At 32.0% G+C, this 72,089-nt stretch overlaps 1 protein-coding gene across 1 annotated transcript; it reads right to left on the bottom strand.

Moving 5' to 3' along the window:
* Window positions 1–62,068: 62,068 nt before the first annotated feature.
* LOC139859859 (uncharacterized) lies at window positions 62,069–67,026 on the bottom strand. Its single transcript, XM_071848626.1, has 2 exons — window positions 67,007–67,026; window positions 62,069–62,492 (listed from the first exon to the last, which is right to left on the bottom strand). Exons 1-2 carry the CDS (start codon window positions 67,024–67,026, stop codon window positions 62,069–62,071), a joined length of 444 nt encoding a protein of 147 aa, XP_071704727.1.
* Between the last annotated feature and the right edge of the window lie 5,063 nt (window positions 67,027–72,089).

Raw genomic sequence — 72,089 nt, 5'->3', positions numbered from 1 at the left:
CAAATTGTAAGCGTGTACCTCCTGTTATTAACCAAAGCTAAACAAGATATACATTTATATATATCTTTTTGTTACACAAACCAAATCACCATCGACCCCAACCCTTGCTCCACTTTCATGCAACTGCAAGACTTTCGTTTTCCTTCCGTTTCAAACCCTTGCAAACACCAACCAACATCATCATCGAATTCCACCACCACCCAAACTGCAAACCATCGCCACCTACATATGTATATATATTCACATATACATGTTCAAAGATATAGATACACATATATACATACCATGTTTTAATCGAGCATCTCTTCCACTTTTCAAAACCATCGATCTCTACAACCACAGAACCATCAATCTCTCATCTCTCTTTTCCCTCTATCTCATACATATCTACATACATATATAAACATAGTTAAATACACGATTACCTTTTATGTCCTGGAAAACCATGAGATCACCACCAAACCGTCTTCATCACCTTCAAGATCAACCGTATCACCACCACCATTCGATTTACTTTTCTGCAACTTCTTTTCTCTCGAACTCTGCTGCAGCTTCTATTTTTTTATGTCTCCTTCATGTTTCCTCTTCAAACATCACCCCAGGAATCACCTCTTTTCTTTTCTGTTTCCTGTTACAAGCGAACCCACACAAGAAACCTATCTATTTCTGTTTCTGCTTGAACGACCCAATGATGATATGAAGTATAATGATTGTAATTTAATAATGTTGAGGTGCACGTTCTTTCCTTTTTCTATTTGCTGGCCGACATTTACCTAAACACATAACCCTACTTGACTTTTTTTAAGAAATCGATTTGTTATAATGAATCAAGTGGGACTTTATTCATGAACATAGTGGGATCACATCATATTTTTTTTATATTTTACATGATGAAAAGAAGGAAGTGGGGATTGATCGCATGGCTGCTGAAATTTGCACCTTTTCACGTTATTTTTTTATATACCGAACCCCACACAAAAAGGAAAAACCTCCAGCTGTTTTACGATGTACGTGAATCATATTAGAACTAAAGCAATCGGACCTGGGCTTATTTAATCACTATAACGGGTTGCAAATTAAATAATTGTTGGGCTTATATTTAGTTGGGCCGAGAAGGGGAAATGAAGGGGACTAGATGGCTGGAACTAATTTCGGTATGCTTGTGGGACTGAAACGAAACCCCATGGTAATTTGATGATGAATTTAAAAGTAGATTGAAGATGATAGAGGGTATGATAATGATGATATAGATTAACGATGATGATATTTTGATTATGAAACATATAATGAAGAATGGGGTTGACGAGTTAAAAGGAAATAAAATAGTAAGTATAGCAGAAAGTAAGGACCAGAGGGCTGGTTCTGAGTATTTGTCATTAATCGAGAGGTTGTGGGTTCGAGCCCGGGCTGGGGCATTATTTTTAAGCCATTTTCTTTTTGAGGTAGCATTTCTAATTTTTATTAATATCATTATTATTATTATTGATATTATTATTATCACATCATGATTATTAGTAAAGATAAGTATTATTATTATTATTATCATCATGACTATTAAAATTATAATTGTCTTTAAAAATTATCATTTCCTTTAAAAAAAATATCATTAGTATTATTATTAGAATTATCATTATTTTTATCATTATTATCTTTATTATTATTTTATAAATATGATTATTATTATTAATTTTATAAATATTATAATTATTATTATTATTATTTTTAACATTAAAATTATTATCATCATTACTATCATTTTTACTAATTACTAGTATCATTATTACTATTATAAGAACTACATTATTATTACTAACAATATTACTATTATTATTATTACAATGAAAATTGTTATTAAAATACTTATATAAAACATATATACAAGTATACATATATAGATATAAAAATATAAACAATTGAAATAATATATATATATTTGTTCGATTACAAGTATACGTTTTAATATATATATGAATGATATAGGTTCGTGAATCCGAGGCCAACCCTTTACTTGTTCAATGTCGTCCTATGTATTTTTACTATAAAATACAGTATGGTGAGTTTCATTAATCCCTTTTTAAATGCTTTTGCAATATATATTTTTGGGACTGAGAATACATGCAAATACTTTATTAACTGTTTTACAATATTTATATGCGTGAGTTCATTTGATCCCTTATCACTCTTTACATTTTTAGGACTGAGAATATATGCAAATACTTTATTAACTGTTTTACAATATTTATATGCGTGAGTTCATTTGATCCCTTATCACTCTTTACATTTTTGGACTGAGAATACATGCAAATACTTTATTAACTATTTTACAATATTTATATGCGTGAGTTCATTTGATTCCTTATCACTCTTTACATTTTTAGGCTGAGAATACATGCAAATGCTTTATTAACTGTTTTACAATATTTATAGGTGTGAGTTTTCATTTGCTCTCTTTTTAAATGCTTTTGCAATATATATTTTTGGGACTGAGAATACATGCGCTGCTTTTATAACTGTTTTACGAAATAGACACAAGTAAATGAAACTACATTCTATGGCTGGATTATTAAACCGAATATGCCCCTTTTTAGTCTGGTAATCTAAGAATTAGGGAACAGACACCCTAATTGACGCGAATCCTAAAGATAGATCTATCGGGCCCAACAAGCCCCATCCAAAGTACCGGATGCTTTAGTACTTCGAAATTTATATCATGTCCGAAGGAGGATCCCGGAATGATGGGGATATTCTTATATGTATATTGTGAATGTCGGTTACCAGGTGTTCAATCCATATGAATGATATTTTTGTCTCTATGCATGGGACGTATGTTTATGAGAAATGGAAATATGAAATCTTGTGGTCTATTAAAAATTATGAAATGATGATTTATGATCAACTAATGAACTCACCAACCTTTTGGTTGACACTTTAAAGCATGTTCATTCTCAGGTACGAAAGAAATCTTCCGTTGTGCATTTGCTCATATTAGAGACATTACTTGGAGTCATTCATGGCATATTTCAAAAGACGTTGCATTCGAGTCATTGAGTTTATCAATATTATTATTAAGTCAATTATAGTTGGATATATTATGAAATGGTATGTCTGCTGTCAACTTTCGATGTAATGAAAGTTTGTCATTTCAAAAACGAATGCAATGTTTGTAAAATGTATCATATAGGGGTCAAGTGCCTCGCGATGTAATCAACTATTGTGAATCGTTTATAATCGATATGGACTTCGTCCGGATGGATTAGGACGGGTTCTTTCAGTAGTTGTACTATCTTTTTCATCTATTGGATTTTTCTGGGGCAAAGTCCCCATATCCACTTCCTCTTTATCAAAGATTGGTGCTCCTCTAGCTAAATCCTTCAACGTATGTCATTGTTTGAGTTGATCCCAAAAACGTTTGACTCGGATTTTTGCACAAAATAATTTTTGACACAATCAAAAACGTTTCTAGAGCAAAGGTTGGAGCAACTGCTCTGATACTAATTGTAAGTAACTAGAGGGGGTGAATAGTTACTTAATACTATTTTTAAAACTTTTTCGATGATCAACAAGATTTGAACAATCTGTAACGACCCAACCCATTATCCAACCGAAAACACGACCCAAAAAAAAATTGTAGGACAGTGTATCTGGACGGCGTCCAACATCTGGGACGGCGTCCAGTTGTGAAGGGCTGGATGACGTCCAAGCAATTTGGACGGCGTCCAAATGAACTGCCAGGGGCTGTCCCCGGGGTCAACTTACGCGAACGGAAAACTCGCTTCCCGACACTTTTAAACGAAACGAATTAGCACAATACCTTATAATAAGTAAAACTAAGAGATTTCCACAATAAAAAAGAGTTTTACAACACCGGGACCACAAAGACCCATTTTACGAATTTCGTTCAAAAACACAAGTTTTGACCATAAGAGTTTAATTTCCAAACGACACCTAGAGCAAGGTGTTTGGGGTTAAACTACCCATATCTTGGTCAAACTTCAAAATCTAGCACCCAAAAGCATCCCTTATCAAACAAAACGGGCAGCCACTAATCCAACCGTATACCCTTGCCTTTATCCAAGCTGGAGCCTAAAAAGGTAAACAACAAGAGGGTAAGCAAAACGCTTAGTGAATGCAATAATTATACACATACATATATAATATACCTACTTGCAAACACTTACTCGTATACCGCATACGTGCTAGCAATAATTAGCATACTAACTCCAAGTATAAAGCTAATAACCTCAATACCACCACTAGCATACACAATAGCATATACGCCAAACAATATAATATACTACACTACAATACCTAACCATGGTTAACCAATAATACAAAGGAATGGTACTCGAATTTCCCATCGGTGTTCATAACAACCATTAGAGTACTTAACACATCGTACCCTAATCCCACGGGTGGCATCTTAACACGTCGATGCTTCACCCCGGGTGGCGTCTTAACACGTCGACACTTCACCCGTGATAGTTCTTGGAGTGGCATCTTAACACGTCGATACTTCACTCTGAGTGGTGTCTTAACACGTCGACACTTCACTCTTCATATTACTTGGGGTGGAATCTTAACACGTCGATGCTTCACCCCGAGTGGTGTCTTAACACGTCGACACTTCATTCATCACGTGAAACGTGGTGTCTTAGCGCGTCGACACTTCACGTCTCTCGCTACAACAAATAAATACATTATATACCTACACATATAATTATTCCACTCACCTTAAAGTCTTTCGTGAAAGATAATCGAGCTTGCAACCTTCAATGTAACGTACCTATTACATTATGCATATAATCAAAATCAAGTTGGTCAACCAACTTACTTATCTTCCTAGTGTTATATGACCCATAGTGCAATTTCGACCCATTTGCACTCTTAACCCTATCATTAGGTCAACTTCGCCAAAACCCTAACACTAGCCAATCATGGTCTTAATACGCATATTATCACAAAGTTAGTGTGTTTTTGTACTCAATTAACAACTTGGGTTACCCAAGACTCATTGGCCCATTTCAAGGTTAACACACCCATTTGGGTCACCCAAAACCCAAATAACACCCATTCACTTAACCACAAAGTGTGCTAGTGATCTACTAACCATTTAAGATCCATAAACTCATTTATCATTTCAAAACCCTAGGTTTGTCATCTTTGAGTCCTCATGACCCAAACTTACCCCAAAACCCCCAAATCACTAACAAATGGGTTTTATGTTCGTCACTAACCCAAACCCTAACCCTTATCACTAATTAAGTAAGAAAATTAAGATTAGAACTTACCACCACAATCACAACGTAGCTAGTGACTAGATGAACAACTTTAAGACTCGAGCTTAAACCCGAAACAAGCTTCTTCCAACTTTGATTGAACTTTCTCACACAAGAAACCTCCTCTCTCTCTCTCTCTCTAGAATTTAAGTGGAAAGGTGAAGGTGGTTGAAAATGGAGTAATGGCACTCAACAAACTGATCTTGGGGCCTTAAACTCGTCCCACATGTCAATATACCAAAATGCCCCTTTAAAATATCTAAAATCCAACAGCTGGCCCGTCATTTCATCTGGACGGCATCCAAACTACCTGGATGGCATCCCGTTCTTCTTTGTTAGATGGTGTCCCACGATCTTGGACGGCATCCCGTATAATTGGAAACAGGATCTTACACAATTCTTGATCAACTTAATCAACCCAAACTCAATGTGTGTAGTGTTTATGTTTGAAGTAATGCAGAAAGTAAAGTAAAGACATAAACACAAGAATTTATAGTGGTTCGGTTGGATGTTAACTAATCCACCATAATTCACTCCCCGATTCACTAATCAGGAGTTTTGCTTCACTAAGCCTCTTTCTCCCAACCCGATGGAGATCCGACTTACAAGTCTTGTACTCCTTTGTAGAAAATAAACCTAATATTTATATCCTTTCAAAAGATTACCTCTAACTTAGTTACAGAGTACAAGACTCACCCTTTTTAGTGATGAAATTCCTAAGACAATTCAAAGGATTATGCAACACTAAGTAAACTCTCAAAGATAGTAATTTCATAGTAAGTTTACCCTTCTACAATCTATGAGATTATAGAACTTCTCTTGCTAATCACAAATATGTATACGAATTATGATTTTTGTGATTCTCTGATGAATTAGAGTTTAAGCATGCAAGATGGTCAAATCTTCAAAGCTCTCCAAATCTTGCTATTTATGGAGAGAGATAAAAAAACTAGTCATTGTTGCGTCTTAGTCGATGGTCGATCTTGGTCGACCACACGTTGTCAGATCACTTTCACCTAGCCGTTGTATGGTCGTTTAAATCCATTCAAACCTGGTTCTTTTGGCCTCTTTACTTCATTGAATACCTGCAAAAGATACCTAACAACCTATACAAGTACTATATGCATTAAGTATATGATTCTCCTTGGTTGTATCCTTTTGATAGTGACTTGTCATAACAAAAAAGGGAAATCCAACATTCTTGGATACAAGACTTGATAACCATTTGACATAATCTCAGATATGTCATAATCTTTTGTTTTTGTTTGTTTTTAACACACTTGCTTAAATTCTATTGGTTAGTCAACATATCATTAATGACACAAACCCAATTAATCACTAAGCATGTTATTATTCATCTTTAAGGATGCACATAGATTAATTGGATGTATTAATGATGTCTTACCTAGTGAAACAAATAAGTTCAATTAAGCATGTTGTAAGTCATCATGTTAATCATGACTAAACCATTATTAGACATGTTATTAAACTTAAACATGTCTCATTTGATATCTTAATATGTGTGTTAATAAATCTTTAAGCATTTAAGACAATTTGATTATGATATATCAATTGTTATCAACCAAGTTACACATAATGCATTTGGTTAGGCTAAGCATACATTTTTAGTTTCCTAACATATGACTTATAGCAAGATAAAGTTCATACATATGTATATTAACTAACTACTAGCAAGTTGGAATTTAGCACATAGTCAAATAATACTCATGTATAAATAGCAAGTAGTCAAGTAATACTTATATAATAACTAAGAAGAGATCACTAATTAATCTAGAATTAAACATATTGTGACGACATATCATTGTACCAAGGCTATGTAAGTTTACTTGCAATGTGACATTTGCAAGATTAATGTATAAGTATACATTAATGTCAAACATGTCGTACCCCGTCCTAATCCATCTGGACGAAGTCATCAACATTTGGTCCCATTGCGATGATCGACTCCAAGTAATGTCCTTAAAATGAGCAAATGCACAGCTGAAGATTTCTTTCATACCTGAGAATAAACATGCTTTAAAGTGTCAACCAAAAGGTTGGTAAGTTCATTAGTTTATCATAAACAATCATTTCCATTATTTTAATAGACCACAAGATTTTTATTTCCATTTCTCATAAATATCATGCATGCAAAAATCATTCATATGGATTGAACACCTGGTAACCGACATTAACAAGATGCATATAAGAATATCCCCATCATTCCGGGACATCCATCGGACATGAGAAAAAAACATCGAAGTACTAAAGCATCCGCTACAACGGATGGGGTTTGTTGGGCTCAATAGATCTATCTTTAGGATTCACGTCAATTAGTAGACTGGTTTACTAATTCTTAGGTAACCAAGCAAAAAGGGGCATATTCGGCTTCGATCATTCAACCATAGAATGTAGTTCAATTACATATGTCTATATCGTCAAACATTTATAAAAGCACATGTATTATTAGTCCCAAAAATATATATTGCAAAAGCATTTAAAAAGGGAGCAAATGAAACTCACAATACGATATTTTTGTAGTAAAAATATTCATACGACGAAACTGAACAATGCAGGGTTGACCTCAGATTCACGAACCTATATCAAGTATATATATTAACACATATAATCACAATCAAACAAATTTTTATATATTTTAATTACATAATATATTACTTATTTATTTTAATAATATTTTTGTTATTTCAAATGTTATTTATATAGCAATATGTTATATTGTATATATATATAATTTAATTACTTTTATATTAATATAAATAATAATATATTTGTTAATTTATTAAAACATATTATTATGTAATATTAGTATACTTGTAATATATAAATATCATTTGTTTGTTTAAATAATAATAATAATAATAGTAATTTTGTACAAATAATTATATAGTTCTTATAATAATAATAATGTTACTAGTAATAGTAAAAATGATAGTAATGATAATAATTTTAATAATAATATTAACGTTAAAAATTATAATAATAATAATTATAATTATAATAATAATTATAATATTCATAAAATTAATATTTATAATCATTTTCATAAAAATAATAATAAATATAATAATGAATAAAATAATGATAATTCTAATAATAATACTAATGTTAGTTTTTAAAAATGATAATTTTAATAGTGACGATAATACTAATACTTATCTTTAATAATAATAATGATGTGATAATAATAATATCAATAATAATAATAATAATAATAATAATAATAATAATAATAATAATAATAATAAAAGTAATAATAATAATGATAACAATAATAATAATAATGGTAATAGTAATACTACCTCTTAGAAGTAGTCCTTTAAAAAAATGCCCAAGTCCGAGTTTGAACCTGCGACCTCCCGCTAACCCGATATGTCCTTAACCACTCCTCTGATCACGCTTTTTCTGATTATAATTTAGGATTTAGATTTATTAAACCCATTTTTCTGTTTCTACTTCTTCTTCTATTTTTAAAAAATAAAAATAAAAGTCAGATCCCAGGCTCGAACCCGAGACCTCTCGCTGACTCAACACCACACCAAACCACTCCACCGTTTCTGTATTTTCTGAATAAAACCTATCCAAATTATACATAACTCGTTCCTTCCTGTTTCTAATCCTTATTCTTCTTCATAAATCATACATTCATAACCTTCATTATATGATCACAATTATCATCTCATGTGTCATTTATCTCTACCATCACCATGATCATCATGATCATCACTTAACCATCTTGGTTTCATCCTAAAGCATTATCATCAACCTCATTATAAATCATCAATATCATAATCGAATATCATCACACTGTTTCGTCATTCTAGTCATTATCATTCGAATTATTATCATAATCATTATCTTTTTTTTTTGAATTCTTAATTATCACCACCTATCTATTCATCATATGTATCATCTTAATCCAAATCCTAATTTTAAATAAACTACCGGTCAATCTTGAAGTCCAACAAGAGTCCGATAATTAACTCAACCATTTCACGGTCCATATAAGAAAAAAGAAAATAATGCTAGCTCAAAAAAAAATTTGGTACAACTCGATATTATCCTTCTTTAATAGATAAGTGGGATTGTTCTTTGGGTAGGTGTCGGCCATAAAGGAAAAGAAAAGGATGTGTAGTAATTTGGGTTGGTTGAAATTGCAACAAATAAAAGTGAGTAGCATGGCAGCTTGAATAGGAAGGTGTAGTGGCAACACTATGTAGGTGATGGTGATTGATGGGCGATGATTCACAGCGACTATAATAGGAAAGAACAATAGCTGCATATCTGCAGCAGTTGTCCAATGAATATAACCAGAAACAGCTAAACATTGCAGGTGGTTAGTAAGCAGCAACAAACGAAGGTGAGGGGTTAGTGAATTTTTGAATGAAGTAGAACAGCTTGACTAGCAACATCAATTCAATAGGTGGGTTTATCTCAGCCCAATAGGAAACTAGTTCTCAGCCCAATTAAATACACAAATACGGCCCAAATGATAACAGGACTTTTAACGGCCCAAGTTATAAATATGGAGATGGCTTGTTTGGTTAGTTTCGTGAGGTTTGGCTCGATAGAAGGAATAGAAACAAAAATAGCAATCACACCTTTACAGCTCATCTTAATATCCTCTTTAACATATTGAAATCATAATAGTCATGCTACCGACAAATCTATTTAAATATATTGGTTTATGATTTAGTGGGTGTGGGGTAAATTTACCTTGTTCTTGTTGGCATAATGTTAAATGGGTTCCACAATATTCGATAATGCATTATATGTCTTTACATATGTAAAGATAATGCTTTATATATTTATCTTTATCCCAGTTGCCCAAAACAGTAGCACGTCGTGTGTTTGGTGATTGTTTAACTCGACAAGATGGAATGACAGCTGCACTAATCAGTGACCGGAATAGTATCAAGATGATTTACTTAGAAACAGGAAAAATGAAGCAGTTTTTCCAATGGGTTGTGGTGATATTGTGTTGTAGTCATTGAACGAATAGAGAGACATGGATATGTAGAAGATGGTGGTTTAAGTGTTGGTGATCCTTGATCGTTGATAGCAAAATATTTGAGGTGGTGAATGGTTTTGAAGGATTTATAATGGTTAGTTTGCTTTCGGTTTCAAAACAGAAAAAGAAGAGAGATGTGGTGAAGTGGTGTTTGATTGTGGCCGTTCATGATCTTAAATAGAAACCGATAGTATGTAGTAGCATTAGTTTCAAGGTGGTGATCGTATGGTGGTAACGATGGTGCTTTCCGGCAGCGGTGGTGTAGTCGAGTATCAAGAGTTGATAAAAATGGTGATGGGTTTGTAAATCACAAAACAAAAAACGTACTAGATGAATGGTTTTGGTGTTGGGTTCTTGTAAGTAAATTATAGATAGATGATGGTGTTGACCGTTAAATGGGTTTAGGGTGTGATCAAACAGTAGCGACGACAACAGTCCAGTAGAAACAAATTAGTAGGCTCGTTGGTGATTATGGTGACGACGATGGTGATTGTGGCCGAAGATGATGGAGGATGCTGGTGGTGAGGTAGCGTGGCCGGTGAGAGTGAAGATGGAGAAACAAGGAGAAAAAGATTTGTGGTGTTCATTTCAATATCTTAATGTAGTTATATGTATACGTATATATTTAGTTTGTAATAAAATAAGAAACAAATTAGAAACAGTAAGATAAATATCTCACTCAATCACATACAGTAGGATGAATTAAGATGTTGATTGATCATAGAGGTCGAATAATTCATCTCCTAAACAGGAACCAATCAATTTATAAGAGAAAAGAGGAATCGACATATACTCACGGGTAACACAAAAAGCAAACTGATTTATTTGAGCAAATTTCGCCAACTGAACTATCTTTATAATTTATTTTTAATTAATATAAACAATTAATAAATATATTATTAATAATAATACTTTTAACATTAATAATAATAATTATAATAATAATAATAATAATAATAATAATAATAATAATGAGGATGATGATGATGATAACAATAATTATTAATAATGGTATTAATAATTATATTAGTAATAATAATAATAATATAACAAATTAATATTAATACATAATTATTTTCATTAAAATGAAATATTATAATTTTCTACATATAATATTTATAAATTATTTATATTACAATATTCATTTAACCACTTATGTATTTCAATTCATTATATTCGTATATATATTTATTTACACATAATTGTTCGTGAATCGTCGAGAACCGTCGAAGGGTAATTGTATATATGGAAATAGTTCAAAATTTTTGAGACGCAAACTAACAGATTTTGCTTATCGTATCGAAACCATATAAAGATTAAGTTTAAATTTGGTCGAAAATTTCTGGGTCGTCACAGTACCTACCGGTTAAAGAAATTTCATCCCGAAATTTGAGTGAGATCGTCATGGCTAACAATAAAAATATTTTCATGAAGAATATGAGTTGATAAATAGAGTTTTATCATTATTGATTAATATAGATAAAACGATTTGATTATGTGAAGCGTACGAGTGAAGCTGTCACAAAAGATTGAGATAGAAATAAATATTCGTCTTAAATTTTGACGTAGTCACAGTTGATTTTTCGGAATTCAAGGAATTTAAAGAAATCTTTGAAATCTGAATAAGATCTCATTCTTCGTTGAATAAGGTAATTAAGACCTCTTTAATTAAATCCAGTAATCTGCCTCGATTTCTTTGTCTGATAATTTCATTATAAATTGACCTCTTCCGTTTCATTATCCTTACCATTCCTATACTTTCTTCTTTAATCCACACTTCTAAAGATTGTAAAAATGCTTAATCCAGTTCTGATCCTTGTCCATTTTCTGTCATTCGCTTCTGTATTCCTCCTTTTTCAACTACCATCGGAGGAATCTGTTAACTTCTACTATTACCTTGGGGTTATAGTATTTTTCACCCTTCCGTGTATTTATGTTGCTATTCGCATTGATATATATGGTTTGTAATATTCGTGTTGTTGTTGGGCTTCCTATTTTCCCTTATATTTAGAAGTTCTATGCTTTTGTTTTCTCTTCCCGACTTTAAATTAAACGAATAATGGTCCAGAATTCGTAGGTATGAAGTTTTGATTGATCAATATGTTCTATGCAGGAAGGAATGTAATAGCACGATTAGATTTGTTAAATTACCAGGATCACGGAGGATCGAACTATCAAGAATATATTTTCTTGATATGGTTAGAGGTTAAGTAGAATGAAAGAGTTATGTAACATGACACATGATGAGGGTATGATCTGTGAATCATCATGTTTCATTAGAACTTCAGCATGACTTACTGTAATATAATCACGTTGGCCAAGTGTCATTATATTATACTAACTCATGCTCAAATTCTTAACACTTCTCCAGAATTCATTCGTAATTTATATTTAGATTTTACAGAAGTTTCCAATATAATGGAATACAGAAAGCACGAAGAGGTATATAATTTCGGACGAGAATATTTATGAAAATATCCTCAGAAATATCGAATATATTTATGATGATATTTTGGAATTTCAAAGTTCGAAGGTTGATGAAGAAAGATTTTCCTTAAGATTTTAACATGACTTCGGAGCAAGATATCTTCTAAGGATTTCATCGGATACAGAATTATCTGGATTCTTGGAATACAGGGTATGGTCCTTGTATTTGGTCTCCTTCATGGTTAGCTCAATCCATTTTTCAGTTACAAATTTTCTGTCGAGCGTTCCCAACATTCTATTCTTTATTACCAAACTTTTGGCCATTTAGACCATCTACAATTTTGTTGTTTCCTCTGCATTTAATGCTACCATATCTTAATCATCGGTTATCAATCCGAGGTGGTTTCAAGAGAATTGTGTTTTTAGATGATTAAACGCTGATCGTAATCGTCAAGATACAAATGATGTTTAAGATGAAATCAAGTGGCATACTTGAGGAATTATTTAATTGTAGTAGGTGTAACTTATTAACGATATTTTAAGTCACAATGTTATAATTAATATTTCCTACTCTTTTAACACTTTTTAATTGTCCAAGGTTAGTAGTCCAATCTTAGTAGTCCAATATATAATCTTAGAATTTAAAATATTTAAGATCTGAAGATGATGAAGAAAAATTTACGTAGTTAATTAATTGGTTACTAATCAATTTTAGTGTATTCATTATTTTCTTCATTATGCCACTTGTCAAATCTTGACTTGGATTCTGATCGGTCAAAATCCGAATATGAACTTGAATTTGAATGAAAATGGTTGTTCGTTGATGAACGGATACATATATATGTGGATTTGGGCAGTATTGTTAATGACTGCTAAATTTTGAATTGAAGAATGTACAAGGTAACTTATTAATGTGAAATCTAAATATTCCTCGGGTATTACCTACCCGTTAAAATATTTTCACCATTAACGATTTGTACAAAGAATTACAATCTTTAGAAAAATATACTTACATATATATTTTCTTTAGATGTAATCATGGATTTAATGAGTCAATATGATATTAAGCTCTTTTGATTTACCGTTAGAACGAGAATATATAATCTTAAGACTTTAGAGATTACATAATCGCTATGTAGAATGAAGATAATCGATGTAGATTGATATGCAGAACGAAGATTATGCTCGCGGTACAGATGGTGATGTCGAGGCTGGTGATGTGGATATTGCTGTCAGTGGAATAAGTGCTGTTGGTGCTGAGGTTGGTGATGAGGTTGGTGATGAGGTTGGTGTAATAAGTATAGCTTGTAAATCATGCACCATTCTTGTCAGAGTTTCTATCCTACCCTCTATCATTTCTATCCACCCACTCATCTGATTCGATAGATCTTGATTATCAATTCGAAGTTCCCTAACTTCTTCTAATATTCCCCTTCGATTGGTATTCGGAAGTAGAGGTTGAATATTTTCTGAGATTGCAGAAATGCGCCCTTCGAGGCAGAAGATTTTGGCAAGGAGGGTGACAACAGTGTTGCGCATAGGTTCACTGGTGAGTACATCATTTTCTTCGATGTTAGGAGGTAAGTTTGATTCATGGTAGGGTTCGCCTTCTTCATTTCTCCATCGAGTGAGCAAGTCTAGGACCCACCCCCATCTTCTCCAGAAAGAAAAATAATTAAATGGTTGAGGCACTTCTGGTTCATTGGCTTCGGACTCTACTTCAATATACCTCTCGAAATCGCTTCCGGAACTAATGGAATCCAAGCTAGATGTAGGATCCATCTCTCAAGATCAGTTAAAGGATTTTGATATGAAATGATTTACGGATATCGGATAATATTCTAATTACATAGAATATCTGTATATAGTACAGAGGATCCCGTAGATTACGGAGGAAATTGAGGAAACGTGTCAGATAAGATTTAATGTGATGTGATATGAATTTGTCTGTACACCATCTATGAAATAATTGCAATAAGACATGTCGAGACTTAGGAATAATAGGCAGGAAATTTTCTACTAGGAATGATAAGCAAAACTTATAATATGCAGCTAAGGTCGAAGTCCAGGCTTGCTAATGCATTTAAACAACTATCAGTTAGACACACTAATGCAAGACCTGGTTCGCTAAGACCACCGCTCTGATACCACTTGTCGTACCCCGTCCTAATCCATCTGGATGAAGTCATCAACATTTGGTCCCATTGCGATGATCGACTCCAAGTAATGTCCTTAAAATGAGCAAATGCACAGCGGAAGATTTCTTTCATACCTGAGAATAAACATGCTTTAAAGTGTCAACCAAAAGGTTGGTGAGTTTATTAGTTTATCATAAAAAATCATTTCCATTATTTTAATAGACCACAAGATTTTTATTTCCATTTCTCATAAATATCATGCATGCAAAAATCATTCATATGGATTGAACACCTGGTAACCGACATTAACAAGATGCATATAAGAATATCCCCATCATTCCGGGACATCCATCGGACATGATAAAAAAAACATCGAAGTACTAAAGCATCCGCTACAACGGATGGGGTTTGTTGGGCCCAATAGATCTATCTTTAGGATTCGCGTCAATTAGTAGACTGGTTTACTAATTCTTAGGTTACCAAGCAAAAAGGGGCATATTCGGCTTCAATCATTCAACCATAGAATGTAGTTCAATTACTTGTGTCTATTTCGTCAAACATTTATAAAAGCACATGTATTCTCAGTCCCAAAAATATATATTGCAAAAGTATTTAAAAAGGGAGCAAATGAAACTCACAATACGATATTTTTGTAGTAAAAATATTCATACGACGAAACTGAACAATGCAGGGTTGACCTCAGATTCACGAACCTATATCAAGTATATATGTTAACACATATAATCACAATCAAACAAAGTTTTATATATTTTAATTACATAATATATTACTTATTTATTTTAATAATATTTTTGTTATTTCAAATGTTATTTATATAGCTATATGTTATATTGTATATATATATATAATTTAATTACTTTTATATTAATATAAATAATAATATATTAGTTAATATATTAAAACATATTATTATGTAATATTAGTATACTTGTAATATATAAATATCATTTGTTTGTTTAAATAATAATAATAATAATAATAATAATAATAATAATAATAATAATAATAATAATAATAATAATAATAATAATAATAATAATAATAGTAATTTTGTACAAATAATTATATAGTTCTTATAATAATAATAATGTTACTAGTAATAGTAAAAATGATAATAATGATAATAATGTTAATAATAATATTAATGTTAAAAATTATAATAATAATAATAATAATAGTAATTATAAAAGTAATTATAATATTCATAAAATTAAAATTTATAATCATTTTCATAAAAATAATAATAAAGATAATAATGAATAAAATAATGATAATTCTAATAATAATAATACTAATGTTAGTTTTTAAAAATGATAATTTTAATCGTGACGATAATACTAATACTTATCTTTAATAATAATAATGGTGTGATAATAATAATATCAATAATAATAATAAAAGTAATAATAATAATGATAACAATAATAATAATAATAATGGTAATAGTAATACTACCTCTTAGAAGTAGTCCTTTAAAAAAATGCTCAAGTCCGAGTTTGAACCCGCGACCTCCCGCTAACCCGATATGTCCTTAACCACTCCTTTGATCACGCTTTTTCTGATTATAATTTAGGATTTAGATTTATTAAACCCATTTTTATGTTTCTACTTCTTCTTCTTCTTTTTAAAAAAATAAAAGTCAGAGCCCAGGCTCGAACCCGAGACCTCTCGCTGATTCAACACCACAGCAAACCACTCCACCATTTCTGTATTATCCGAATAAAACCTATCCGAATTATACAAAACTCGTTCCTTTCTGTTTCTAATCCTTATTCTTCTTCATAAATCATACATTCATAACCTTCATTATATGATCACAATTATCATTTCATGTGTCATTTATCTCTACCATCACCATGATCATCATGATCATCACTTAACCATCTCGGGTTCATCCTAAAGCATTATCATCAACCTCGTTATAAATCATCACTATCATAATCGAATATCATCACACTGTTTCGTCATTCTAGTCATTATCATTCGAATTATTATCATAATCATTATCTTTTTTTTTTTTTTTTTTTTTTTTGAATTCTTAATTATCACCACCTATCTATTCATCATATGTATCATCATAATCCAAATCCTAATTTTAAATAAACTACCGGTCAATCTTGAAGTCCAACAAGAGTCCGATAATTAACTCAACCATTTCACGATCAATATAAGAAAAAAGAAAATAATGCTGGCTCAAAAGGAAATTTTGGTACAGCTCGATATTATCCTTCTTTAATAGACAAGTGGGGTTGTTCTTTGGGTAGGTGTCGGCCATAAAGGAAAAGAAAAGGATGTGTAGTAACTTGGGTTGGTTGAAATTGTAACAAATAAAAGTGAGTAGCATGGCAGCTTGAATAGGAAGGTGTAGTGGCAACACTATGTAGGTGATGGTGATTGATGAGCGACGGTTCACAGCGAGTATAACAGGAAAGAACAATAGCTGCATATCTGCAGCAGTTGTCCAACGAATATAACCAGAAACAGCTAAACATTGCAGGTGGTTAGTAAGCAGCAACAAACGAAGGTGAGGGGTTAGTGAATTTTCGAATGAAGTAGAACAGCTTGACTAGCAACATCAATTCAATAGTTGGGTTTATCTCAACCCAATAGGAAACTAGTTCTCAGCCCAATTAAATAAACAAATACGGCCCAAATGATAACAAGACTTTTATCGGCCTAAGTTATAAATATGGAGATGGCTTGTTTGGTTAGTTTCATGAGGTTTGGTTAGACAGAAGGAATAGAAACAAAAATAAAAATCACACCTTTACAGATCATCTTAATATCCTCTTTAACATATTGAAATCATAATAGTCATGCTACCGACAAATCTATTTAAATATATGGGTTTATGATTTAGTGGGTGTGGGGTAAATTTACCTTGTTCTTGTTGGCATAATGTTAAATGGTTTCCACAATATTCGATAATGCATTATATGTCTTTACATATGTAAAGATAATGCTTTATATATTTATCTCTATCCCAGTTGCCCAAAACAGTAGCACGTCGTGTGTTTGGTGATTGTTTTTGAAATGTCCCGTTCATATTTATTATAAACGTTCCATATTAATTGATTTCTTTGCGAGGTTTTGACCTCTATATGAGACGTTTTTCAAAGACTGCATTCATTTTTAAAACAACCATAACCTTTATTTTATCAATAAAGGTTTTAAAAACATTATGTAGATTATCAAATAATGATAATCTAAAATATACTGTTTACACACGACCATTAAATAATGGTTTACAATAGAAATATATTACATCGACATATGTTTCTTGAATGCAGTTTTTACACAATATCATACAAACATGGACTCCAAATCTTGTCCTTATTTTAGTATGCAACAGCGGAAGCTCTTAATATTCACCTGAGAATAAACATGCTTTAAACATCAACAAAAATGTTGGTGAGTTATAGGTTTAACCTATATATATCAAATCGTAACAATAGACCACAAGATTTCATATTTCAATACACATCCCATACATAGAGATAAAAATCATTCATATGGTGAACACCTGGTAACCGACATTAACAAGATGCATATATAAGAATATCCCCATCATTCCTGGATACCCTTCGGATATGATATAAATTTCGAAGTACTAAAGCATTCGGTACTTTGGATGGGGTTTGTTAGGCCTAATAGATCTATCTTTAGGATTCGCGTCAATTAGGGTGTCTGTTCCCTAATTCTTAGATTACCAGTCTTAATAAAAAGGGGCATATTCGATTTCGATAATTCAACCATAGAATGTAGTTTCACGTACTTGTGTCTATTTTGTAAATCATTTATAAAACCTGCATGTATTCTCATCCCAAAAATATTAGATTTTAAAAGTGGGACTATAACTCACTTTCACAGATATTTCCTTCCTCGGAAATAAGACTTGGCCACGGATCGATTCACGAACCTATACAAATATGTACATATATATCAAAGTATGATCAAAATATAATTACAACTATTTTTATTATGTTTTAAAGATTTGAGTGTATTAAGTCAGCTGTCCTCGTTAGTAACCTACAACTAGTTGTCCACAGTTAGATGTACAGAAATAAATTGATATATATTATCTTGAATCAATTCACGATCCAGTGTATACACGTCTCAGGCTAGATCACAACTCAAAGTATATATATTTTTGGAATCAACCTCAACCCTGTATAGCTAACTCCAACATTACTGCATATAGAGTGTCTATGGTTGTTCCAAATAATATATATACATGGGACGATATGATATGTCAAAACATTTGCATACGTATCTATGGTATCCCAAGATTACATAATATATTATAATACATATATAATACAATATAAGTTAGCTAGGATATGATTTGTATAGATTTGTTAAACATTTCCCGTAGCTAAAAAGATCAAAAATATCCAATCTTGTTTTACCCATAACTTCTTCATTTTAAATCCGTTTTGAGTGAATAAAATTGCTATGGTTTCATATTGAACTATATTTTATGAATATAAACAGAAAAAGTATAGGTTTATAGTCAGATATATAAGTTACAAGTCATTTTTGTAAAGGTAGTCATTTCAGTCGAAAGAACGACGTCTAGATGACCATTTTAGAAAACATACTTCCACTTTGAGTTTAAACTTGATTTTTGGATATAGTTTCATGTTCATATGAAAAATCATTTTCCCAGAACAACAACTTTTAAATCAAAGTTTATCATAGTTTTTAATTATCCAAACCAAAACAGCCCCCGGTTTCACTACGACGGCGTATATCCGATTTTATGGTGTTCATCGTGTTTCCAGGTTTTAAATCATTAAGTTAGCATATCATATAGATATAGAACATGTGTTAAGTTGATTTTAAAAGTCAAGTTAGAAGGATTAACTTTTGTTTGCGAACAAGTTTAGAATTAACTAAACTATGTTCTAGTGATTACAAGTTTAAACCTTCGAATAAGATAGCTTTATATGTATGAATCGAATGATGTTATGAACATCATTACTACCTCAAGTTTTCTGGATAAAACTACTGAAAATGAGAAAAATGGATCTAGCTTCAAAGGATCCTTGGATGGCTTGAAAGTTCTTGAAACAGAATCATGACACGAAAACAGTTCAAGTAAGATTTTCACTCGAAATAAGATTGTTATAGTTGTAGAAATTGAATCAAAGTTTGAATATGAATATTACCTTGAATTAGAAAGATAACCTACTGTAAATAACAAAGGTTCCTTGATCTTAGATGATTACTTGGAATGTATTAGAAAGCTTGGAAGTAGACTTGCAAACTTGGAAGTATTCTTGATTTTTATGAAACTATACTTATGGAATTTATGAAGAACACTTAGAACTTGAAGATGGAACTTGAGAGAGATCAATTAGATGAAGAAAATTGAAGAATGAAAGTGTTTGTAGGTGTTTTTGGTCGTTGGTATATGGATTAGATATACAGGATATGTAATTTTGTTTTCATGTAAATAAGTCATGAATGATTACTAATATTTTTGTAATTTTATGAGATATTTCATGCTAGTTTCCAAATTATGGTTCCCACATGTGTTAGATGACTCACATGGGCTGCTAAGAGCTGATCATTGGAGTGTATATACCAATAGTACATACATCTAAAAGTTGTGTATTGTACGAGTACGAATTCGGGTGCATACGAGTAGAATTGTTGATGAAACTGAACGAGGATGTAATTGTAAGCATTTTTGTTAAGTAGAAGTATTTTGATATGTGTCTTAAAATCTTTCAAAAGTGTAAGAATACATATCAAAACACAACATGTATATACATTCTAATGGAGTCGTTAAGTCTTCGTTAGTCGTTACATGTAAGTGTTGTTTTGAAACCTTTAAGTTAACGATCTCAATTAATGTTGTTAACCCAATGTTTATTATATAAAATGAGATGTTAAATTATTACATTATCATAATATTATGATATATAATATATCTTAGTATGATATATATACAGTTAAATGTCGTTACGACGATAATCGTTACATATATGTCTCGTTTCGAAATCATTAAGTTAGTAGTCTTATTTTTACATATGTAGTTCATTGTTAATACACTTAATGATATATTTACTTATCATTTAACATAATTAACCAAGTATATCAATATCTTAATATGATTCATATGTACCTAGTAAGATGTTGTTATAACGATAATCGTTATATATATGGTTTTCGAGTTTCTTAATTTAATAGTCTCATTTTTATGTATATAACACATTGTTAAAATACTTAATGAGATACTTACTTATAATAAAATTATGTATATATAACCTTATATATGACATCGTATAGTTTTTACAAGTTTTAACGTTCGTGAATCACCGGTCAACTTGGGTGGTCAATTGTCTATATGAAACCTATTTCAATTAATCAAGTCTTAACAAGTTTGATTGCTTAACATGTTGGAAACATTTAGTCATGTAAATATCAATCTCAATTAATATATATAAACATGGAAAAGTTCGGGTCACTACAGTACCTACACGTTAAATAAATTTCATCCCGAAATTTTAAGCTGTTGAAGGTGTTGACGAATCTTCTGGAAATAGATGCGAGTATTTTTTCTTCATCTGATATTCATGCTCCCAGGTAAACTCAGGTCCTCTATGAGCATTCCATCGAACCTTAACAATCAGTATCTTGTTTTGCTTAAGTCTCTTAACCTCACGATCCATTATTTCGACGGGTTCTTCAATGAATTGAAGTTTTTCATTGATTTGGATTTCATCCAACGGAATAGTGAGATCTTCTTTAGCAAAACATTTCTTCAAATTCGAGACATGAAAAGTGTTATGTACAGCCGCGAGTTGTTGAGGTAGCTCCAGTTGGTAAGCTACTGGTCCGACACGATCTATAATCTTGAATGGTCCAATGTACCTTGGATTTAGTTTCCCCCGTTTACCAAATCGAACAACGCCTTTCCAAGGTGAAACCTTAAGCATGACCATTTCTCCAATTTCAAACTCTATATCTTTTCTTTTACTGTCCGCGTAGCTCTTTTGTCGACTCTGGGCGGTTTTCAATCGTTGTTGAATTTGGATGATTTTCTCGGTAGTTTCTTGTATTATCTCCGGACCCGTAATCTGTCTATCCCCCACTTCATTCCAACAAATCAGAGACCTGCAATTTCTACCATAAAGTGCCTCAAACGGCGCAATCTCAATACTAGAATGATAACTGTTGTTGTAGGAAAATTCTGCTAACGGTAGGTGTCGATCCCAACTGTTTCCGAAATCAATAACACATGCTCGTAGCATGTCTTCAAGCATTTGTATTGTCCTTTCGCTCTACCCATCAGTTTATGGATGATAGGCAGTACTCATGTCTAGACGAGTTCCTATTGCTTGCTGTAATGTTTGCCAGAATCTTGAAATAAATCTGACATCCCTATCAGAGATAATAGAGATTGGTATTCCATGTCTGGAGACGACTTCCTTCAAATACAGTCGTGCTAACTTTCCATCTTGTCATCTTCTCTTATTGACAGGAAGTGTGCTGATTTGGTGAGACGATCAACTATTACCCAAATAGTATCAAAACCACTTGCAGTCCTTGGCAATTTAGTGATGAAATCCATGGTAATGTTTTCCCATTTCCATTCCAGGATTTCGGGTTGTTGAAGTAGACCTGATGGTTTCTGATGCTCCGCTTTGACCTTAGAACACGTCAAACATTCCCCTATGTATTTAGCAACATCGGCTTTCATACCTGGCCACCAAAAATGTTTCTTGAGATCCTTGTACATCTTCCCCGTTCCAGGATGTATTGAGTATCTGATTTTATGAGCTTCTCTAAGTACCATTTCTCTCATATCTCCAAATTTTGGTACCCAAATTCTTTCAGCCCTATACCGGGTTCTGTCTTCCTGAATATTAAGATGCTTCTCCGATCGTTTGGGTATTTCATCCTTTAAATTTCCTTTTTTTAAAACTCCTTGTTACGCCTCCTTTATTTGAGTAGTAAGGTTATTGTGAATCATTATATTTATAGATTTTACTCGAATGGGTTCTCTATCCTTTCTGCTCAAGGCATCGGCTACCACATTTGCCTTCCCCGGGTGGTAACGAATCTCAAAGTCGTAATCATTCAACAATTCAATCCACCTACGCTGCCTCATATTCCGTTGTTTCTGATTAAATATGTGTTGAAGACCTTTGTGGTCGGTATATATAATACTTTTGACCCCATATAAGTAGTGCCTCCAAGTCTTTAATGCAAAAACAACCACGCCTAATTCCAAATCATGCGTCGTATAATTCTGTTCGTGAATCTTCAATTGTCTAGACGCATAAGAAATTACTTTCGTTCGTTGCATTAATACACAACCGAGACCTTGCTTTGAGGCGTCACAATATATCACAATTCATCATTCCCCTTCAGGTAATGACAATATAGGTGCCGTAGTTAACTTTTTCTTTAACAATTGAAACGCTTTCTCTTGTTCATCTTTCCATTCAAATTTCTTCCCTTTATGCGTTAATGCAGTCAAGGGTTTTGCTATTCTGGAAAAGTCTTGGATGAACCTTCTGTAGTAACCAGCTAGTCCTAAAAACTAGCGTATGTGTTTCGGAGTTTTCGGGGTTTCCCACTTTTCAACGGTTTCAATCTTTGCCGGGTCCACATGGATACCTTCTTTGTTCACTATGTGACCGAGGAATTGAACTTCTTCCAACCAAAATGCACACTTTGAAAACTTAGCGTACAGTTTTTCTTTCCTCAATACTTCTAGCACTTTTCTCAAATGTTCTTGGTGCTCTTGATCATTCTTTGAGTAAATAAGTATGTCATCGATGAAAACAATGACAAACTTGTCAAGATATTGCCCACAGACTCGGTTCATAAGGTCCATGAACACAGCTGGTGCGTTAGTCAATCCAAACGGCATAACCATAAACTCGTAATGACCATAACGCGTCCTAAAAGCAGTTTTAGAAATATCATCCTCCTTTACTCACATTTGATGATATCCAGAACGTAAATCGATTTTCGAATAAATCGACGAGCCTTGTAGTTGATCAAATAAGTCATCAATTCTCGGCAGTGAATAACAATTTTTGATGGTAAGTTTGTTCAACTCTCTGTTGTCAATACACAACCTAAATGTACCATCCTTCTTCTTGACAAACAAAACAGGAGCTCCCCATGGTGATGTGCTTGGTCGAATGAAACCACGTTCTAATAGTTCTTGCAGTTGGCTTTGCAGTTCTTTCATCTCGCTGGGTGCGAGTCTGTAAGGAGCACGAGCTATTGGTGCAGCTCCTGGTACAAGATCTATTTGAAATTCAACAGATCGATGTGGAGGTAGTCCCTGTAATTCTTTCGGAAATACATCGGGAAATTCTTTTGCGACGGGAACATCATTGATGCTCTTTTCTTCAGTTTGTACTTTCTCGACGTGTGCTAGAACAGCATAACAACCTTTTCTTATTAATTTTTGTGCCTTCAAATTACTAATAAGATGTAGCTTCGTGTTGCCCCTTTCTCCGTACACCATTAAGGGTTTTTCTTTTTCTCGTATAATGCGAATTGCATTTTTGTAACAAACGATCTCTGCTTTCACTTCTTTCAACCAGTCCATACCGATTATCACATCAAAACTCCCTAACTCTACTGGTATCAAGTCAATCTTAAATGTTTCGCTAACCAGTTTAACTTCTCGATTCCAACATATATTATCTACTGAAATTAATTTACCGTTTACTAATTCGAGTAAAAATTTACTATTCAACGGCGTCAATGGACAACTTAATTTAGCACAAAAATCTCTACTCATATAGCGTCTATCCGCACCCGAATCAAATAAAACGTAAGCAGATTTATTGTCAATAAGAAACGTACCCGTAACAAGCTCCGGGTCTTCCTGTGCCTCTGCCGCATTAATATTGAAAACTCTTCCACGGCCTTATCCATTCGTGTTCTCCTGGTTCGGGCAATTTCTAATAATGTGGCCCGGTTTTCCACATTTATAACAAACTACATTGGCATAACTTGCTCCGACACTACTTGCTCCGCCATTACTCGTTCCGACACCATTTGTTCCTTTCGTTCTGTTAACCCCTGGTCCGTAGACCTCACACTTCACTATGACCATTTCTTTTACACTTGTTGCAAAATTTGGTGCAGAACCCCGAGTGATACTTTTCACACCTTTGGCATAGCTGCTTCTAATTGTTGTTGTTGTTGCTGTTGTTATTGTTGTTCGGATGATTATTGTAGTTGTTGTTGTTGTGCCGTTTGTTGTAGTTGCAATTGATGTTGCGATTGTTGGGATAGTTGTTGTTGTTTTGGTGACTCTTATCACCATTTTCCTCCCACTTTCTTTTGACTAACTTCACGTTGGCCTCTTCGGCCGCCTGTTCTTTAATTCTTCCCTCAATCTGGTTCACTAGTTTGTGAGCCATTCTACATACCTTTTGTATGGAGGCAGGCTCGTGTGAACTTATATCTTCTTGGATTCTCTCCGGTAACCCTTTCACAAACGCGTCGATCTTCTCTTCCTAATCTTCGAACGCTCTCGGACACAGTAGGCACAATTCTGTGAATCGTCTTTTGTACGAAGTAATATCGAATCCCTGTGTTCGTAACCCTCTAAGTTCTGACTTGATCTTATTGACCTCGGTTCTGGGACGGTACTTCTCGTTCATTAAATGCTTGAATGCTGACCACGGTAGCGCGTAAGCAGCATCTTGTCCCACTTGCTCTAGATAGGTATTCCACCATGTTAACGCAATACCTGTGAAGGTATGCGTAACGTACTTAACTTTGTCCTCTTTAGTACACTTACTTATGGCAAACACCGATTCGACTTTCTCGGTCCACCGTTTCAATCCAATTGGTCCTTCGGTTCCATCAAATTCCAAAGGTTTGCAGGCAGTGAATTCTTTGTAGGAGCATCCTACACGATTTCTTGTGCCGTTAGCTGTATTGCTAGATTCAGAGTTATTGTTGGTATGTAGCGCGGCCTGTACTGCGGTTATGTTTGAAGCAAGAAAGGCACGAAATTCCTCTTCACTCATATTCAAGGTGTGTCGAGTAGTCGGTGCCATTTCCTTCAAAATAGTCAAATGAAACAATTTAATCATACAGAATATTAAGAGTAGTCAATAATATCTCGTAGCATAATATGAACTCATTTATAAAAGCTTTTTCTTCATATTAGCGTTTTATAAGTTTAAATTCGGGTACTACATACCCGTTAAGTTCATACTTAGTAGCTAATATACAATTCAACTACTACAATTCCATTTGAGAAACTGATTATAATAATATATCACATACAAATATTCTTCAAACTTACAACTTCGCTATATTACATATAACATGAAATATAGTACACTATGATACAGGACAGTTTTGAAGATAAATTTAGTTAATACGCAAGTTGTTCAGCAAAGGAAATAAAGACACGTAATTCATAAGTCCAGAAACAAGTCATGCATTCTGATTTTACTAAGACGACTTCCCATCCTTGGTCTTGTGGAAAATAACCGTTATGACCATTAGCTAGGCAACATGTTGTAATGTCGTTAAAAGGACGAGGGTTTCGTAATGTCCAACAGCCCCGTAATAATCTAAAAACCTTGTTTCTCACCCCAACTACTGAATCCGTCACTTGTGAAAAAGTTTTATTTAAAAGCTGCAATCCGATGTTCTTTTTCTCACTTTGGTAAGAAGCGAACATCACTAACCCGTAAGCATAACATGCTTCTTTGTGTTGCATGTTAGAAGCTCTTTCTAATTCACGAAATCCTATGTTGGGATATGTTGAGTCAAAATAGGTTCTTAACCCGTAGCGTAAAATTGCATTTGGGTTCCCCGCATTTAATGCTTTAAAGAAAACACGGCTTAACTTAAAGTCTCCCCAATGTGATATACCCCACCTATCAAAGGAAAACCTTTTATAAACTAAGGCATTTCTGAAAAATCTTTCAAATGTTTGACAATTTAATTTCGCCATAACTAAATGTGCTGATGAATTCTGACCGACTCTAGACAAGATTTCCTCAATCATATCCTCTGGTAGGTCTTCTTAAATATTCAGTTGTCTACCCTTAACGTCCATTTTATTTTTATACTGTAAAATAGACAAGGATTAGATTCGTAATAACAAACAATACAAGCAATTTTTACATAGAACATAAAAGAACAAGCACACTACAATACATTTATTACACAACATGCTCACACCCCTCTAATCTGAATCACTGGTTTCTTCTTCTTCGGACTTGGTTCTTTTTCCTAATATTTTAGGGATATATGATGTTCCTCTAATACGATTCATCGTTTTCCACATTGGTTTAAAAAAATCTGGTGGTTTAGAGGTTCCCGGGTTATTGTCACAATATTGAAAATACGGGTGTTGACGGTACATATAAAGTTCATCGGGGTCGGAATCAGATTTCTCTATTTTGATGCCTTTTCCCTTATTATTTTCTTTTGCCTCATTAAATTGGGTCGGGGTAATTTCTATAACATCATCGGAATCCTCATCAGGATCCGATTCATCGGAAAATTGGTAATTTTCCCAATATTTTGCTTTCTTAGCGGAAACACCATTGACCATTATTAACTTTGGTCCATTGGTTGAGGATTTTCTTTTATTTGACCGGTTTTCTGTGGTTCCTACTATTCCCCCCTCCGGAACCTCTTCTTCTTCCGGTTCCTCTTCTTCCGGTTCCTCTTCTTCCGGTTCTGTTTCCTCTTCTTCCGGTTCTTCGGGAACTTGTGAATCTTGCCAATATATATTCGACTCTTCGTTATTATTAGGTGAGTCAATGAGATTTGTGCTAGAGGTAGACATCTATCACACAATATCAAACATGTTAAGAGATTAATATATCACATAATATTTACATGTTAATAATATATAGTTTCCAACAAAAATGTTAAGCAATCATTTTTAAAGAAAACATGGTCGAAGTCCAGACTCACTAATGCATCCTAACAAACTCGATAAGACACACTAATGCAAATTTTTTGGTTCTCTAAGACCAATGCTCGGATACCAACTGAAATGTCCCGTTCATATTGATTATAAACGTTCCATATTAATTGATTTCGTTGCGAGGTTTTGACCTCTATATGAGACGTTTTTCAAAGACTGCATTCATTTTTAAAACAACCATAACCTTTATTTTATCAATAAAGGTTTTAAAAACATTACGTAGATTATCAAATAATGATAATCTAAAATATACTGTTTACACACGACAATTACATAATGGTTTACAATAGAAATATATTACATTGACATATGTTTCTTGAATGCAGTTTTTACACAATATCATACAAACATGGACTCCAAATCTTGTCCTTATTTTAGTATGCAACAGCGGAAGCTCTTAATATTCACCTGAGAATAAACATGCTTTAAACGTCAACAAAAATGTTGGTGAGTTATAGGTTTAACCTATATATATCAAATCGTAACAATAGACCACAAGATTTCATATTTCAATACACATCCCATACATAGAGATAAAAATCATTCATATGGTGAACAACTGGTAACCGACATTAACAAGATGCATATATAAGAATATCCCCATCATTCCGGGACACCCTTCGGATATGATATAAATTTCGAAGTACTAAAGCATTCGGTACTTTGGATGGGGTTTGTTAGGCCCAATAGATCTATCTTTAGGATTCTCGTCAATTAGGGTGTCTGTTCCCTAATTCTTAGATTACCAGACTTAATAAAAAGGGGTATATTCTATTTCGATAATTCAACCATAGAATGTAGTTTCACGTACTTGTGTCTATTTTGTAAATCATTTATAAAACCTGCATGTATTCTCATCCCAATAATATTAGATTTTAAAAGTGTGACTATAACTCACTTTCACAGATATTTCCTTCCTCGAAAATAAGACTTGGCCACGGATCGATTCACGAACCTATACAAATATGTACAATATATCAAAGTATGATTAAAATATAATTACAACTATTTTTATTATGTTTTAAATATTTGAGTGTATTAAGTCAGCTGTCCTCGTTAGTAACCTACAACTAGTTGTCCACAGTTAGATGTACAGAAATAAATCGATATATATTATCTTGAATCAATCCACGACCCAGTGTATACACGTCTCAGGCTAGATCACAACTCAAAGTATATATATTTTTGGAATCAACCTCAACCCTGTATAGCTAACTCCAACATTACTGCATATAGAGTGTCTATGGTTGTTCCAAATAATATATATACATGGGTCGATATGATATGTCAAAACATTTGCATACGTATCTATGGTATCCCAAGATTACATAATATATTAGAATACATGTATAATACAATATAAGTTAGTTAGGATATGATTTGTATAGATTTGTTAAACATTTCCCGTAGCTAAAAAGATCAAAAATATCCAATCTTGTTTTACCCATAACTTCTTCATTTTAAATCCGTTTTGAGTGAATAAAATTGCTATGGTTTCATATTGAACTCTATTTTATGAATATAAACAGAAAAAGTATAGGTTTATAGTCAGAAATATAAGTTATACCTCATTTTTGTAAAGGTAGTCATTTCAGTCGAAAGAACGACGTCTAGATGACCATTTTAGAAAACATACTTCCACTTTGAGTTTAACCTTGATTTTTGGATATAGTTTCATGTTCATATGAAAAATCATTTTCTCAGAAGAACAACTTTTAAATCAAAGTTTATCATAGTTTTTAATTATCCAAACCAAAACAGCCCCCCAGTTTCACTACGACGGCGTATATTCGATTTTATGGTGTTCATCGTGTTTCCAGGTTTTAAATCATTAAGTTTGCATATCATATAGATATTGAACATGTGTTAAGTTTATTTTAAAATTCAAGTTAGAAGGATTAACTTTTGTTTGCGAACAAGTTTAGAATTAACTAAACTATGTTCTAGTGATTACAAGTTTAAACCTTCGAATAAGATAGCTTTATATGTATGAATCGAATGATGTTATGAACATCATTACTACCTCAAGTTTTCTGGATAAAACTACTGAAAATGAAAAAAATGGATCTAGCTTCAAAGGATCCTTGGATAGCTTGAAAGTTCTTGAAACAGAATCATGACACAAAAACAGTTCAAGTAAGATTTTCACTCGAAATAAGATTGTTATAGTTATAGAAATTGAATCAAAGTTTGAATATGAATATTACCTTGAATTAGAAAGATAACCTACTGTAAATAACAAAGGTTCCTTGATCTTAGATGATTACTTGGAATGTATTAGAAAGCTTGGAAGTAGACTTGCAAACTTGGAAGTATTCTTGATTTTTATGAAACTATACTTATGGAATTTATGAAGAACACTTAGAACTTGAAGATGGAACTTGAGAGAGATCAATTAGATGAATAAAATTGAAGAATGAAAGTGTTTGTAGGTGTTTTTGGTCGTTGGTATATGGATTAGATATAAAGGATATGTAATTTTGTTTTCATGTAAATAAGTCATGAATGATTACTAATATTTTTGTAATTTTATGAGATATTTCATGCTAGGTTCCAAATGATGGTTCCCACATGTGTTAGATGACTCACATGGGCTGCTAAGAGCTGATCATTGGATGTATATACCAATAGTACATACATCTAAAAGTTGTGTATTGTTCGAGTACGAATACGGGTGCATACGAGTAGAATTGTTGATGAAACTGAACGAGGATGTAATTGTAAGCATTTTTGTTAAGTAGAAGTATTTTGATATGTGTCTTGAAATCTTTCAAAAGTGTAAGAATACATATCAAAACACAACATGTATATACATTCTAATGGAGTCGTTAAGTCTTCGTTAGTCGTTACATGTAAGTGTTGTTTTGAAACCTTTAAGTTAAAGATCTCAATTAATGTTGTTAACCCAATGTTTATTATATCAAATGAGATGTTAAATTATTACATTATCATGATATTATGATATATAATATATCTTAGTATGATATATATACAGTTAAATGTCGTTACGACAATAATCGTTACATATATGTCTCGTTTCGAAATCATTAAGTTACTAGTCTTATTTTTACATATGTAGTTCATTGTTAATACACTTAATGATATATTTACTTATCATTTAACATAATTAACCAAGTATATCAATATCTTAATATGATTCATATGTACCTAGTAAGACGTTGTTATAACGATAATCGTTATATATATCGTTTTCGAGTTTCTTAATTTAATAGTCTCATTTTTATGTATATAATACATTGTTAAAATACTTAATGAGATACTTACTTATAATAAAATTATGTTAACTATATATATAACCATATATATGTCATCGTATAGTTTTTACAAGTTTTAACGTTCGTGAATCTCCGGTCAACTTGGGTGGTCAATTGTCTATATGAAATCTATTTTAATTAATCAAGTCTTAACAAGTTTGATTGCTTAACACGTTGGAAACATTTAGTCATGTAAATATCAATCTCAATTAATATATATAAACATGGAAAAGTTCGGGTCACTACAGTTTTAACTTGATAAGATGGAATGGCAGCTGCACTAATCAGTGACCGGAATAGTATCAAAACGATTTGCTTAGACACAGGAAAAATGAAGCAATTTTTCCAATGGGTTGTGGTGGTATTGTATTGTAGTCATTGAATGAAAAGAGAGACATGGAGATGTAGAAGATGGTGGTTTAAGTGATGGTGATCCTTGATCGTTGATAGCAAAATAGTTGAGGTGGTGAATGGTTTTGAAGGATTTATAATGGTTAGTTTGCTTTCGGTTTCAAAACAGAAAAAGAAGAGAGATGTGGTGAAGTGGTGTTTAATTGTGGCCGTTCATGATCTTAAATAGAAACCGATAGTATGTAGTAGCATTAGTTTCAAGGTGGTGATCGTATGGTGGTAACGATGGTGCTTTCCGGCAGCGATGGTGTAGTCGAGTATCAAGAGTTGATAAAAATGGTGATGGGTTTGTAAATCACAAAATAGAAAACGTACTAGATGAATGGTTTTAGTGTTGGGTTCTTGTAAGTAAATTATAGATAGATGATGGTGTTGACGGTTAAATGGGTTTAGGGTGTGATTAAACAGTAGCGACGACAATAGTCCAGTAGAAACAAATTAGTAGGCTCGTTGGTGATTATGGTGACGACGATGGTGATTGTGGCCGAAGATGATGGAGGATGCCGGTGGTGAGGTAGCGTGGCCGGTGAGAGAGAAGATGGAGAAACAAGGAGAAAAAGATTTGTGGTGTTCATTTCAATATCTTAATGCAGTTATATGTATATGTATATATTTAGTTTGTAATAAAATAAGAAACAAATTAGAAACAGTAAGATAAATATCTCACTCAATCACATACAGTGGGATGAATTAAGATGTGAAATTGAATGATTGATCATAAAGGTCGAATAATTCATCTCCTAAACATGAACCAATCAATTTATAAGAGAAAAGAGGAATCGACATATACTTACGGGTAACACAAAAAGCAAACTGATTTATTTGAGCAAATTTCACCAAATTAACTATCTTTATAATTTATTTTTAATTAATATAAACAATTAATAAATAAATTATTAATAATAATACTTTTAACATTAATAATAATAATTATCATAATAATAATAATTATAATTATAATAATAATAATAATGATAATGATAATAATAATTATTAATGATAATAATTATTAATAATGGTGTTAATAATTATATTAGTAATAATAATAATATAACAAATTAATATTAATACATAATTATTTTCATTAAAATGAAATATTATAATTTTCTACATATAATATTTATAAATTATTTATATTACAATATTCATTTAACCACTTATGTATTTCAATTCATTATATTCGTATATATATTTATTTACACATAATTGTTCGTGAATCGTCGAGAACCGTCAAAGGGTAATTGTATATATGGAAATAGTTCAAAATTTTTTAGACTCAAACTAACAGATTTTGCTTATCGTATCGAAACCATATAAAGATTAAGTTTAAATTTGGTCGAAAATTTCCGGGTCGTCACAAAATACATGTACAAGGAAGGAGCAACTATTGGTTGGGACTTGATGACCATCCTAAGCCTGTCTAAATACATTTTAGGAAGACAAGTTTTCCTATAACACTTGTCTGTTATTTTTAATGAAGGCTAAATCGTAATTAAGGTGTCATTAGGTGTGATTAACCAATATTAGCGTTCTAGTGACCAAAACTCTTCAAGGGGCAACTATTCTAAGCATGTTTAAACATGTTTAATAATTTATAAATGTCCCGAAGTGGTCAAACTTTATTTGTTCAAAAATCCGGACAGAACGTTCTGTGGTCGACCCAAGGTCAACCGTAGGGTCGACCGTGCTCCCTGGTTTAATAAACCATGGTACAGGACTTCCACGGTCTGACCTGCGGTCGACCGTGGACCAAACCGTGTGGTATATGTTCTCGTTTTAAGCTTCATTTGGTTTTGGTCTTTTGCTAGAGTAAGTGTGAATTAGTGAACTTGTATAGTTATGTCAAGATGTCTACCATCACCTTTAGTTTTGTGCATCAGTCCATGTGTCATCATCAAAACACTTATTTACGTTGGTTAAGATAAATATTATCTTTAAGCATAAACCCACATTTTCTCCCAACAGTAGTTGTTACCGAGAAGAAAAATACCATTACCGCTGTCTTTATGGTCATGTACTCGGCCCGTTTATTGATCAATTATAATGGTAATAAATTATTAATATTAAGCCCACTCATAGATAACATATAATAATATTGTTTTTAATACTTGAAAAATGCAACCACCAAGACCATTCCTTCGAATATTTGATGGAAACAAAGAGTGGTTACCAATGGCTTAATTATGCATACATCGTTGGACGCTCCATAATAAAATGTCAGGTACTAGAACTTGGAATAGTTGTTCACCTCAATAGTGATTGGAATATGAGTTGGAGCGTCTAATAATGGATGCACAATTAAGTCATTGGTAGTCGCTCTTTGTTTTCAACAAATGTAGATGGAATGGTCTTGGTAGTTACATTCTTCAGGTATCATAAACAAGATTATTATATTTTATATATTTATGGGCTTAAAATTAATAATTTATTACCATTATAATTGATCAATAAACATGCCGAATACATGATCCTAAAGAAAGCAGTAATGGTACTTTTCTTCGCGGTAACAACTCCATTTCCGATTTCTCTTGGGATGGCTCTTGCGATTGCATTGTCCAAGACATACAAAGAGGATAACCCGAGTGTATTGATTACAGTCGGATTACTCAACGCTTCATCGGCTAGTCTACTTATCTTCATGCCTTTGGTTGACCTTTGATGATACGTCAAATTACAAGACAATAATATGGTTAGTAGTGACTGTATTTGTTGACTTGCTTATAGGTATCACTCACGAGAGGGGTTACATTATTTGGGTTGATATGAAGGCTTGGAAATATTTATCATATCGGATGGTGATTCTCTGTTGGTAACTCACATTACACTTGAAATGTAATCGAAAGGTTTTACGCCATTATCCTTAATAGGAACTGATCGAGTGTGTAGAATTATTGGTGTTTCTCTATGAGTAATTGTAAACCTGATGATGCATCAAGGACAAGTTTATTTGCAAGATTTATAATAATGAAAGATTGTTCCAATTCTTGATTTATACGTTTATGAGTAGGTATCTCATTTTAGTGTGTTTTGTCCAATTTTATTTCATTCATTATTTATAGGCATTTTGAGGCTATGTTGAGTCATCAAATGGTAGGAGAGATGTCCGTCCAACTACTTACAACTTACCTCTCTTTCATTAACTTACCATTTATCTTATCAAATGGTAGGAGAGATGTCCGTCCAACTACTTGCAACTTACCTCTCTTTCATTAACTTACCATTTATCTTTCCTATTCTTAAATTGCATTAACGCTCTCAAGTGTGTTATCTAAGGTGAAATGATATTTGTCTATGGACCCCTTTGCACAACAGCCCTTTTAGTTTAGATGTTAATTAGAATAAGAATCTGTTATGTTGGTGATTTAAGGTTTTTATTAAAAACAATTTTCTACTCAATTATTAACATGTCGATAAGCATATAATAATGATCAAATAATAGCGGAAGCGTTTTAAACAAAATAATCACCAACGACCGGATCCATATGTATTATACGGTTAATAATAAATAATAACAAGTACTAATAGAATTGTACCTCTCTTTGAAGACCACAAATCTATTGGAGAGAAACCTTTATTTGAAGATCACAGTTTGATGGAGATAAATTTACGGACCACATTTTGATTAAGAGAAACTCACGATCGAAAGTACGACCATCTCTAAGGTTGATCCACACTACACTTCAAACAACGTTAACCGGATATGCTAGTCCCGATTCAAGTAATAATATTAAATAACCAACTATTGATTATTTAATCATGTAAAAAAATACACGCAATAATTGTATGTGTTTAATCAAACAAGAACCAAGTTTGTGAAAACTAAAATAAAAGCAAAATACATTTGCTTTGATTTCCTTTTCTCTGTCGAAAATAAACACCCACCAACAATTGTCTAAACATTAATTTACATATATCATATATATGAAATATAAGTTAGCAATATGTGTGTTATTGTTCATTGGAAAAAGAATCGAAGGATTTGTGTTTAAAATACTTTTGTGGGGTTTTAGTTGCCGTCAAAAACTAGAGGACTCTTTAGGTTTTCTAGTTTTTTTTTCTCTCTCTATCGAAAACATTGATATATATATTAATAACGAGTGGATGTGGAGCCGCGCTTCGCTGCGGACATATTATGTTATTGGTTTGTTTGATTGTATTATTGACTGTCTAACCCCGAGTTCTTTGTTTTGATAAAAATGTTGATTATAAAAACGTAAAACGAACAACACATGAAAAGCCTTAATTTTGAAGGTAACTACATTGCCAAAAAAATGCAATTGACATCATCCACCAAATGGACCAAATAGAGTGTTATAATCGAAACTACACAAAACTAATAATAGACGTAAAAACAGGTACTTACATGTTTAAAATTGTTAGATTAAAAGAAATTCAAATTTTGATATTTCAAAGTTTAGGTTTTTTATTGAAATGAAATATATTTTAAAGTCTAAGTGTATATAATGCAACTTTTAGCACAAATGAGTTTGTTAGTTTTCACAGAGTGATTAAAAAATCAAAAAAGTACATCCCTGGCCAAGCCTTTAAATTTCGTCACCATATAAAACCCTGTACCAACCAAACGCTAGATCTAAAAACTTCTTATTCCCTCTCAAATTTCGGGAACTGCTGTTTTGACCACCACATTGCCGCCGTCATCACAACTAAACCGACGACAATCCTTCTTCTTCCTCGTTTCTGTCGATGTTTAACACGAAATCGCCTTCTTTTTCTCTTTATATCTACGAACCGCCGCCTATTGTCATACCCCGTCCAAAATCTTCCTGGACGAATACAATAACATCTGGTACCATTGCGATGAACAGACCTCTATATGCCATGAACGACTCCATGTAATATCTTTAAAATGAGCAAACGCACAGCGGAAGACTTCTTTCAAACCTGAGAATAAACATGCTTTAAAGTGTCAACCAAAAGGTTGGTGAGTTCATAAGTTTATCATAAAACAATAAAATTCATCATTTTGATAGACCACAAGATTTCATATTTACGTTTCTCATAAACATACGTCCCATGCATAGAGACAAAAATATCATTCATATGGATTGAACACCTGGTAACCGACATTCACAATATGCATATAAGAATATCCCCATCATTCCGGGATCCTCCTTCGGACATGATATAAATTTCGAAGTACTAAAGTGTAACGACCCTACTTTTTCCGTTATCTTTTACCGTTAACTATTTAACGACCGTTAATTGTTATTCGTGCCACGTCATTTCTATGACCTATATTATTATTTTTGTAATAATATATTAATTATTATGTGTTATATGAATATTTGTATTCATATTTTAAATTATACGTTCCTACGAGTCGCAGATTTCTATCCGGCGAATCTTTTCGGTTTTCAAACCAACAGTCGAACTTTTGGAATTTTTAAGTCCTAATTATTTTAAATATGATATTTTGATGTCATATGATTATATATAGTGTTTATATATTTTATTCGTCGCGTACTTATTATCTCTTCGAAAAATCAATCGCGTAGCTGCGTTTTCGCGTTTCGGGTTTCGTTCGGGCGTTCGGGCCACTAGGATTTTGTCATTTATCAAATTGGGCCACTATGGGGCCCACCCCATTCAGTTTTTGGCCGAAAATCCCTTAAGGAGGGGAGTATTTTGTCAAACTTGCAAACTAGTGACCATTACTCTAAACTTCACTACTTACTCTCATTTCTAACCTAATCATCTTATTTTTTTTCACCTCCTTCCTCCCTCTCCTCCCATGAACGTCCCCTTTCATCATCATCATCACCATTTCATCATCAAATCAAGGTTAAGAATTAGGGCTTTCAACATAAACGGATTCCTCTCATCGTTCTCTACGCGTCTATATCACTTGGTTATTGATTAGGGTATAAACCCTAACCCTAGATTTTTAATTTTTCTTTATTTTTCTGTATTTTGATTATATTTTATTAGTATGATGATTATTAGTTGTTGTAATGTTGATTGTATTCGTAGAATTACTCGATTGCATATTTTTCGGTTTGATAAAATTGGAACAGCAGCTTTTTCGTGTGTTTCTGATATTGTAACTGATGTTGATCATAAAATAAAGTATATAAATGAGTTCCTCTCATCAAGACATTAATTTTAGACTCCGGATTCATGTCGTTTCGATTCCCGGAGCCCTAGTTACGATCAAAGTGGTATTTTGTTAAGATTGAAATGTGATTTTGGTATGAACCAGGTTTGGTCCGACTTTGTGACCATATTTGGTGACTTTAGGGTGTGTTAGTGTGTTACGACTGATGGTGGGGCGAACTTTCATGTTCGGGTCATCTCAATCCGAGCCACGAATCACCCGTTACGTCTAAAACACGTTTTTGATTGAATTGAAGTTCCAAGTAGTATATTGACTGTATATCACGACTTGTGGGCTGTTCATGGTGTGTTCTTGAGTGTACCAAAGTGTCGGGTGGTTTGCTTAGGCGGAGATATATGTAAGGCTCGCCGAAAACCGACACCCGGGGCTCAAGATACGACCCGATGAACTTTTGATTAAAACTTATGGTTAAATATTAAAACTTATGAGAAAAATAATGATTTTTCATTATTGATTAATTACTTATGATATAAGAAGTAATTATTATTATTTAAGACTTATGATATATATTTATTATATCATTTAATTATGACTTATGATTTAATTAACATTTTAATTAAACTTATGATTAATAATACTTGTATTATTAATGAAAAAATACTTATGATAAGTATTAAACTTATATTATGAGATTATTAGTATTATAGGACTTATAATAAGGATTAAATAATTATTTAATTATTATAAGACTTAGTTATTATTTAATTATTAAATACTTATGATTTAATAAGTATAATTAGAAATTTATGATATGATTAATAATTCATTATTAATTAATAATACTTATGATATGATTTAAAATTTATTATTAATTAATAATACTTATATTATGACTAATATTTAATTAATTAATTTAATAATTATGTTATATTAATTATATCATTTAAACTTATCTAAACTTTAATAATTCATTTTTATTTAATTAAACTTATGTTAAGACATAATTATACACTTTTGACTTTAATAAACATTATAACCTATGTTATTATTATAACTTACACTTTTCAAATTAATGTTGACTATGTTTGACCAAGGTTGACTTTTGAGTTGACTTTCGGTTGACTTTGACTTTCAGTTGACTTCTGTTGACTTTCTAAATAAGGAAACTTTCCTAACTTCAAAACTTTCTAAAAATAGAACTTTCTAAATTTGGAAACTTTCCAAAAATAGAAACTTTCCAAAAATAGAAACTTTCCAAAAATAGAAACTTTCCTAAAATAGAAAACTTTCCAAAAATGGAAACCTGCTAAAAATAGAAACTTTCTAAAAATAGAAAGTGTGTGTCCGTATGCTGTTCCAGTCAAACCGATGCTTGCCGAGTGTTATTCTATGTCTACTTGCAACATGTACAATAGCTATCATACTAAGACTTGACCTAAGTTAGTTATTTATATCGGCCTGCTTTATTTATAGGTCGGCGTTGTGATCTTTCTTGATCACTTTACTTTATTTGCTGTTCGCTTGTTTGTGAGATTTCTTCAGTTGCTATTAAGGTGAGTTATAGTCCCATTTTTCTATTTTAAATCTTTTGGGATGAGAATACATGCAATTTATTTATATTTTGGACACAAGTGGAAGTTGGTTTAAATTATTCATTGTGAGTTGAACAAAAATATTCCCTAGTCTGGTAACTGTAATCACTGGTTTCTACTGGTGAACGCGAATCCTATGGATAGATCTATCGGGTTTGACAACCCCATTTCGAGCTAGTCGCGCTAGCAATTTGTTATCGGAATGTTTAGTACTTCGTATTTTGTTGTAGATACACTTGTTCGGTGTATATTATTTATTGTGTTTGGCAAGGGTAAATAAATGGTTAAGTGGTTACCAGGTGGCTCACGGAAAATGGAATAATGTTTTATTATATGTTTTCTAGCATATAATTTGGTGGTTCAAAAAGGAGTTTTTATGTTTTCAAACATAAAATTTTATTGTTTAAATTAAATATTGTTTGCAATATTAAACCTATAATTCACTCAACATTTTTGTTGACAGTTACTCGCATGTTTTATTCTCAGGTTCATGATTGATTGCTTCCGCTGTGCTTAGAGAGTCTGCATATTTATGATGGCAGCTTTTGTTAAACATTAACTTGCATTCTATTTTATTACATTAAAAAGTGGTTGTTTGTTGACTTTATTTTGGTCAACTTTTGGTTAAAGTATTATTGTATAGTTTTTCTAAACTTATACATTTTAGTAGATTTCCTTTATAGGAAATCATTTTTAAATAAAGAATGCAAGGTTGTTTTATTAAATTCATATAGAGTTTCGATCAAGCTGTGGGACCAAGTGACGGAGCCGTTAAGTGTTTTGACGGAGTCGTCACAGTTGGTATCAGAGCTGGTTTAATTCCGTTTTTGAGCGGATTAATCGTAGAGGGGGTTCTCACAGTGTTACCTGTGACGAAGCATTGGCTCTTGCCCCTTGCGGTCCCTTTCTAGGGTTAGCCGGTTTGGCGGAGACGCAGGCTGTAAAATCAGTGTCTGAGGTACGCTCAGTGGTCACCCTGTTCTCAGGAAAGGCACTGGGTGGGTTTTTGCCTCAACTGTGATGTTATCACAGTTGGTATCAGAGCTCTGGTTGTAGGGAATTAGGCTGCATTGATGTCGTTACCCGGGTCAATAGGGTGCATTAGTGAGTCTAGTCTACAGCCCGACCTATTATATATTATTATATGTGATTATTTGTGTCGTGTTGGTATGTATATTGTTATCATACATACATTTCTATTATGTTCTGAATCCGGGAGGAACTCCCATTCCGATTTAAACGTATTCTCCGACTCATGCGAGTTCATCTTTTAAAGGAACACCTCGGTTAGTGAAACCGAGGGGGTGTCATTCTTGACTTCTGGAATTCTCGACATTTCTATGTCATAATTAGTGTTTATTGATATAACGTTTAAGTTACATTACGTGTTCAAGAATTCTCGGCATTTCTATGTCATCTATTATGGTTATGTATATAACGTTTGAGTTATATTACGCGAGATGTCATTCTTGACTTCTAAATGCTCGGCATTTCAATGTCAGCTATTATGTTTAGGTATATAACATTTTTGTTATATTACGTGCATTTGTGCCGTTGTGCCTATGTGCTTTGGTTGTTGAAACGGAAAACGTCATTCTTACTTTTAGAGATTCTTGGTACTTCGAAGACATTTTTATGTCATCGTTACTCCTATTCATTACTTTCGATGTCCTTGTCTCTTGTGCTATCCTTAGCACATTGTTAAGAAATTGTTTTAGGGAAATTGTGTTGAAATTCGAGGTTGACCGCGTGTCCTGACCTCATGTAGTGCTATTGGAATGGAACTATGACTTAGTGAAATATAATGGCGTCAGGCCAACGTGATTATATTACGTTAATTCATAAAAAGTCCCAATATTGTGACATGAGGAATAGAAAGCGAGTCAGAGAAAATTTATACACCACTCATTCGGAAATTCTAACGTTGTTACATGAGTAAGGAAGATACTCATTATCTTATTTGTTGATATACGAGAGACTCGTCTTAATCGAACTACTTACCCTATGTTTTGTCATTCATAACTCGCTTGTTAGTGACAGCTTCGCACGTAAAGAGTTTTGGCCCAAGGACTTATGTCCTGACAATAGTCAAAACAATATTTAACTCATTCGTTTTCATGACCTCGTAGCATTTATTGATTAGATGTCGCAAGACGATTCAAGTCCATCACCCGAGCTTTAACGATCTTACTTCAACTCGTAACCTCCGTGATGCGGATACCCTGCTTTTCATTAAAAATTTTACACATTTGTGTAATTGGGCGGTTCTCATGAGATTTATGGGCGAATAGAAGTAATGAAATACTTTGTCATGTATACTATTTATAAAATCATATATGTACGTATGAATTCAAATGGACAAATTTACCCTTACCTATTTTGGCTAGTATACACTAATTTATACCTTCAAAATTATTTTAAAACCACTCTTATTGAGTTGTCTAGTTAACTCAAATTGATTTACGTAAAATGGTACACGTTGTACATACTTCTAAATTTACTAAGAGCTTCGTTCCATTTATGGGGTTACATTAGACGTTTAAAGCTTTTTCAAAACTTCTTTGATTGATTACATTAGAATTTTCGCATTACTCTACAGAGTGTTTGGATCACATTTCTTCTCATCCTCCGTTTAAGGATGAAAATTTACCATTAAGTCCATTGATAGAAATTCTTACACCAGTTTGGATGCCGGTTTTATAAAATTTGTTGGAAAGTCTTTGCGCTCATAGAATTTTCCCTCTTATGGTTGGACATGGCCGAAACGCAGACCGATAAATCAAGTTTCTGGGGTACACTCGATGGTCACCTTATTGTAGAAAAGGCGCTAGGTGGGTTTCTACCCCAACTGTTGTTGTAATGGGTATCATGGATATATATTACTCTAGACCATTTGAGGAGTTTCTACTCTCAATTTTCGCTGTCAACCGCAACACCCTCGTAAACATCAATTCTAGGATTCGATACTTTAGGGTGCACGAAATTATTTTTGGAGATTCATCTCACCTGGAGTCGGCCATTCTTTATAACCCATGATTCGCGTTCTTTTCATCCGCACATAAATTTAAGAATATGGATTAATCCTAGACTTCCTCGCTCATTGTACAAGGAAGTTCACTCTCGTTGAATTATCACACCTTTCATACGTCTTCCTTTCGGAAATATAATGAAAATTTACTTTGGAGTCCATGATCCTCGTTAACTCCTTTGAGAGAATTGCCTTAAATATCTATGCCACCGATGTGACTACTCCATATTTATTTCTTCCTTCATTATTGCAACTTTATTTTATCCGGCCCAGTTCGTCCCCTTGGGGAGCTCCCGTTTTGTTCGTTGAGAAGAAAGATGGTTCATTTCATTTGTGTATTGATTATCGTGAATTGAACGAGCTTACTGTTAAAAACCGTTACCCTCTTCCGAGAATTGATGATCTGTTCGATCAACTTCAAGGTTCGTCCGTTTATTATAAGATTGATCTTCGTTCCGGTTATCACCAATTACGCGCTAAAGAAACTGATATTCTGAAAACTGCTTTCCGCACCCGTTACGGTCACTTTGAATTTCTTGTTATGCCGTTCGGATTGACAAATGCACCTGCTGTGTTTATGGACCTCATGAACCGTGTGTGCAGACCCTATCTGGACATATTCGTTATTGTTTTTATCGACGACATCCTTATTTATTCTAAGAGTGATGAAGAACACGAAGAATATTTGAAGTTGGTGCTTGATTTATTGAGAAAAGAAGGGTTGTACGCTAAGTTCTCTAAGTGTAATTTCTGATTAAGAGAAGTTCAATTCCTTGGATATATTGTTAGTAAACAAGGAATACTAGTTGATCCCGCCAAGATTGAGGCAATTAAAAAGTGGAAAATTCCGAAAACTCCTACTCAGATTCGCCAGTTTCTAGGATTAGCAGGCTATTATAGAAGGCTCATTCAAGATTTTTCACGAGTAGCGAAACCTCTGACTGCTTTAACGCATAAGGGGAAGAAGTACGAGTGGAAGAGTGAACAAGAGTCTGCTTTCCAAACTCTGAAGAAGAAGTTAACTTCTGCACCGATATTATCACTACCTGAGGGTAATGATGATTTTGTTATCTATTGTGATGCTTCGTGTCAAGACTTTGGTTGTGTTTTGATGCAACGAAAGAAAGTTATTGCGTACGCGTCACGTCAGTTGAAGATTCACGAGCAGAATTACGTAACCCATGATTTAGAGTTGAGAGCTATTATGTTTGCGCTTAAGATTTGCAGACATTATCTATATGGGGTCAAAGGTACATTGTACACTGATCACAAAAGTCTTCAACATATTCTTGATCAGAAACAGTTAAATATGAGGCAACGAAGATGGGTTGAGACGTTAAATGATTATGATTGCGAACTTTTATATCATCCGGGAAAGGCCAATGATGTGGCTGATGCATTAAGTCGTAAAGAAAGGGCTGAACCTCGCAGGTTTAGGGCCTTGAATATGACAATTCAAACAAACCTCGCTAGGCAGATCCTTGAGGCACAATAAGAAGCCTTGAAGGAGGAAAATTTTGTAACGGGAAGGTCCGAGGCTTGAGTAAACAGTTAGAGGTACAAACCGATGGTACTCGGTATTTTGCGGGATGCCTTTGGGTTCCGAAGTTTGGTGATCTACGAAAACTTGTTTTAGATGAGGCTCATAAGTCTAGGTACTCTATTCATCCTGGTTCAGGAAAGATGTATCATGATCTTAAGGAGCTGTATTGGTGGCCTAATTTGAAAGCTGATGTGGCTACGTATGTGGCTAAGTGTTTGACCTGCGCTAAGGTTAAAGCTGAACATCAGAAACCGTCTGGACTTTTGGTGCAACCTGAAATTCCCGAGTGGAAGTGGGAAGGTATTAAGATGGACTTTATTACGAAGTTACCGGGAGTTGTGGGTGGTTATGATACCATTTGGGTGATTGTTACCGACTCGCTAAGTCAACTCTTTTCTTGCCAATTAAGGAAACATATTCAATGAAGAAGTTTACTCGTTTGTATTTGAAGGAGATTATTTCGAGACATGGTGTTCCCGTATCGATTATGTTGGACTGAGGCAGTCCTAACAAGGTGCTCTAGGAACTAAATTGGATATGAGCACCGCTTATCATCCACAGACGGATGGTCAGAGTGAAAGGACCATTCAAACGTAGAAAACATGTTAAGAGCGTCTGTTATTGATTTTGGAAATGGGTGGGATAAATATTTGCCGCTGGATGAGTTTTCTTATAACAGCAGTTATCATGCAAGTATTAAAGCCGCACCATTTGAAGCTCTGTATGGTAGAAAGTGTAGGTCTCCTGTCTGTTGGAATGAGGTTGGGGATGCTCAACTCACATGACCAGAGATCATTCACGAGACTACCGAGAAGATTGCACAGATTAAGGAAAGATTGAGAACTGCCAGGAGTAGGCAAAAGAGTTATGCTGATAAGAGAAGGAACGATATCGACTTTCAGGTCGGTGATCGTGTTATGTTGAAAGTTTCACCTTGGAAGGGTGTGGTACGTTTTGGTAAAAGGGGAAAGTTGAATCCTCGATTTGTTGGACCTTTTGGGATTATTGAGAGAGTTGGACCAGTGGCTTATCGTTTGAAATTGCCACAAGAACTCAGTGCTATTCGTGATGTTTTTCATGTATCGAATTTAAAGAAGTGTTTGGCCGAGGCCAATGAAACTATTCTTTTTGATGAACTTCATGTTGATAAGCAACTTTATTTTATTAAAGAACCTGTTGAAATTATGGACCGAGAGGTAAAGACTCTTAAGCAGAGTAAAATTCCTATTGTTCGAGTTAGATGGAACACCGGAAGCGGTCCCGAGTTCACTTGGGAGCGTGAAGATCAGATGAAGAAGAAGTACCCGCATTTGTTCCCAAATGCTGAGTCAACCCCTGCACCTGCTTAAATTTCGGGACGAAATTTCCGTAACGGGAAGGTACTGTAACGACCCTACTTTTTCCGTTATCTTTTACCGTTAACTATTTAACGACCGTTAATTGTTATTCGTGCCACGTCATTTCTATGACCTATATTATTATTTTTGTAATAATATATTAATTATTATGTGTTATATGAATATTTGTATTCATATTTTAAATTATACCTACGAGTCGCAGATTTCTATCCGGCGAATCTTTTCGGTTTTCAAACCAACAGTCGAACTTTTGGAATTTTTAAGTCCTAATTATTTTAAATATGATATTTTGATGTCATATGATTATATATAGTGTTTATATATTTTATTCGTCGCGTACTTATTATCTCTTCGAAAAATCAATCGCGTAGCTGCGTTTTCGCGTTTCGGGTTTCGTTCGGGCGTTCGGGCCACTAGGATTTTGTCATTTATCAAATTGGGCCACTATGGGGCCCACCCCATTCAGTTTTTGGCCGAAAATCCCTTAAGGAGGGGAGTATTTTGTCAAACTTGCAAACTAGTGACCATTACTCTAAACTTCACTACTTACTCTCATTTCTAACCTAATCATCTTATTTTTTTTCACCTCCTTCCTCCCTCTCCTCCCATGAACGTCCCCTTTCATCATCATCATCACCATTTCATCATCAAATCAAGGTTAAGAATTAGGGCTTTCAACATAAACGGATTCCTCTCATCGTTCTCTACGCGTCTATATCACTTGGTTATTGATTAGGGTATAAACCCTAACCCTAGATTTTTAATTTTTCTTTATTTTTCTGTATTTTGATTATATTTTATTAGTATGATGATTATTAGTTGTTGTAATGTTGATTGTATTCGTAGAATTACTCGATTGCATATTTTTCGGTTTGATAAAATTGGAACAGCAGCTTTTTCGTGTGTTTCTGATATTGTAACTGATGTTGATCATAAAATAAAGTATATAAATGAGTTCCTCTCATCAAGACATTAATTTTAGACTCCGGATTCATGTCGTTTCGATTCCCGGAGCCCTAGTTACGATCAAAGTGGTATTTTGTTAAGATTGAAATGTGATTTTGGTATGAACCAGGTTTGGTCCGACTTTGTGACCATATTTGGTGACTTTAGGGTGTGTTAGTGTGTTACGACTGATGGTGGGGCGAACTTTCATGTTCGGGTCATCTCAATCCGAGCCACGAATCACCCGTTACGTCTAAAACACGTTTTTGATTGAATTGAAGTTCCAAGTAGTATATTGACTGTATATCACGACTTGTGGGCTGTTCATGGTGTGTTCTTGAGTGTACCAAAGTGTCGGGTGGTTTGCTTAGGCGGAGATATATGTAAGGCTCGCCGAAAACCGACACCCGGGGCTCAAGATACGACCCGATGAACTTTTGATTAAAACTTATGGTTAAATATTAAAACTTATGAGAAAAATAATGATTTTTCATTATTGATTAATTACTTATGATATAAGAAGTAATTATTATTATTTAAGACTTATGATATATATTTATTATATCATTTAATTATGACTTATGATTTAATTAACATTTTAATTAAACTTATGATTAATAATACTTGTATTATTAATGAAAAATACTTATGATAAGTATTAAACTTATATTATGAGATTATTAGTATTATAGGACTTATAATAAGGATTAAATAATTATTTAATTATTATAAGACTTAGTTATTATTTAATTATTAAATACTTATGATTTAATAAGTATAATTAGAAATTTATGATATGATTAATAATTCATTATTAATTAATAATACTTATGATATGATTTAAAATTTATTATTAATTAATAATACTTATATTATGACTAATATTTAATTAATTAATTTAATAATTATGTTATATTAATTATATCATTTAAACTTATCTAAACTTTAATAATTCATTTTTATTTAATTAAACTTATGTTAAGACATAATTATACACTTTTGACTTTAATAAACATTATAACCTATGTTATTATTATAACTTACACTTTTCAAATTAATGTTGACTATGTTTGACCAAGGTTGACTTTTGAGTTGACTTTCGGTTGACTTTGACTTTCAGTTGACTTCTGTTGACTTTCTAAATAAGGAAACTTTCCTAACTTCAAAACTTTCTAAAAATAGAACTTTCTAAATTTGGAAACTTTCCAAAAATAGAAACTTTCCAAAAATAGAAACTTTCCAAAAATAGAAACTTTCCTAAAATAGAAAACTTTCCAAAAATGGAAACCTGCTAAAAATAGAAACTTTCTAAAAATAGAAAGTGTGTGTCCGTATGCTGTTCCAGTCAAACCGATGCTTGCCGAGTGTTATTCTATGTCTACTTGCAACATGTACAATAGCTATCATACTAAGACTTGACCTAAGTTAGTTATTTATATCGGCCTGCTTTATTTATAGGTCGGCGTTGTGATCTTTCTTGATCACTTTACTTTATTTGCTGTTCGCTTGTTTGTGAGATTTCTTCAGTTGCTATTAAGGTGAGTTATAGTCCCATTTTTCTATTTTAAATCTTTTGGGATGAGAATACATGCAATTTATTTATATTTTGGACACAAGTGGAAGTTGGTTTAAATTATTCATTGTGAGTTGAACAAAAATATTCCCTAGTCTGGTAACTGTAATCACTGGTTTCTACTGGTGAACGCGAATCCTATGGATAGATCTATCGGGTTTGACAACCCCATTTCGAGCTAGTCGCGCTAGCAATTTGTTATCGGAATGTTTAGTACTTCGTATTTTGTTGTAGATACACTTGTTCGGTGTATATTATTTATTGTGTTTGGCAAGGGTAAATAAATGGTTAAGTGGTTACCAGGTGGCTCACGGAAAATGGAATAATGTTTTATTATATGTTTTCTAGCATATAATTTGGTGGTTCAAAAAGGAGTTTTTATGTTTTCAAACATAAAATTTTATTGTTTAAATTAAATATTGTTTGCAATATTAAACCTATAATTCACTCAACATTTTTGTTGACAGTTACTCGCATGTTTTATTCTCAGGTTCATGATTGATTGCTTCCGCTGTGCTTAGAGAGTCTGCATATTTATGATGGCAGCTTTTGTTAAACATTAACTTGCATTCTATTTTATTACATTAAAAAGTGGTTGTTTGTTGACTTTATTTTGGTCAACTTTTGGTTAAAGTATTATTGTATAGTTTTTCTAAACTTATACATTTTAGTAGATTTCCTTTATAGGAAATCATTTTTAAATAAAGAATGCAAGGTTGTTTTATTAAATTCATATAGAGTTTCGATCAAGCTGTGGGACCAAGTGACGGAGCCGTTAAGTGTTTTGACGGAGTCGTCACATAAAGCATCCGGTACTTTGGATGGGGCTTGTTGGACCCGATAGATCTATCTTTAGGATTCGCGTCAATTAGGGTGTCTGTTCCCTAATTCTTAGATTGCCAGACTAAATAAAAAGGGGCATATTCGATTTCGATAATTCAACCATATAATGTAGTTTCGATTACTTGTGTCTATTTCGTAAAACATTTATAAAAATTGCGCATGTATTCTCAGCCCAAAAATATAAAGGGTAAAAAGGTAAATGAAACTCAACATACTGTATTTTGTAGTAAAAATACATATGACGACATTTAACAAGTGTAGGGTTGGCCTCAGATTCACGAACCTATATCATTTATATATATATATATTAACACATAATATGGTAATCGAACGAATTTATATTATTAGTGATATACTTGTTATTTTAATAACTTATATGTTATATGTTTTAAATTTAGTGTTATGTACTAATTGTTAGTTGGTAAAATAATATTAATATTCGTAACTAAAAAGTTGTAATCTCTTTATAATGTTAATAATAATGATATCAATAATGTCAATTCAAAATAATAAATAAAAAAAATAGTTTTATTAAAAAATGTTATTTTTAATAAAAATATAGTTTCAGTAAAAATGATAATTTTAATAATAATGATACTAAAATAAAAAGTTTGTATTGTTTTTACAATAAAAATTATAATTTTGATAATAACCCTTAATATTAATAATGCTTAATAATCATACTTGATAATAATTAATGTTAATAATAAAAATAATATTAATGATAATAATAGTTATAATATTGATAGTATAATAATAATAATAATAATAATAATAATAATAATAATAATAATAATAATAATAATAATAATAATAATAATAACTACCTCACTAGAGAAAGCTCCAAAAAGAATACCTGCCCATGCCCAGGTTCGAGCCCCCAACCTCTTGTAAACCCAACATACGTTCAGACCGCTCCTCTACCTTCTGTTTTTCTGATTTGCTTCCTAAATTAATATTTTTTTAAACCGGTTTCTTTCATTTCGGCCCAACATATACTAACAGCCCAACTTGTACTTAAACTTCAAGTTTAATTGAACTATAGATCACGACCCATTTTAACTGAGTCCACGGCCCAGCTAAGAACCCGTTATTAATTCTGAATATGGTTCAGTTGGGGTTTCATTTTAATAATAGAGAACTAGTTATCGAGTAATACATCAAGAATGAAACAAGTGGATTAGTTGAGTAGTGTTTGTCGGCAATGGAAAGAAAAAGAAAAAAAACAAACGCAAAAGCTCCTCCACAATTTGCTCGGCCAAATTTGTTTGCTACACAACAATTTACTTTTTATATTTATATATCACTTTTTTTTTTCGAGACAAAAAAAAAAAAAATAAATGGTGGCCATTCACACAAAAAAATAATGATGGGCATGCTTTTGTAAAATCATTCGGTGGCTATAATCCTCTTATCACTTCATAAAATAAATCAAATGATCCCTTTGTTCCCCACTAACATCGGCCCTACCCTTTTTAATATCAATTACATACGCAACCATTTGCATCTCTCTTTTTTTTTAAAAACACTATGTATATATATATTCATCTATAGATGAACTTTAAACCAAGTAGAAAAATGGCTGTAGCAGCCACCATGCGAAGAGGAAAAAAATAAAAATAAATATAAAAGTGTTTTGAGTTGAGTGGCAAACAAAAGTGGTTGAGGTTTTAAGGTGATCATGTTAAATGGGTTGTAGGATTTAGGGATGATCATGGGTGGTGATAGTTAACGAAGGTGGTGTCTAGTGGTGGAGGTTTCTTGGTGAATTTTGAATGAAACAAAAACAGACAGGAATGGGTATCAAGAGGGTTATGTTTGATGGTATAGTTCGATCAAATCACCGAAAAACAGAAGGGAGAAATAGTAGATACTAATGGATCAATGAATATCAAATCAAGGAGATGTTGTGGGTTTGTTCTTGACAGGAAATAGAGTGGAAGTTGGTGTTTGATTATGGTGATGGGGATTGTCACATAATCAGTGAAATTAGAGAGAGGGATGGGAAGACAATGATAGTGTTTGTTATCTAACTAATTGAGTATATGCATATTATATGTAAATATAAGTTGTAGTGGATGATTGAAATCAAAAAGGAAAACAGTATAATGGAAATAAGTAGATAGTGCAGACAAATTGGTGGGTATTAGAACCGATTAGAAATAGGTAGTAGAAAATAAAAAGCTCAATTAAATATAGTTAAAGGTGATTGGTTTGTGTAGTGCATTATGATCCAATTTGACGACATATATATATGTTTAGAATTTAGATGTCATTATTTAGGAATAATATAACAAATCTAGCTGCCAACTTGTCTATACATATCTATAATTTATCAATTAGGAACAGTATAATAAAGATGATTGAATAGCAAGAATGATGACAAGTTAATGATTGAGAAAGATCATTGTCATAAATAAGCTTTTACCCATTTCATTTGGCAAGTTAATTGCCCCTTACCTTTGTTGTGAACAAGAGGGTAAAGATAATATATGTAAACCGCGTATTAACATTCAAAGTGAATTACTAATGTAATTAAATTCAAAGGGATTAGTAATATTTATTAACTTAAATAGTTGTAGTAATTTAGTTAAAAGTTGTTTTGTTTGTTTCATAAAGTAGTAGAAAGAGTGTAATGAAAGAGATAGTGGTTCTTCATCTCTCATGTCTTCGTATATATTTAGATATATATATTTAGAAACAAAACTATATAATATATAATATTATAATATATTATTACCAATTTCACATGTGAAATGAAAGGAAGAAACAGTTATACAACCACCATTTTGAAATTATAAGCCGAGAGTTTTCCACATAGTGCTATATCATTTACTAAATGAATTCGAAACTAAATATATATATATTCGATATACTTTATATATATTTTATTTTAATAATCAATTTTATTATTACTCATAATATTTTTCATATAAATTTCTAACAATTAAGTCGTACATTATTATTATTATTATTATTATTATTATTATTATTATTATTATTATTATTATTATTATTATTATTATTTTTATTATTTTAAATTATATATATATATATATATATATATATATATATATATATATATATATATATATATATATATATAAATATATATATGTATCTATTTACAAATAGCTGATCGTGAACTGTCGGGAATAGTCGAAGGTTAATTGTATATACGAACAGTTCAAAATTTTGAGACTCAACCTAATAGAATTTTCTTATCGTGTCAAAATCATACAAAGATTAAGTTTAAATTTGGTCAGAAATTTCCGGGTCGTCACAGTACCTACCCGTTAAAGAAATTTCGTCCCGAAATTTGAGTGGGATGGTCATGAATAATAATAAGTATGTTTTCATGACTCATACAAGCTGATAATTAGAGTTTTATTACTGTTGAGTAATAAGGATGAAATAATTTGATTATTCGAAGAGTACGAATGAAGCTATTACAAAAGAGTGAAAATGAATAAATGAACATTTGACTTAACCGGTGACGTAGTCACGGTTGATTTCTGAAAATCAAGGGATTTAAAAAAAATCTTCAAAATCTATAAGATCTGATTCTTCGAGATTTGAGGAAAGTTAAGATCTCTTTAATTAAATGCGATGATCTGTCCCGATTACTACGTCTCATATTTCCATTATAAATTTACCCTTTTTCGTTCCATTAGTTTTCACCACTTCTATACTCAATTTCCATATTCAAAAGATTTTGAAAATGCTTAATCCAGTTCTGATCCTTGTCCTTATCCTGTCTATTGCAACAATCATTCTCCTTTTCCAACTTCCACCAGCAGAATCTGCTTTCTTCTACTTCGTCCTTGGGGTTATAATGATTTTAATTCTCCCGTGTCTTTATGTTGCGATAAATATTGATATACACGGTTTGTAATCCCTGTGTTTGTGATCGGCTTTATATTTTCCTTTATTTTTCGGAGCTCCATGCTCTTGTTTTCTCTTCCCGACTTCAAGTCAAGCGAATAATGGTCCAGAGTTCGTAAATATAGAGTTTCCTATGATTATAATGTTCTAAGCAGGGTGGAATATGATAGCACGATTTGATTTTCAAATTTATCAAAATTACAGAAGATAGAACTATCAAGAATATATTCTTCTTGATATGTTTGGAGGTTATGTAGAATGAAAGAGTTATGTAACATGGCACATGATGACGTTATGATCTGTGAATCATCATGCTTCCAATAGAATTTTCAGCATGACTTACCATAATATAATCACGTTGGTCAAGCGCCATTATATTATACTAACCCATGCTTCAATTCCCAACACTCCTCCACAATTCATTTATAATTTATACTTAGATTTTACAGAAGTTTCCAATATAATGGAAAACAGAAAACACGAAGAGGTAGATAATTTCGGACAAGAATATTTATGAAAATATCCTCAGAAATATCGAAGATATTTATGATGATATTTTAGAATTTCTAAGTTCGAAGGTTGATGAGGAAAAATTTCCCGCAAGATTTTAACATGACTTCGGAGCAAGATATTCTCTAAAGATTTTATCGGATCCAGAATTACCTGGATTCTATGAATATAGGGTTTGGTCCTTGTATTTGTCCTTGATCTCCTTCATGGTTAGCTCAATCCGTTTTTCAGTACTAAACTTTCTATCGAGCGTTCTCAACACTCCATTCTTTATCATCAAACTCTTGGCCATTTAGGCCATCTACAATTTTACTGTTTCCTCTGCATTTAATGTAGCCATATCTGAATCGTCGGTTATCAATCCGAGGTGGTTTCAGGGGAATTGTGTTTTTAGATAATTAAACGCTGATGGTAATATGGTGGAATAAATGAGTGCGCATATATATCAAGGTTATAATAGGGTTGTTTTGAATGAAAAGTTGAAGTTGTCTTGCTGGAGCTGTGACAAAATTGGCTATTTTGAAAAAGAACTGCAAAGTTATTTTGGGTAATAATAACACTAAAGGAATTAACACAGCTATGTGTTAAACGTTTACACCGGTTCCGAGTGCTTTCAGGTGCATAACTATGTGCATCAATCTCTTCTTCCGTAGATGGAGTGCGGTTGGTTCATCCTATCGATTGAAGTGTTTTCAAGAATTATGAAAGGTTTGGATGGCAGATTGTAATCGTCAAGATACAAATGAGGTTTAAGATGAAATCAAGTGGCAAATTTGAAGAATTGTTTAGTTTCATATGTTATAATTAATATTTTAATTCATTTTAATTGTTCAATGTCGGCAGTCCACTGTTGATAGTCTGCAATTGACAGTCCAATATTTCATATATAGCTTAATATAGAATATTCAAATTAATTAATACGTATCATGACCCGTGTACATGTCTCAGACTCGATCACAACTCAAAGTATATATATTATTTGAGAATCAACCTCAACCCTGTATAGAGAACTCGATCATTACTGCATATAGAGTGTCTATGGTGATTCCAAATAATATATATAGATGCGTCGATATGATATGTCAAAACCTTGTATACGTGTCCCGATATTTAAAGTACGTAAAATAAATAACAGAAATTAAATACGATAAATAAAGTTGCGAGAATGTAAATTGCGATAAATAAAATGTAATCAGTTAGCTAGGAACAATTAGCTAGGAACAATTAGCGTGGATTTGTAACAAAATTTCTCATAGTTAATTTGTTTGTTTCTAACAAATTTTATTTTGTCAAATGTTTTCTTCGTTATGCCACTTGTTGGATTCAGATAAATCAGAATCCAAATATGAAATTAGATGAATATGGTTATTCTGTGGTGAACGAATACGTGTATCGGTGGATGTAAATAAGATAGTAAATGACTGTTGAATCAGAATTGAAAGAATGTACAGTGTAACTTATTAATGTGAAATCTAAATATTCCTCGGGTATTACCTACCTGTTAAAATATTTTCACCATTAACAGTTTGTACGAAAGAATTTTTAATTACAATCTTTGTGAAAATATACTTACATATATATTTTCTTCAGATGTAATCATGGATTTAATGAGTTATTATGATATTAATCTCATTTGGTTTACCGTCAAAACTAGAATACATAATCTCTATAACATTAGAGATTACATAATCGCAATGAAGAACGAAGATAATTGATGTAGAACGATACGTAGAACGATGATTATACTCGAGGTACAGAATAAAATGTTGAGGCATGGATTGTTGATGGTACTGGTGCTGTTACTATTGGTGCCAGTGATGTTGCTGAAGCTGGTACATTTTGCACCATATTCTCCAAATTTATTTATTTATTTATTTATTTATTTATTTATTTTTTATTTTTTTTATTTTTTTTTGAGCGCGAAGTTTGTTGACTTCTTCTATTATTCCGGGGTGATTGTCGGTTGGAACGAGCGAATGAATAAGGTTTAGAATTTTAGATAGAATATAATCTTGGCGAGATATTCAGGAAATAAGAGAGAAAATTGTATCACAAACAGGTTAGCCGGTAACTGTTTCAGGTTCATCGCCAAAAGGTAAATTCGGTTGGTGGAATGGAAAGGGTCGCTTTCTTCTTGTCTCTGTTGGTTTAGTCGACTACGAACCCATCGCCAATTCATCCCGAATTGGTGATGACTGATTGGTTGATCCATTCCGGTCACACTGCTTTCGGAGTTTAGGCGAATATCCGTGTCGGAATAGCTGTCGGAATAACTATCAGAATAGCTATCAAAATCTGTGGGACTCGAACTGGTTGAGGAATTCATCTCGTACGATCAGATGAAGGATTTTTGACAAGAAATAGATTATAGGATGTAGATTAGTACCCTGCAATACATAATTTACATATGCATATATAATACTAAAATCCCATAAGTTACGGAGGAATCTACGGAAGCTGTCAGACAAAGTCTACAGTAACAGATACGCTAAGATATGAGTTTGTCTATACACTATCTATGCAATGAAGGCAGTGAGATGTGTCTAGACTAAGAATGATAAGCAAATAATTTTCGACACTAAATGATAAACAAAACTTTTGACATGCAGACACGGTCGAAGTCCAGACTCACTAATGCATCCTAACGACTTATCAGTTTGACACACTAATGCAGACCTGGTTCGCTAAGACCACCGCTCTGATACCACATGTCATACCCCTTCCAAAATCTTCCTGGATGAATACAATAACATCTGGTACCATTGCGATGAATAGACCTCTATATGCCATGAACGACTCCATGTAATATCTTTAAAATGAGCAAACGCACAGCGGAAGACTTCTTTCAAACCTGAGAATAAACATGCTTTAAAGTGTCAACCAAAAGGTTGGTGAGTTCATAAGTTTATCATAAAACAATAAAATTCATCATTTTGATAGACCACAAGATTTCATATTTACGTTTCTCATAAACATACGTCCCATGCATAGAGACAAAAATATCATTCATATGGATTGAACACCTGGTAACCGACATTCACAATATGCATATAAGAATATCCCCATCATTCCGGGATCCTCCTTCGGACATGATATAAATTTTGAAGTACTAAAGCATCAGGTACTTTGGATGGGGCTTGTTGGACCCGATAGATCTATATTTAGGATTCGCCTCAATTAGGGTGTCCGTTCCCTAATTCTTAGATTGCCAGACTAAATAAAAAGGGGCATATTCGATTTCGATAATTCAACCATATAATGTAGTTTCGATTACTTGTGTCTATTTCGTAAAACATTTATAAAAATTGCGGATGTATTCTCAGCCCAAAAATATAAAGGGTAAAAAGGCAAATGAAACTCACCATACTGTATTTTGTAGTAAAAATACATATGACGACATTTAACAAGTGTAGGGTTGGCCTCAGATTCACGAACCTATATCATTTATATATATATTAACACATAATATGGTAATCGAACGAATTTATATTATTAGTGATATACTTGTTATTTTAATAACTTATATGTTATATGTTTTAAATTTAGTGTTATGTACTAATTGTTAGTTGGTAAAATAATATTAATATTCGTAACTAAAAAGTTGTAATCTCTTTATAATGTTAATAATAATGATATCAATAATGTCAATTCAAAATAATAAATAAAAAAATAGTTTTATTAAAAAATGTTATTTTTAATAAAAATATAGTTTTAGTAAAAATGATAAGTTTAACAATAATGATACTAAAATAAAAAGTTTGTATTGTTTTTACAATAAAAATTATAATTTTGATAATAACCCTTAATATTAATAATGCTTAATAATCATACTTGATAATAATTAATGTTAATAATAAAAATAATATTAATGATAATAATAGTTATAATATTGATAGTATAATAATAATAATAATAATAATAATAATAATAATGATAATAATAATAATAATAATAATAATAATAATAATAATAATAATAATAATAATAATAATAATAATAAGAGTAATAATGATAACTACCTCACTAGAGAAAGCTCCAAAAAGAATACCTTCCCATGCCCAGGTTCGAACCCCCAACCTCTTGTAAACCCAACATACGTTCAGACCGCTCCTCTACCTTCTGTTTTTCTGATTTGCTTCCTAAATTAATTTTTTTTAAAACCCGTTTCTTTCATTTCGGCCCAACATATACTAACAGCCTAACTTGTACTTAAACTTCAAGTTTAATTGAACTATAGATCACGACCCATTTTAACTGAGTCCACGGCCCAGCTAAGAACCCGTTATTAATTCTGAATATGGTTCAGTTGGGGTTTCATTTTAATAATAGAGAACCAGTTATCGAGTAATACATCAAGAATGAAACAAGTGGATAAGTTGAGTAGTGTTTGTCGGCAATGGAAAGAAAAAGAAAAAAAAAACAAACGCAAAAGCTCCTCCACAATTTGCTCGGCCAAATTTGTTTGCTACACAACAATTTACTTTTTATATTTATATATCACTTTTTTTTTTCGAGACAAAAAAAAAATAAATGGTGGCCATTCACACAAAAAAATAATGATGGGCATGCTTTTGTAAAATCATTCGGTGGCCATAATCCTCTTATCACTTCATAAAATAAATCAAACGATCCCTTTGTTCCCCACTAACATCGGCCCTACCCTTTTTAATATCAATTACATACGCAACCATTTGCATCTCTTTTTTTTTTTAAACACTATGTATATATATATTCATCTATAGATGAACTTTAAACCAAGTAGAAAAATGGCTGTAGCAGCCACCATGCGAAGAGGAAAAAAAAATAAATATAAAAGTGTTTTGAGTTGAGTGGCAAACAAAAGTGGTTGAGGTTTTAAGGTGATCATGTTAAATGGGTTTTAGGATTTAGGGATGATCATGGGTGGTGATAGTTAACGAAGGTGGTGTCTAGTGGTGGAGGTTTCTTGGTGAATTTCGAATGAAACAAAAACAGACAGGAATGGGTATCAAGCGAGTTATGTTTGATGGTATAGTTCGATCAAATCACCGAAAAACAGAAGGGAGCAATAGTAGATACTAATGGTTCAATGAATATCAAATCAAGGAGATGTTGTGGGTTTGTTCTTGACAGGAAATAGAGTGGAAGTTGGTGTTTGATTATGGTGATGGGGATTGTCACATAATCAGTGAAATTAGAGAGTGGGATGGGAAGACAATGATAGTGTTTGTTATCTAACTAATTGAGTATATGCATATTATATGTAAATATAAGTTGTAGTGGATGATTGAAATCAAAAAGGAAAACAGTATAATGGAAATAAGTAGATAGTGCAGACAAATTGGTGGGTATTAGAACCGATTAGAAATAGGTAGTAGAAAATAAAAAGCTTAATTAAATATAGTTAAAGGTGATTGGTTTGTGTAGTGCATTATGATCCAATTTGACGACATATATATATGTTTAGAATTTAGATGTCATTATTTAGGAATAATATAACAAATCTAGCTGCCAACTTGTCTATACATATCTATAATTTATCAATTAGGAACAGTATAATAAAGATGATTGAATAGCAAGAATGATGACAAGTTAATGATTGAGAAAGATCATTGTCATAAATAAGCTTTTACCCATTTCATTTGGAAAGTTAATTGCCCCTTACCTTTGTTGTGAACAAGAGGGTAAAGATAATATATGTAAACCGCGTATTAACATTCAAAGTGAATTACTAATGTAATTAAATTCAAAGGGATTAGTAATATTTATTAACTTAAATAGTTGTAGTAATTTAGTTAAAAGTTGTTTTGTTTGTTTCATAAAGTAGTAGAAAGAGTGTAATGAAAGAGATAGTGGTTCTTCATCTCTCATGTCTTCGTATATATTTAGATATATATATTTAGAAACAAAACTATATAATATATAATATTATAATATATTATTACCAATTTCACATGTGAAATGAAAGGAAGAAACAGTTATACAGCCACCATTTTAAAATTATAAGCCGAGAGTTTTCCACATAGTGTTATATCATTTACTAAATGAATTCGAAACTAAATATATATATATTCGATATACTTTATATATATTTTATTTTAATAATCAATTTTATTATTACTCATAATATTTTTCATATAAATTTCTAACAATTAAGTCGTACATTATTATTATTATTATTATTATTATTATTATTATTATTATTATTATTATTTTTATTATTTTAAATTATATATATATATATATATATATATATTTAAATATATATATATATATATCTATTTACAAATAGCTGATCGTGAACCGTCGGGAATAGTCGAAGGCTAATTGTATATACGAACAGTTCAAAATTTTGAGACTCAACCTAATAGAATTTTCTTATCGTGTCAAAATCATACAAAGATTAAGTTTAAATTTGGTCAGAAATTTCCGGGTCGTCACACCTATAACCACCAAACCTTCACCGTCAACTACCAAATCACCACCATCAACAACAGGCCGCTCCTTTTTGTTTTTAGTAACTCTCCGTCATCATCACCAAACTTGCCGACATCGTTCCTGTTGCGCCTTTCTATCGACATCACCACCACCAAAATTACCGTCGTTACGGTGGTGGTTCTGGTAGCTGACGACAGATCTGCGTCGTTGTTGTTTTCGGGAAAAAATATCACCAACAGATATTTTGTTCATTTATGTTAATCTTTTTTTTTTGCGGGTTAAAGTTGTGGATGACGGTGGTCTTTACTATTACCACCAACGAACCGCCCTCGTTTCCGGTGGTTATTTCCGTGAGTTATATAATAATTATAAGATGTGTAAATCATTATTGTTAATTAACTTAAAAAAAACCGCTACAGTATAACAGTGATTTTGGGTGACGTGGCGGGTGAGGATTGAGTAAAATGTGTGGGACCCATTACGTGATTTAGTATAATGTATAATATAATATAATATATATTCATATAGAATACAGTGAAAGTTTGGTCAATGAAAGTCGGTTTACAAATCAACGTGTGACCAATATATGGAGTATATATCCATGATAAAATTTAACCAAATCAATTATATAACATCCATATCTTTTCTTTAGTTCATAAGAATTGCATTAGTTAATTAATTAACTAATTAATTAATTAATAATTAATTTTCTTTTATTACTTGAATAATAATAAATATATATACTATATATTATTAATTAACGTCTAAGTGTATAAGTGAGTGACCCCGAAGGCTCACATAAATTCAGCCATATAGTTATGTGTTGTACCTTGCGCATAAATCCTACAAACTCCCACTTGTGCACGACACAACACCAAGTAACTATTAACAATGGTTAGCATCTAGCAACACGTCATTGTTCCCAAATTCACATGAGTGTACTTTCTCAAAACCGCTCATTGTAAGTGTTAAATGTCATTTGTCCCTTTGTTTCGAATACTTTAGTTAAACTTGAGACATGGATCATTAGTCATTCTCATTTGTTTAACAATTAATTTCTCGATTCTCATAACTGAACTAGATCACCAAAATAATTAAGTATAATCTCAATTAACTTTGGGTATGGCCATACAAATATCTTGTTCATTCATCGAGGAGCTCAAAAGTATCTAACTCCAAACAATTAGGAGGAACAAATCCTATTTTGCCTACACATGTTTGTCATGAGCTTCACATCACACCCAATAATGGCTTTTATAACGGCCTTATTCAGGACATTGTTTAACCATATCAAAGTATAATGCTCCACACATCGAAACCGGTGTGTATGTCAAGTCTAAGGACATTACGACATAACCACTTGTGAGTTTCACTATTGACGCCGATCCATGCAGTGAAAACTCGAAGGTTGGGTCATTCCAATATGCATCACAATGAACACATGTGAGTTTGATATGAACACATTTCATATTCAAGCTCATAAATTGTCTTAATTCGATGTTACTCCCGTATCATCAATCGACAATGGAAAATTTAGAATAAATATTTATCCACGGATTTAAACATGCAAATATAGAACACAGTATTATAGATGAAAACAATATAACACATTATATCAATTCATTACAAATCAAACTGCTTTTATGTTCCATTGTCCAAAAACTAAAATTACATAAGATTATTGGCCAATCTAAGCTCAATGTTCCTAAAATATTCAGCATGTTAGGCATAAGATATTGGCTTTCTAAATGAGTGAACTAAATTATCTTATGTGAATGAACTTTTAGAATACGTACATCGTGAAGGATGAATTTGGCACCTCGCGGAACTGTCAGTTCATTTGTTATTTGAATAACACTAGTGGGATATTCAATAATGGGGACAACGTCATGCCCATAATAAATTTTCCGAACCAAACAGATTCTAGTGCATCTTCGGAAGAAGTTATGTATTCTAATTTTGTAGTAGACATCGCAATCAACTGCGCTTTCGTTCAGTAACAGAACGTAGCTAGATGCTATCGACTGTCATATCGATTTGTTTCGAAACTTGCACCAGAAGAACACTTTAGATCTAGTTCATCGAAACCTCCGTAAATGAAGAAGATATCGCTAGTATTTCGTAAATACTTCAATGAAAGGACCTGTTCATATCGATTATAAACGATTCACATTAGTTGATTTCATTGCGAGGTATTGACCTCTATATGATACGTTTTGTAAACATTGCATTCATTTTAAAAGACAAACTTTCATTTCAACGAAAGTTAACAGGTATGCATACCATTTCAAAGCATATCTATTCTATACAAATGCTATAAACGTGTTTCCCAAATTATAAATGACTAATCTGTCATTTAATTAGTAACAATCTTTTTGAACTCGAATGATTTGAATGCAACATCTTTTGAAAATATACCATGAACGACTCCAAGTAATATCTTTAATATGAGCAAATGCACAGTGAAAGATTTCTTTAATACCTAAGAATAAACATGCTTAAAAGTGTCAACCAAAAGGTTGGTGAGTTCATAGGTTTATCATAAACAATTATTTCAATAATTTATATAGACCACAAGATTTCATTTTCATAAATAATCCGCAGGAACACCCATCTGCAAAATTCCATTCATACGAATAAACACCTGGTAACCGACCTTAACAAGATGCATATAGAATATTCCCCAAAAATACAGGCCTCATACCATTTTCCAGTATGAGAGTTGTATAAGCATACAGGCCACATTCCATTTTCCAGAATGCAGGTTATATACTAAACGACGGCCATGATTAGCCTTCCTTCCAATAGATTCAAGTTTTCACGCAAGATGGATGAATTATTTTCGATGCCAAATGCCAAAACCCTTTGTGTTGGAACACGGATATCAGCTGGTAATACTGCCTCAGTGCCATGTACCAAACTGAATGGCGTTTCGCCCGTGCTCCATTTTGGCGTTGTGAGGTGAGCCCACAAAACATATGGCACTTCATCTACCCATTTAGGCTGACTCAAACCTAACCTAGACTTTATGCCAGCCACAATTTCCTTATTTGTTACCTCAACTTGGCCGTTAGCTTGTGAGTGAGCAATTGAGGTAAATGTTTGTTTAATGTTTAACTCTTCACACCAACTTCTAAACGGATTATCTGCAAACTGCTTACCGTTATCACTTATGTGACCACCAGGAAAATTTTGACTAATTTTAAATCAAACTCTCGATACGATTTAATATTTTTAACACGATAAGCAAAGTCTGTTGTAGTGACCCATCAGGACGAATAAAATAACATATGGTTACATTGCATGCTATTTGACCTCTATATGATACATTTTACAAACATTGCATTATTTTTTAAAGACAAACTTTCATTTCATCGAAAGTTGACAGACATGCATACCACTTCATAATATCCAAACTATAAATGACCTAATCTGTCATTTACTTAGTAATAATCTTCATTGAACTCAATGACTTGAATGCAACGTCTTTTGAAATATGCCATGAATGACTCCAAGTAATATCTCTAAAATGAGAAAATGCACAGCAGAAGATTTCTTTCAAACCTGAGAATAAACATGCTTAACAGTGTCAACTAAAAGGTTGGTGAGTTCATTAGTTTATAATAATCAATCATTTCCATAATTTTAATAGACCACAAGATTTCATATTTCCATTTCTCATAAACATCATGCATGCATAAAAATCATTCATATGGATTGAACACCTGATAACTGACATTAACAAGATGCATATAGAATATCCCCATCATTCCGGGACTCCCTTCGGACATGATAAAATCGAAGTACTAAAGCAGTTCAAATTCTCTGACTGAGGCTTTTTAGTGCCCATAGATCTATCTTTAGGATTCGCGTCAATTAGGGGCCAGTTCCCTAATTCTTAGGCTACCAAGCAAAAAGGGGCATATTCAATTTCGATCATTCAACCATAGAATGTAGTTTCGATTACTTGTGTCTATTTCGTCAAACATTTATAAAAGCGCATGTATTCTCAGTCCCAAAAATATATATTGCAAAATCATTTAAAAAAGGAGTAATGAAACTCACTATACGATATTTTATAGTAAAAATATGCATACGACTGAACTGAGCAATGCAGGGTTGGCCTCGGATTCACGAACCTATATCATATATATATATATATATATATATATATATATATATATATATATATATATATATATATATATATATATATATATATATATATATATATATATATATATATATAATCGGAATCGAACAAAATGATATATTATATTTTCAGTTATATGTTATGTATATTTATTTTGTAAACTTATTAATATTTATACGCATAGTTATATTAATCTATATATTTGTAATTGGTATTATATCAAAAATCTATAATTTGTTATATGTAATATTAATATAGTTATGTAATATGTATTTTTTAATGTACAAAATATTTATTTGTTAGAATGATAGTTTTGATAATATTGATTTACTAATAATAATAATAGTTTTATTAATAATGGTAATACTAATAACAAAAATAAAAGTGATAATTTTTAATAATAATGATTTTAATAATGTTATTAATACTAATAATGATAACGATAATAATAATACTGATAATAATATTAATACTAATACTAATGTTATTAATAATAATAACAAAAATTTTATTAATCATTTTAATACTAATGATAATAATATTAATGGTATGAATGATACTAATAATTATATTTTTAATATTTGTAATAACCTAATAGAAATACTAATTAGTAATAACAATAATAATAAAAATAAAAATGAGTAATAAGTAATCTACCTCAAAGAAGTAGCCCTAAAAAACATGCCCAAGTCCGGGTTTTAACCCGCGACGTCCTGCTAACCCGATAACATCCTTAACCATTCCTTCTATCATACTTTTCTGATTTTATATGTATCCTAACTATTTTTAACCCACTTTAATTCAGTTTCAATTTCCTTCTTAAACTTAAAACCCAATCATCCTAACTACTATCTTATACCGAATCATCAAACATCATGCATCACCATATCTTCATGCTACATCCCTCATCATCATCATGTCAATCATCATCATCATCTAACATCTCTATTCATCATCATCTATATCATGATCAATCTCCTCATCATCAATATCATAATGATACTCATAATACAATTACTATCATCATCATCATCGTTTTTGTGAACATCATCAACATCGTGTACATCATATCCTAGCATCATATTCATCGTTCGTTAACATAACCCGATTTCATTATCGTCATTTAAATCTTCATGATACAAAAAGAATCATAATCATAATCATATCTATTCCTCATCTTTATCAACATCATCTTTATCATGATCATTCAACATCACCGTCATCTTTACTAACTATCATCCTTTACCTAATCATCTATATCATATTACCTTAAATTTCTGAGTGGATCAGGTGTTAGAAATATTTAGCCCATTCCATATAGCTCAACCCATTAACAAAAGCCCAAAAGAGATAAAATAAACCCAATTCGTTAAAGAAACTGTCGGTGATCTAATATTGGTAATAGGAACGGAATTAACAAGTTGCAGCTGTAAAGGTGCCTTTGGTTTGGTTTTTATCGAATAAATAAATAAGTAAGAAGTTGCAGGCATTTTCAAGTTTGATTAAATAGGAGGGTTGGTATATTATAATATGGATCCACTATCACTTTCATTATTGATTAACACATCATTCCTCTTATCTACTATCATCATCAATCACTCGTGTTTCCTTTCCATCTTACACCAAATTCGACTTTCTTATCTTTTGTGAGGTCCACTTGAAAGGAATTCGGCCCAATGAATACTCTTAAACAGAAACACAACCCAAGTGGATTAACTAAGTCCCATTTGTGTTAGATTTAATATACCTCGTGAATTTTAAAAGTAGATGGAAGTTTAAAGTTCTTGTGGGGTTCGGTTTTGAAAAGGAACAACAAAATCATTCGTCATTCATAACCATCTATTCTTTTTATCATTTCATGTACCCTTTCATTATCTTTTTCCTAATACAACATCATTATCATCGTTTCATGTTTGCCTTTATCACCATCTCCTTCATTTACATTTTATAAACGGAATATAGTAGCAGCGAGCAAAGCAGCAACCGTACGAACTGCAGCAGTGGTGAGATGGTGGTTTGTGGATGGCGATGGTGGTGTTAGGAGATGGTTGTTCGCGGTGATCAAACAAGATAAGGGTGATGGGTGTTTCGTGGGTGTTCGTTCTTGGTGGTGACGGTTTTTAAGTGAAGGGTGATTGTTGGAGATTGATCCGAAACAGAAAAGAAGTGGAAAACAATGTTGTGACAAGAGTTGAAATGAATTAGATCATAATGTGAGGAAAAGAAACAAATAGATAGATAGTTCCATCATGGATTAAAACTGAAAACTGGCTGAATAAAGATGTACTTACACTGTATCATCGAGTTATTATCACTGCTATATCATCATTGTACATCATCGTTATCTTCAAGTGTTAAACAGAAATCATGCGGTGGTTGTGTTTGGTTATAATCTGGAAAAGAAATAGGAAATAGATAGGAGAGATAGGGAGGATGAGAGAGAGAAATAAGGTGGCGGATATGGTGGGTTGTTGTGACGACCCGGGAATTTCCGACCAAATTTAAACTTAATCTTTATATGGTTTCGACAAGATAAGCAAAGTCTGTAATTTTGAGTCTCGAAATTTTTTTAAACAGTTTACATGAATTCATATGACCTTTGACTATGCCCGATGATTCACGAACAGTTGTGTGACAATAAATATGTAAATAACTATATATATGTAAATATAAATATAAGTGTATACCTAAATTCGAAATAATATAACATCATATAATCTTTTGGATTAAGTAAGTAAAGCAATATACAAAACAATTAAGATGTCATCAATATATATATATATATATATATATATATATATATATATATATATATATATATATATATATATATATATATATATATGAATTATGTACACAATTAATATTATATAAATATAGTAATATAAAAATAGTACATAAAAATTAAATATTCACATATGATATTATATAGAATAAGTATTACATAATTAACAAAATGTAAAATTTTATATAAGTTAAAATATAGTTATTATATTAATTTTGATGCTTGTATTATTATATATATATATATATATGTGAGATTTGATAAGCAAAATTTGTTATATCAATTTGTTTAGTATTACTCTTATTATTGTTATTAATATTAATATTAACATTTGTATTATCAACACTATATAATATATACTGATATATATATATATATACACATATAATTAAAACATGTAACTTGATATTACTGGTATTATTATTAGGCATTATCATTTAGAATCATTAGTATTAATATAGATTATCATTATTATAATAATATGTAACGTATAAATATTATCATTAATATATTGTTACTAACATTAATATTAACAAATATTATTATCATTATTATTAATAGTATTTATGTTAATTATTATTAATATTAACTGTATTATTATTTTTATTAATATATTATAAGTATTACTATTATCACTAATATTATTATTATTAATATTAATATCATTATAATTTTTAATTGATAACTATTATTTGTAATTCTTATTACACTGCTAGATATATACACGCATATCAGACATATATGTCCTCCTCACTTTATTTTTCTGTTATACCTGTGATCTTCCATCGACATCCTATCTGCTACCAAAAATCATTCAATTACCATTACAAATTTTATCTTTTCATTCTATCTCGCAGGTATTAATTATCTATCTATATATCAAAGTATATTTTTTTTTCTTCAATCGGTACCCTGCTCGTACCTGCTTAAATCATTTTCTTATTTTTGAATCGAATTTCAAAAATCTGTTACTGTGATGTTGTTAGGGACCCTTCACTCAAACTACTTGCAAATTTATAGGTTTCAATTCATGATATTCATCATAAATTTTTGAAGTCAAGGTTTTAGAAACAAAAGTCAAAGTTTGTGTTCATGATAAAATTCGAAATCCTTGTTATGTTTTAAGTGAAATTAGGTACTGAGAAAGATTCTAGGAAGGTTTTCAAATGTATTTCGTGTAGGAATCATGAGTTGAAACTGCTTCAAAATCGAAATCAACTTTTGGGTTTTAATTTTTTTTTCTTTCTTCGTTAAATAACAGGTTGGGTTTTGTATATTTTTTTTTATTTTTCTATGATTTAGTTTTCTATAAATACAAACAAATACAACTGGTTAATTAAGTTTCTATTAAACGATTTAATATGTAAACAGAGAGGGAATCGATCTTGATCGATTTATGAATTGAAGAAGAAGGAAACAGTTTGAAAAGGGGTAAATAAATATAGGCTGAGAATATATACAGAAAAACGATGGCAGAGGGATGGTTAAGTACATGAGGAGTGAACGAGAGAGGTCTCGGGTTCGAGCCCCGGTGATGACACATATTTTTTTTAAAGCCTGTTTTGCTTGAGGTAGAAGCTTAATTTTTTTTATTTATTTATTTTTTATTATTATTATCATTACTATTATTATTTTTCTTATTATTATGATTAATTGATTAAAACTTTGTTAGGATTATGATTAAATTATAATTACTTTGTGATGTAATTGAATTATTGATATAATTATTATTATTATCCTTATTGATATATATAATTAAGTATTACTAATACAAATGTTATTAATATAACTTAAATTTTGATTACATACAAATATATTCATATGTATAAATATGTACGAAAATGAATATGGTTATGATTACGAATATGTTTAATTATAAATTGATAAAATATAATAATAGTTATGATTTAGTTTATAGTATAATATAAACATAAGTATAACTATAAGTATTGATAAAAGATGATATTATGAAATTCGGATGAAATTAGAAAAGGGTTAAGGTATAAACATGATAATGAAAATGATATAATTTGATTTACTACTAGTTTTAATATTAATTATTATTAGTAGTAGTAGTAGATCATTATTACCTAAATTATCATTTTAATATATAAATCTTTGGCACAATATATATATATATATATATATATATACTTATTACATATATTAGGATTATAGTAATATTTAATGTAACAAACTAATGATATTTCATAAATGAAACACTAATTGCATATATGTATGTAGATATATTAATATAACTAAATATATATAAATATCAATCATTATAAAACCATATACACAAAATCAATATTTATATAGAATATAACTTAAGATATAATATAAGTCTACGTTTAAAAATGGAATTTAGTATAGATTCTATATAACTATAAACATATAAATAATACATATTAATAACTGAAAGTTTGTGATTTACATTATATGTATTAATAGATATACAAATGATATAGGTTAGTGAATCCGAGGCCAACCCTGCATTGATCAATATAGTCATATGTATTTTTACTACAAAATACAGTATGGTGAGTTTCATTTGCTCCCTTTTTAAATGCTTTTGCAATATATATTTTTGGGACTGAGAATACATGCGCTGCTTTTATAACTGTTTTACGAAATAGACACAAGTAAATTAAACTACATTCTATGGCTGGATTATTAAATCGAATATGTCCCTTTTTAGTCTGGTAATCAAAGAATTAGGGAACAGACACCCTAATTGACGCGAATCCTAAAGATTGATCTATCGAACCCAACAAGCCCCATCCAAAGTACCGGATGCTTTAGTACTTCAAAATTTATATCATGTCCGAAGGAGGATCCCGGAATGATGGGGATATTCTTATATGCATATTGTGAATGTCAGTTACCAGGTGTTCAATCCATATGAATGATATTTTTGTCTCTATGTATGGGACGTATATTTATGAGAACTGGAAATGAAAATCTTGTGGTCTATTAAAATGATGGAAATGATTATTTATGTTAAACTAATGAACTCACCAACCTTTTGGTTGACAGTTTAAAGCATGTTTATTCTCAGGTACGAAAGAAATCTTCCGCTGTGCATTTGCTCATTTTATAGATATTACTTGGAGTCATTCATGGTATATTTCAAAACACGTTGCATTCGAATCGTCGAGTTCATCAAGATTATTATTAAGTCAATTTTAGTTGGATATATTATGAAATGGCATGCATGTCGTCAAATTTAGATGTAATGAAAGTTTGTCTTTTAAAAACGAATGCAATGTTTGTAAAATTGTATCATATAGAGGTCAAGTACCTCGCGATGTAACCAACTATTGTGAATCGTTTGTAATCGATATGGACTCCGTCCAGATGGATTAGGACGGGTCTCTACAGTTGGTATCAGAGCGGTGGTCTTAGCGAACCAAGTCTGCATTAGTGTGTCTAACTGATAAGTCGATAGGATGCATTAGTGAGTCTGGACTTCGACCGTGTCTGCATGTCAAAAGTTTTGCTTATCATTTCGTGTTAAAAATTATTTACTTATCGTCCCTAAAGTCTAGACACATTTTACTGCATTGATTGCATGAATAGTGTATAGACAAAACCATATCTTAGCGTATCTATTACTGTAGACTTTATCTGACACGTTTCCTTAATTTCCTCCGTAATTTACGGGATCTTCTATACTATATTGGATATTCTATATAATTAGAATATTATCCGATAACCGAAAATCATTTCATATCGAAAATCCTCTAACTGATCATAAGAGATGGATCATACACCTTGCTTGGATTCCATTAGTTCCGGAAGCGATTTCGAGATGCGTATTGAAGTAGACTTCGAAGTCAATAAACCCAAAGTGTCTCCACCGTTTAGCTATTTTACTTTCTGGAGGAGATGGGGGTGGGTCCGAGATTTACTCACTCGATGGAGAAATGAAGAAGGCGAACCCTACCGTGAACCAAACTTACCACCTAACATTGGAGAAAATGATGTACTCACCGGTGAACCTATGCGCAATACTGTTTTCACCCTTCTTGCCAAAATTTTCCATCTCGAAGGTCACATTACTGCAATCTTAGAAAATATTCAACCTCTACTTCCGAATACCAATCGAAGGGGAATATTAGAAGAAGTTAGGGAAATTCGAATTGATAATCAAGATCTATCGAATCAGATGAGTGGATGGATAGAAATGATAGAGGGTAGGATAGAAACCCTGACAAGAATGGTGAGTGATTTACAAGCTATACTTACTACACCAACATCATCAGTAACCTCAGCACCAACAACACTTGTAGCACCGACAACAACAGTACCATCATCAGCAGCACCAACAGCATAACCAGTACCAACAAAAATGACAACATCATCACACATCTCAACCTCGCAATTTATACTTCAAGCATAATCATCGTTCTACGAATCGTTCTACATAAACTATCTTCGTTCTACATGGCGATTATGTAATCTCTAATGTTTTAGAGATTATGTACTCTAGATCTAACCGCAAATCTGATGAGTTTAATATCACATTGACTCATTAAATCCATGATTACGTCTGAAGAAAATATATATGTATATATATATTGTTTCATAAAGATTGTAATTAAAAACTCTTGCATACAAACTGTTGATGGTGAAAATATTTTAACGGGTAGGTGATACCCGAGGAAATATTTATATTCCACATTAATAAGTTACATTGTACATTCTTTGAATCTGATTCAACGATAATTTACTATTCTACTTACATCCACAGTTATACGAATCCGTTCACCATAGAATAACCATTTTCATTCAATTTCATATTTGGATTTTGACTTATCACAATCCAACAAGTGGTATAATGAAGAAAACATTTGAAAAAATAAAATTTGTTAGAAACAAACAAATTAACTATGAGGAATTTTGTTAAGAAACCACACTAACAAAATCCTATCTAACTGTTCCTAGCTAACTGTTAATTCCTTATCACATTTTATTTATCGCAGTTTATTTATTGCAATTTTATTTATCGTCATTTAATTTCCGTTATTTACTTTACGCACTTTATTTATCGTCATTTAATTTCTGTTATTTATTTTACCACTTTAAATATAGGGACACGTATACAAGGTTTTGACATATCATATCGACGCATCTATATATATTATTTGGAATCACCATAGATACTCTATATGCAGTAATGATCGAGTTCTCTATACAGGGTTGAGTTTGATTCTACAATAATATATATAGTTTGAGTTGTGATCGAGTCTGAGACATGTACATGGGTCACGATACGCATTAATTAATTCGAATATTATATATTAAACTATATATGAATTATCGGACTGTTAATTGTGGACTATCAACCGTGGACTGTCGACATTGGACAAGTAAAATGAATTAAAATATTGATTATAACATATGAAACTAAACATTTCTTCAAGTTTGCCACTTGATTTCATCTTAAACCTCATTCGTACCTTGACGATTACTATCCGCGTTCAAACCTTTAACGAATCTTGGGAACACCTAAAATCGAGAGGATGAACCAACTGCATTTCATCTACGGGAAGAAAAGATTGATGTATATAGTTATGCACCTGAAAACACTCGGAACCTGATTAAACGTTTAACACGTATCTGTACTAACTCCTTTGGCGTTGATATTACCGAAAATAACTTTGAAATTCCTTTTCAAATTAGCCAATTTTTGTCACAACTCCATCAAATCAACATCGATCTTTCATTCAAATAAGTCTTATTATAACATTGATATATACGTTTGCCCCTTCACCATCGTTACCGGAGAACCATTTATATCCCATCACATTGGCAGTAAACTTAGCAGCAACTTCATTACTCATTGGCTTAAG

Source organism: Rutidosis leptorrhynchoides, chromosome 7 (genome assembly GCF_046630445.1).
Source record: "Rutidosis leptorrhynchoides isolate AG116_Rl617_1_P2 chromosome 7, CSIRO_AGI_Rlap_v1, whole genome shotgun sequence".
Lineage (NCBI taxonomy): Eukaryota > Viridiplantae > Streptophyta > Magnoliopsida > Asterales > Asteraceae > Rutidosis > Rutidosis leptorrhynchoides.
The sequence above is the reverse complement of the archived record's forward strand: the minus strand, read 5'-3'. Positions and strand labels throughout refer to the sequence as shown.

What these genes read in the sequence shown, in the direction of transcription:
- LOC139859859 (XM_071848626.1), bottom strand. Translation starts at nt 67,026, where the DNA reads ATGTCGATGGAAGATCACAG. An exon ending in ATGTCGATGGAAGATCACAG is followed by an intron (nt 62,493 to 67,006) that starts GTATAACAGAAA and finishes ATTTAAAATTAG; the next exon opens with TCAAAATTTTCCTGGTGGTC.